This window comes from Meles meles, chromosome 17 (assembly GCF_922984935.1).
Source record: "Meles meles chromosome 17, mMelMel3.1 paternal haplotype, whole genome shotgun sequence".
Taxonomy (NCBI): Eukaryota; Metazoa; Chordata; class Mammalia; order Carnivora; family Mustelidae; genus Meles; species Meles meles.
In genome coordinates, this window is record NC_060082.1 from 56,117,612 (window position 1) to 56,189,700 (window position 72,089).

A 72,089-nucleotide genomic window follows, 5' to 3' on the forward strand; every position below is an offset into this window, starting at 1 on the left:
AGCTGCAAACCTGTGTCATTGCAGTAGAGGACACAGCTTCCTTCTTTTCCAAGCCCACCCTTCCCCACTCCCGCCACCACCACCACCACCCATGAGAAAGAAGACAAAATAAAACAATCAAACCCTAAATTATTTTGGGATCTAAGCAGTGTGGTGTGCCTTTAGATTGGAGATGGTAGAACTTTGTCCTGTTCTCCAGGCCGTAACTATAATCCACACGCTGGGTTAGTTAGGTCCTTGTCACCGGGAAGTATTATTATTTTTTTGTTTTAAATAGGTGATGTGTCTGGGTGACTTTGTTTGTTGAGTGTCTGACTCATGATTTTGGCCCAGGTCATTATCTCAGGGTTGTGGGATTGAGCCCCATGTCAGTCTTTGCACTGGACATGGAGCCTGCTTGGGATTCTCTCTCTCCCTCTCCACCCCTCCCCACTCCCAAATTAGGAATTTCAGAAACTCTCCTTCTTCTGTGGATAGTTAAGACTGGTTGCTAAATGGAATATTTACATTAAAGTAGATTTGGATTCTGTACAATACTTCATACCTACCCTGAGAGAAGATTTAAGGATATAAAGTGAAGAGATTAAATTTATTCTCCACCTTATAAGTTACCACTGTCAGAGAGGGGGGTTTTTACCATCAAACTTTACTAGCCAAAACTCAGCAAGCTGGAATTGATACCACACTCGATTTTACAAAAGACGGATGAAAAAATAAGTTGCTGTCAGAGATCTAATTTTGAAAATACATGTATAGTATGTTACAGTGGTTACTGATATTTTCAATAATAATCTAATAGCTCTGCAAAATCCCAAATCAGAAGGTCAACATTGTAATATGCACTATGTTTAATTAAGTCAAGAGTATTTGGAAGTTTTTGTGTGTTTTTTTTTTTAAGATTTTATTTATTATTTGACAGAGACACAGGGAGAGAGGGAACGCAAGCAGGGGGAGTGGGAGAGGGTGAAGCATGCTTCCCGCTGAGCAGGAAGCCCAGTGTGGGGCTTAATCCCAGGACCCTGAGATCATGACCTAAGCAGAAGGCAGACACTTAATTACTGAGCCACCCAGGCTCCGTGTATTTGGAAGATTTTTAACAAGATTTTAATTAGGGTTTTAGAAAGTGGTTCAGCTTTGACAATTCCTACTCACTTTCATACCAGCCTCCTCACCATTTTTAGGCACTGTTTCACTTGGATTTTTTCCTCAAAATGGAGCCTTCTATAATAATAAAAATAACAACTTCCATTTATTGAGCACTATGTGCCAGGCTCTGAGCTCAATGCTGTATGAAACTATTTCAGTTAGTATTACATATGTGGGGGCATCTAGGTGGTTCAGTGGGTTAAGCCTCTGCCTTTGGCTCAGGTCATGATCTCAGGGTCCTGGGATCGAGCCCCCACATCAGGCTCTCTGCTCATCAGGGAGCCTGCTTCCCCTCTCTCTCTGCCTGCCTCTCTGCCTACTTGTAATCTCTCTCTCTCTTTGAAATAAATAAATAAAATCTTTAAAAATATATATATTACATATGTGTACGGAAAAGATTTATTGTAAAGAATTGGTTCACATGTGTATGGAGGTTGGCACGTCCTAAGATCCGCAGCGTGAGTCGGCAAGCTGGAGACCTGGGAGAGCCAACGGTATGGTTCCTTTCCAAGTCCAAAGGCAGGAAGAATTTACTCTCACTGGGGTTGGGGGGTGGGGAGAGTCTGTCTGTCTGTTTTTACATACCTTCAGCTGACTGGGTGAGGCCCACCAACATTATGGAGGGCAACTGCTTAATCTGCCAATGGAAATATTAATCTCATCCAAAAATGCCCTCACAGAAACAGCCAGAACCAAGACCGAACATCTGACCACCCTGTGGCCCAGTCAAATTAATACATTTGTTAACCATCACAGGCCTATTTGATTTCCAAAGCTCATGGGATGAGAACCAGTATCCCATAATGTTTTGCCACAGAGTCTCCCTCTCACTCTAGGATTTACAAAGTAACTTTAACCCTGGGCCTTTCCCCCCTTGTCTGGAATGTCCGTCAGAGTTCATCGCACTGACATCTGATGAACACAGCTAATTAGGGCAGGTGTTTAAATACTAGTAACAGCTCAGAATCCCCTCGCCCAGTAGCGCATGCAGCATAGCCACTTCCTTCCTTAGAATAACTCTCCAGCTTTCTAATTCTATTCCAAGCTTTCTGATTGTCTATTCACAGAACCCTTTAATTCCCTCTGAGCTAGTAAATCTTACCTGACTCCTTGTTCAGTCCCCTTTGTGTCCTCATCCAAGGGCACCAAGCCAGTGAGCCCACGACTTTCCCTTCTCTCAGCTGCCCCTTTAGGACCAACTTTTGCTATTGCTAACTCTTGACTCACTCCTGCCTTCATTGTCACTCTCATTTTAGAGGTCTGACCTTTCAACCCTCTCCCCCCCAACACAAGCAACTGTCACTATAAGGACTTCACTTGGCTGAGTTTCAGACTGGTGAACCTACCTCCCAGAGATAGCAGATATAAAAATACTTCCATGATCTATGTACTTTTAATAAATACTGATTACTCAGTTTATTTACTTGATTACAATTTTGGAAAGAATAAAATTCTTAGAGTAATTTTTTTTTTTGCCTAGTTGGCAGTGTTCTGTTACCTCCTAGGGCACCTTATGTAGGCATCATGGATGTCCTGATACCACTCCAACATTTTTCCACAAACAGCCTCTGAGCATTTGTTCTTAGCAAGTTAGTTGTCCTTTAATATCTAGAATGTAGTCATTCCCAGTGAAGTAAGGTTTTGAATACTTTCTCAGATTTTTATGCGGTTTTTCATTGTTATGTATTATTAAAGTTAAAAACATTAGAGAACACATAAGCACATGAACAAAATCAGACTTTATTGGTATAAAGATATAGTTCAGCCTGTCTAGCTTTTAAAACAAAATGTTGGGGTGCCTGCGTGGCTCAGTCGATTAAGCATCCCGCTCTTGATTTCTGCTCAGGTCGTGATCTCAGGGTCATGAGATCGAGCCCTGCGCTGCGCTCCATCCTGGGTGTGGAGCCTGCTTAAGATTCTCTCTCTCTCTTGCCCCTCCTCAAACCCCCTCTCCCTTCCTAAAAACACAAAACAAAACAAAATAAAAAAACAGAATGTTAAGACAGATACTGGGAGATGGCAGTTGTTCTAGATGTTATAGATAGTAGTACTTAAGGTATTTTTCATTCTTCTAAAAGTTAATTTACCAAACCCAGTGAACTTAAAGGGCATTTTTATTACAGTCATAAATAAAAATACACTTTGCTTCTATATTAGAAGAAAAATCAGGTGTGTATTTTTTGATTGATCAATGACATCTGCCATAATTATATTCATTTGGTCAAAATGAAAAAGTTCTTTCTCTTACATGAGTACCTTTGTTCCAGGGTCTCCAGGGCTTGGAATTACATTAGCCCTCTTCATTCAAACTGACGTGGTTGGCTTCGGTATATCTGTAGAATAAAAACAGAGGGTATTCAAGTCGAGATCCTACAAATCTAAGTTGAGAAGTTTGATGTGTAATTTGGGACTGTTTTACCAGACAGAGTCCAGTGACTTTGGTCTCTAAAACAGTTATGAGGCTGGGACCTTTTAAAATGGTTTCTTGGATGCTTTTTCATCTAATGAAACCTTAATAAAGGGGAAACATTTAATTACCCTTCCTGTGTTCTTAATAGTGTTGTTGTTATCTTTTTAAATCCAGGTTTGTTGAAAACAATCATTTTTTTTTTTCTTTGCCTTTTTTAGAAGCAGAGCTACAATTGTGTTTTAGGACACAGTGGAATCTGTCAGTTAACAAAGCTAGCAGGTAATTCTTTGTCTTTAACTATTAAATGTAGAATTTCCAGCATATTATGTAAGCAGCTTTTATGGTGATTTTCTGGCAGTTTAAATCATTGAAATTTTTGACAGGCTTAGATTATTTTGTTTGAGATTTTTAAAAAATAGAGAGCATTGCCCTGGCAACATTACGGTTATAAGGAAGATTTTGCAATCCAAATCCTTACTTTGTAAAAAAAAATTCAAAACATTTTTCTTATACCCTATTTTAAAATGTTGATATTATTATAATGAATTATATAAAATCCAGTTGGATTATTAGTGTTACAAATAAATACAAAAAATGACTAGATCTGCTTCACTCATATAAATAAGATTTGTTTTACACCTGGATTATAAACTGTATTTTAAGTTTTATTTTATTTTTAGCTGAGTGGTTAAGAGTTCAGGCTTTTTTTTTTTTTTTTTTTTTTAAGTTTACTGAGGTGATTTACATGCAGTAAAATGTATTCTTTTGGGTGTGAAGTTCTATGAATTCTGACAAACACAGCCATATGAGCATTACCCCAATCAAGAGAGAACATTTCTACCTTCCCAGAAAGTTCGCTTGTGCCCTTTTAGTTAATTTCTTATCCTGAAAATAAATCTTAAATAAAATTAGCGAAAGGCCTTAGGCCATTGTTGTTGTAAACCAGATCATGACTTTAAGGGGAAGGCAAATGTGACTGAGGCAAACCTGAGTTTTGAGTATATTATCTCAAATGATTGGATAGAAGTGTTAAAAACAAAACAAAGGGAAGGATCGATTTCATTGTTTTAGTCCATCTCCAGGATGTATGTTTACCTTTTTTCACCCAAATCCATCTCAAATATCTTTTTTTTTTTTTTTTTTTAAGATTTTGTTTATTTGTCAGAGAGAGAGAGCGTGGAGAGTGCGCACAGCAGGGGTAGGCAGAGAGAAGCAGGCTCCCTGCTTAGCGAGGACCCCAGTGTGGGACTCAATCCCAGGACCCTGGGAACATGACCTGAGCTGAAGGCAGACAGTTAACCAACTGAGCCACCCAGGTGCCCCTCCATCTCAAATATCTTGGTGTAACTAAATCCTTAAGGCATTTTGTTTTGCTAGTTTGTATTTTAGTCTTTTCATTGAATATTAAAAGTGAATATTGTCTCTGCCATCTTTATTGTTTATTCCCATCTCTTCCGTACAAGAAGAGCCTAATATTTATTAAATGATGAAATTTTTTTGTTGTTGTTTCAAGCTGAGCAGAAAGGGGTTTGAGAATGACTAAAATTTTCTCAAGTAAGCGTTGAGAGTATTGGTAGTATTCGGCTAAAACTTAAAACTCAAGGGCGCCTGGGTGGCTCAGTGGGTTAAAGCCTCTGCCTTCAGCTCAGGTCATGATCCCAGGGTCCTGAGATGGAGCCCTGCATCAGGCTCTCTGCTCAGCAGGGATCCTGCTTCCTCCTCTCTGCCTGCCTCTCTGCCTACTTGTGATCTCTCTCTGTCAAATAAATAAATAAAATCTTTTAAAAAAGTCATAAGGAAGAGAAAATACTGTACGTTTACAGTATACTTTTACAGTACTATAAAAAAATCCATGTATAAATGGACGTGTGCAGTTCAAACAAATGTTGTTCAGGGGTCAACTGCAGATTTCTTTTAAAGCTTTTTTTAAACTGCTGAAATAGTACAGGGATAACTCGTCCTTTTTCAGTAGTCTATACACAGCAAAAATGTCACTCTCTAACTGAAACATAAAAAACGAACCATGAGGAGATTTGGCATGTCAGAATACTTTATACGCTACCAAGAGAATATTTTTTTCATTAAATGTAAATTTAATGTATGGGCAGTTCATCTATGAAGGCAGTCTCTACCAAAACAGTCTTCAACCTACATGCCTTTGAAAACTTTGTGATCTAGAGATCACAAAGTTTGAATTTTTCATTACTATTGTAGCCATGGTGAAAATTAACCTTATAATTTTAAAACTCCAGCTATAATGCAATTTAATGTAAACATCAATGATTAAAAGATGATCTTTCAACTTTAAAGTTGCTTTCTTCCTCAAATCAAGTTCAGATATCCTGAGTGCCCAAAGGGCAATATTACAGTTATACTATCAGCCACATTCCTGAAAAAAACCTGTCCTCCCTGCAAGCAAAACTTTTTCCGATTACAAATAAACTTTAGGGGCGCCTGGGTGGCTCAGTGGGTTAAGCATCTGCCTTCAGCTCAGGTCATGATCTCAGGGTCCTGGGATCGAGCCCACATCAGGCTCTCTGCTCAGCAGGGTGTCTGCTTCTCCCTTTCTCTCTGCCTGCCTCTCTGCCTACTTGTGATCTCTGTCTGTCAAATAAATAAAATCTTTAAAAACAAAACAAAACTTAAAACTCAGTTAAAAACCTAGGTTTTAGAGTTGGATCTAAATTTCTTTCATCCTTTTTTAAATTGAAGCATATTTGATATATGATGTTATATTAGTTTTAACTCTACAACTCACTAGTGATTTGACGCTTCTGTACACTGTCCTGTGCTTACCACCAAGTATAATGCCATCTGTCACCATACAATGCTATTACAGTGTTAGTAACTATATTCCCTAGGCTGTACTTTTTATCCCCTCAACTTATTTTATAACTGGAACTTTGTATCTCTTAATTCCCTTCACCAATTTTACCATCTCCCCAACCTCCTCTGCTCCAGCAGAGTGCATTCTCTACATTTATGAGTCTGTGGCTGGTTTTGTTGTTGTTGTCGTTTGCTTGTTCTTTTGTTTTTTTAGATTCCACGTGTAAGTATAATCATCCGGTATTTGTCTATCACTTAGCATAATGTGTCTGTGTGTGTTTGTGTGTGTGTGTACATATATGCATCACATCTTTATCCAGTCATCTATTGGCGGACTTTTAGGTTGCTTCCGTAACTTGGCTATTAGAAATAATGCTGCAATAAACATAGCAGTGCATATATCCTTTCAAATTCATAGTTTTGTTTTCTTTGGGTAAATAATCCAGTGGATCATATGGTATTTCTGTTTTTAATTTTTCGAGGACTGTCCATACTGTTCTCCATAGTGGTTGTGCCCATTTACCTTCCCACCAGCTGTGCATGGGGGTTCCCTTTTCTCCGCATCTTCACCAACACTCGTTATTTCTTGTCCTTTTGATGCTAGCCATTCTGACAGGCCTAAAGTGATATCTCACTGTGGTTTTGATTTGCATTTCCCTGATAATTAGTGATGCTGAGCATCTTTTCATGTGGATCCACATTTGAATACTGATTTATCATTTATTTAGCTGTAGAACTTTAGGCAAATTCACTTCTATGAGCATCATCTTTCTTACCTATAAAATCACAGTAAACAAACCCACAAAATTCTATTAGAACTGCTGTGAGGAGGAATTTGAGATTAAAGCACCTGGCACAGTGTCTTGCTCATAGCCCAGTTCTTTCAACTTGAAATCTTAAGGTATTTTAAATCAGGTACCACCGCTGGCTGTCTGTGGTGGTGGAGAGAATTAGCTTTTAGAATGCAGAGGGAGGTGACTGAATCCGACCTGTGGGCTCAAGCAGTGTAATCACTCTCCCAATTTGTGTTTTGGTTAGTTACAGATTTTCATTTATGGGATTTTCCCGGAGGAAAGAAAGAAGAGTGGCAATGGTGAAGAGAAAGGAAACCGGATGGGGAAATTGAGAAGGGGAGAGATATTGACAGAGTGAATGATGAATGAACGAGCAAACAGAGCGAGGCCCCCAAAAGGGTCAGTAATCTTATCCCATAGAAGTCAGCTTGGCATATGGCATCTACCATAAAAAAGAGAAAGGAGTAAGGTTATACAAACAACATGGGAAAAAATAGGTTCTAAATATTTTGAAAAATAGACAGTGAGAACCCAAGAGTTTCCCTTACGTGGTGTTAACTTTGTATGTAATATATAGTATTAAGGTTTGGAAAACAGTGGCTCAGTTATTTGCCTGCTCTGATTTCCTATGGTTGTTAAATAATAAGTCCTAATGGTATGGTTGTTAAATAATAAGTCCTAATGGTATTAGGACAGCTGCATTATAAACACAATGAAACAACGCTACTTTTTAAATGCCCAGTAAGCACAGGAAAAAAAGACTTTTCTATGGCCAGCCAAAATCAAGGGTGAAGGTAGAAGAAAGACAATTTCAAATAAGTGAGATATCAAAAAAAAATTCTTTCTCATTTGCCCTTGTCTCAGGCAGCTGCTACAGGGGGTGCTCTGTCAAAATGAGTGAATTAACCAAGAGGAAGGCGTCAGAGCCTGGAATCAGGGGCTCCAACTAGTTGCGAATAAAGGTAACTTTCAAAAATATTACTAACATAGAAGAGTGAAAAAAAAATTGAAGGAGTACAGGTGAAAGAAAAAATTAGTTAAGAAAATAGAAGCTAAGAAACAAGAGGTAGAGAAACACATACTCTGAACCTGTTTCAAGAATGAGATGGCAAATCTGCCCCTTAAGTATCCTATCATCCAAAGCAAAAGGGAAGGTAAGCTCACTTGCAAATTCCATAATGTCCTTAAGATAAAAACAAAGTGGTTGTTTCCAAAAAAACTTACTGTAGATCTTATAAAAGGGATCCTTCACTCTTAACTTTATCCCCATGATAGAATATTATGTTTCATGTGACTTTCTTAGAGTGTACATTATGGTCCCAAAGCATTACGAAGTAAAGACAATTCTGTAAGGACTCAGGAGTACTCCCCAGGATGACCCAAGAGCATGTGAATGGCTGGTCAGGATATGATTAACTGACATTCCATTAAACTTCACAGGAGGTTGGAAGGAGGTTGGTAGGTTAGTCTGTTATCCTGAATAATTTAGCTCTTTTCCAGAACTAGCCCCCTTAAAGCAAAACATGTTCTCATAACTGTACTTGTGCTCGGTAAAAGGCAGTTTAGCAACTTTCTGGATGTTGGAGCATGTTCACTGGGGGTCTCATGCCCCACCCCAAATGTCTTATCACAATATGCTGTCCTATCTCAGTTTCTTTTTTTTAATTATATATATATAATTATATATATATAATTATATATATAATTATATATATATTATATATATTATATAATATATATATTAAGGTTTTATTTCTTTGGGACAAAGAGAGAAAGCATGAGAAGTGGAGGGTCAGAGGGAGAAGCAGACTTCCTGCTGAGCAGGGAGCCTGAAGCGGGACTCGATCCGGGGACTCTAGGATCATGACCTGAGCTGAAGGCAGTCGCTTAACCACCTGAGCCACCCAGTCACCTCCACCTACCTCAGTTTCTGAGACAAATTTTGATAAACGCAATTTTCTCTAATGCATTATATTTCCACTAATGTTTTAGTACATTTAGACTAGGTTTTCTGGCTCTCGTATTAATCTAACTCTGAATTCAATTTGGATAGAAAACTTTTTGATTGCCTTGTTCCTTCCAACCGGTAGCATTTAGGATATCATGTCCATCAAGCAATCTTTCATAAACATGTATTTTCTATAACCAGATTCATATTAATAATTAAGATCGCATTTAGTTAGAAGCTGTAGTTTGGACAACTGACTAGAATTTTCAGTTAACCATCCCCCTAACCGCGGATGCGAATTTACTGCACCACCTGTACGGTTGTCAGTTTTGAAAAATCCAACCCCTTATGCTTTCATCTGATATATTTTCCACTAATAATAATTCTTCATGGGGGCACCTGGGTGGCTCCGTGGGTCAAAGCCTCTGCCTTCGGCTCAGGTCATGATCCCAGGGTCCTGGGATCGAGCCCTGCTTCGGGCTCTCTGCTTAGCAGGGAGCCTGCTTCCCTTCCTCTCTTTGCCTGCCTCTCTGCCTACTTGTGATCTCTGTCTGTCAAATAAATAAGTAATATCATAAAAAATAATAATTCTTAATGGAAAATCAAGCATAATTTTATAACTCATTGAATGTTTGCCATTATTTAAGCTATAGTTCACTGGTTATTGAATAAACCTTAGAAAGAAGTGGTTTTCTTTTTGTTAAGATTTTATGTATTTATTTGACAAAGAGAGACATAGTGAGAGAGGGAACACAAGCAGGGGGAGTAGAAGAGGAAAAAGCAGGCTTTCCGCTGAGCAGGGAGCCCGGTATGGGGCCTGATTCCAGGACCCAGGGATCATGACCTGAGCCCAAAGCAGACTCTTAATGACAGAGCCACCGAGGTACCCCAAGGAATGTATTTTTTATTATTTATTTATTTATTTTATTTTAAAGATTATTTATTTATTTGACAGACAAGAGATCACAGTAGGCAGAGAAGCAGGCAGAGAGAGAGGAGGAAGCAGGCTCCCTGCTGAGCAAAGAGCCCGATGCGGGGTTCGATCCCAGGACCCTGGGATCATGACCTGAGCCGAAGGCAGAGGCTTTAACCCACTGAGCCATCCTGGCACCCCAGGAGTGTATTTTTTAAATAGCATTTGAACTAACCATTAGAAAGATAAAAGTTTTTGCTATTAATCTCTTTTGTGTCTAGCAGAATATATTTATTTATACATAACTAAATCTCTCTGACACCCTAAAATTTGAAACCTTAAAAGTAGACTTCTGTTTGTATAGTATTACTACCTGCTCTTTTCCAGGAAGCTTATTAATAGGATTATACTTCAAAATAATAAACTGCCTCCCTGCCACTTATAGGTTAGTTATTACTATGGTAGCATTTCTGTTGTCTTTAATAGAACCTAGACATGCTTGAAATTGAAGACTAGAATATGCTGTGGTATCCCAATAAAGTCCATGGTGACATTTCTATTCTGACCTGAAGTAAATTTCCATATATTAAATAAAGATTTGGTGAAACAATATTTCTTCTCTGTTAAATCAACATTTGTTATTGCTGCAAAAATATATCTAACCAGTTCTTTTATTTTTTTATGACTGTTGGTAATTTTTGGCTCTTCATAAGAATAGAAAAATGTTTTGAACTTGATATGATTTATAAACAATCATCTCTGAAATACTGAATGATGTATTTTTATAAATAAAACTGTCATAAATTTAGAAATCAGTTAAGTGAGAAAATATCACAGATGTTGAAGAGCAGCTTTTTTTTTTTAAATAAAAAAGATTTCCAAATTTAGGCCAAGTATTTTGACTTTAGAAAAATCTATACAGCAAGAATTTCCAGAAGCGATATTGGCAAATTGACATTCACCATGTCAAATTTGTCATGTCAGATGGCAAAGTTGGAAGCCCTGGATCCTGCTTCCCTCACAAACATACGAAGTCAGCAACAATTCACAAGCAGATTGACTTTATGTAAAATCTAGAGACTAATTGTAAGGCTGTTGCACTGATGGGGGGGAAAAAGTTCATAATGCTATAATTTAGAACAGCAAAAAGTGTCTTTTTCAGATTTAGAAGGATCTTTTTGAGGTCTGACTTTTTACATTACCGTAGGAGGAAAGATCACCCGGTGTTTACAGGTGCAGTCCTGTGGCCCGGCCATTTTTCGGGGAGAATTTCTTTTAAGTTCTGCTTAATGTCCAGGCACCTTCCAAGAAAAACATGGTGATTTCTGTTTCAGGTTGATACTGTCCTCCTCCTAGAATTGGCAGTGCTGTTCTTTGTGTCTTTTCTTCTGATGCAGTGTTTTGTTTTGTTTGTTTTTAACACTGATTGAAACATTTCATCTGCCACTCCTGCCTTGTTTCTGGGGGTTGTCAATCAGCATTCTCTAACACTGGCTCCTGAGAACTAAAGGTCTCTTGATTTCTGTTGTCTTCTTAAAAAAAAAAAAACAAACCCAGACTCACCAAAGCCAATATTCAGGACCCCTTTTCACCAGAGTCCCTGCTCCCAGCACAGTGCCATACAATCAGGAGGAGAACCCCTCACTCCCAGCTTCTCCTAGGGAAAGGAGAGTGTGATTTATGCATCCAGCACCCTGGAATTTCCCAGAGAGCTCCCAGAGGACCGATTTCTGTCTTGTAAGGCTTAGAACTCTGATGAGTCTAGCATAATCTAGCCACCTGAGGGAGAATGGAAACAGCAGCTTTGGCTGGTGAATGTCATAGATCTTCCCTCCTGCTAAGCACAAAGTGAACAGATGTCAGTCTTGGAGCTGTGATGGGTCTGGTGCTATCTAACCACCTCAGGGAGAATAAGGACTGTGGTTTGGATGATAGATACAATAGCTTCCCCACCCCTGATTTAGCACAGAGCAAGCACACAAAAACCACAGCTTCCTGCTTCTCCTGTGGAGGGAAAGAGTTGACAGACGACCCCCCCCCCCCCCGCCCCCGGCCCCAGATCCTGGGCAGGGTTAATAGGTGGGAGTCTTCTCTTATACAAGGTCAGTCGGTGAAGACTGGTACAGGTGCCTATTTTGTATAATGTACAGACACCAGCACAGACAAAGAAAATGATGGATCAGGCAAAGGTGTTCCAAACAAAGAAAGAAAATAAATTTCTAGGAACTGACCCTAATGAAAGGGAATTATAGGAATTATAGGATTTTCTGTCAGGAAAATCAAAATAACTGTCATAAAGATGCTTTCTGAGGTCAAGAGAAAAATGCATGAACAAAGTGGGAATTTCAGCAAAAGCATAGGCAAATCCTTGGAGATGAAGGACACAATAACTAAACTGAAAAATTCACTAGCGGGGTTTAATAGCAGACTAGAGCAAAGAGAAGAAAGAGTCTGAACCTGAAAACAAGTCATTGGAAATAGTTCAGTCAGAGGAGCAAAAAGAAAAAGAATGAAAGAGAGTGAAGAAAACTTAAGGGACTTATGGGACCTCATCGAACATAGTACTATATGCATTGTGAAAGCCCCAGAGGAGAAGAAAGGAAGAGAGAAAGGATCAGAAAGCTTGTGCAAAGAAAGAATGGATGCAAAGAAATCCACATTGAGACATACAAACTGTCAAGAGCCAAAGATAAAGAGAATTTTGAAAGTAACAGGTAAAAATCAACTTGACATGTTCAAGAGAACCTTCATAGGACTATCACTGGAATTTTCAGCAGAAACCTTGCATGCCAGAAAAGGGTAGAATGATGTATTCAAAGTGTTGAAAGAAAAAAAAAAAGCCAACCAAAACTACTGTACTTAGCAAAAATGTCCATCACAAAAAGGGAGGAGAAATAAACTTTCCCAGACAAACAAAAGCTCAGAGAGTTCATCACCTCTAGCCCTGCCTTAGGAGAAATGCTAAAGAGAATTCTTCAAGTTGAAAGGATGCTAGATAACAACATAATAGCATAAGAAAGTATGAAACCTCGGTAAAGGTAAATACATAGACAAAACCAGAATATTGTATTCCTGTAATAGTAGTGGATAAATTAATTTTAATTCTAGTATAAAAGTTAAAAGACAAAAGTATTAAAAGAAATATACCTTAAAAATATGTTTTAAGAGGGGCACCTGGGTGGCTCAGTGGATTAAACCTCTGCCTTCGGCTCAGGTCATGATCTCAGGGTCCTGGGGTGGGGCCCTACATTGGGCTCTCTGCTCAGCAGGAAACCTGCTTCCCCCTCTCTCTGCCTGCCTCTCTGCCTGCTTGTGATCTCTCTCTCTCTCTCTCTCTCTCTCTCTCTGTCAAATAAATAAAATCTTAAAACAAAAAATGTTAAGGGGAGCCTGAGTGGCTCAGTGGGTTAAAGCCTCTGCCTTCAGCTCGGGTCATGATCCCAGGGTCCTGGGATCAAGCCTCGCATTGGGCTCTCTGCTCAGCAGGGAGCCTGCTCCCTCCTCTCTCTCTCTCTGCCTGCCTCTCTGCCTACTTGTGATCTCTATCTGTCAAATAATTAAAATCTTTTTTTAAAAAATGTTAAAAGATACACAATATGAATGAATGTAAATTATGACAACAGTAAAAAAGTATCGGAGGAGAAGTTGAAGTGTAGAGTTTTTATATGCAATTGAACTTAAGTAGTTAAAATAGACTGTTGCAGCGGCACCTGACTGGCTTAGTTGGAAGAGCATGCGATTCTTGATCTCAAGGCTGCAAGTTCAAGCCCCATGTTAGTTGTAGAGATAACTTAAAAATAATATCTCTTTTTAAAAAAATAGACTGTTATAGCTATAAAATATTTTATGTAAGCTCCAAGGTAACCGCCCTACATGCACTCAAAATTCCTATAGTAGTTACACAGTAGAAAAAGAGAAATTAAAGCATACCGATGCAATATATAGACAGACATATGTATAGATATATATGGCATAGAGTCATAAAGACATATATATCAGTGTGTGTGAGTGTATGTGTGTATGTATATCCATACACAAAACAAGACGTAAAAACAGACAAGAGAAGTACAAGACTAATAGGAAACAACCATATAGCAATAATAAATTCTTCCCTATCAATAATTAACTGTAAGCTAATTGGATTCCCTATCAAAAGGCATAGAATGGATAAAAAAACAAAACAAAAAAATAAGACCCAACAATATATTGTCTGCAAGAAACTCCTTTTAGATTTGAGGACACACATAAGCTAAAAGTAAAGGGAAGGAAAAGATACTTCATGTAAATGGTAACCAAAAGAGTATAGAGGTGGCTATACATACATTAGAAAAAATAGACTTTAAGTCAAAACTTGTCACGATACAAAGCACATCATATAATGTTAAGAAAAATTATACTGTGAACCGTTATAAACCAACAAACTGGATAACCTAGAGGACATGGATAAATTTGTAGAATCATACGGCGTATCAGACTACATCATGAAAAAGTAGACAGTCTTAACAGGCTTACTACCAGTGTGGGTATTGAATCAGTAATCCAAACCTTCCTAACAAAAGACCAGGACAAGATGTTTTCACTAGTAAATTCTCCAACATTTAAAGAAGAATTAACACCAGTCCTTTTCAAACTCTTCCAAAAACCTGAAGAGGAGGGAATACTTGCAAACCGATTTTATGAAGCCAGCATCACCCTGGTACCAAAGCCAGATGAAGATACCACAAGAGAAGGAAACTACATCCCAAGACTTCTAATGAATATAGATGCAAAAATCATCAACAAAATACTAGCAAGCCAAACGCGGCAGCATGGAAGTGAATCCACACATATACTATGAACTGGTCCTTGACAGAGGGGCCAAGAATACACGGTGGGGAAAAGAGTCTTTAACAGATGGTGCTGAAAAAACTGGATATGCACATGCAAAAAAAGATTGAAATTAGATCCTTTCCTTACACCATACACAGAATCCACTCAAAATAGATTAAATACTTAAACATAAAACCCCAAATTGTAAAACACGTAGAAGAAAGAAGGGGAAAGTTTCATCACATTGGCCTTGGCAGTGATTTCATGAATGTGACACTAAAAGCACTGGCATCGAAAACAGAAAATGAAGAAGCGGGGCTGCACTGAACTAAAAAGTTTCTGCACAACAAAGGAAACAATCAACAGTGAAAAGGCATCCTATGGAATGGGAGAAAATATTTGCAAACCATTTGACTGATAAGAGGTTAATCTCCAGAACTTATGAGATGGCTAGTTTATGTTTCAGCTTGACTGGGCTCAAGGATGCCCAGATATCTGGTAAAACATTTCTGGGTATGTTTGTGAAGGCGTTTCTGGAAGAGCTAAGTGTTTGAATCAGCAGACTGAGTAAAGAAGATCACTTTGACCAAAGTGGGAGGGCATCATCCAATCCATAGAGGGCCTGAACAGAGCAAAGAGGTGGAGGACTGGTGAATTCTCTCTCTTTTGAGCTGGGACGTCTATTTTTCCTGCCTTTGGGCAGCAGATCTCGTGGTTCTTGGGCCTTGAGACTCTAAGCCTTATACCATAGGTTCCCCTGGTTCTCAAGCCTTTGAACACCTACCGAATTATACCACTGGTTTTACTGTTTCTTCAGATTGCCAATGGCAGGTTGTAGGACTTCTCAGCCCCTCCATGATCATGTGAGCCAATTCCTATAATGAATTTTTTCTTGTACAAATATATATATGTGTGTGTGTGTGTGTATATATATATGTATAAAATTGATGCTGTTTTTCTGGAGAATCCTGACTGATACAACATGTAAGGAGTCCTACAACTCAGTAGTAAAAAAATAAAAAAGACCAACAACAATAACCTAATAATCTGATTAGAAAATACATTAAGGACTTGAAGACATTTCTCCAAAGAAGACATAAAGATCACCACCTATATGAAAAAATGCCCAATGTCACTGATCATTAGGGAAAAACAAAAGAAAATCACAATGAGTTACCACCCCATGCCTTTCAGAGTGGCTAGTATCACAAAACAAAAGACAAGTGTTGATGAGAATGTGGAGAAATTGGAACCTTTGCATACTTTTGGTGGGAATGCGAAATGGTGCCGCTGCTTTGGAAAACAGAATGGAGGTTCCTCAAAATATTCCCAATAAAAGTAAAATATGATCCAGCAAGCCCACCTCTGAGTATCCGAAAGAATTGAAATCAGGATCTCAAAGAAATATTAGCACTGCTGTGTTCATTGCAGCACTAGTCACAATAACTAGAATATGGAAAGAGTGTAAACTTGTCCATCAACAGCTGAATGGGTAGAGTGTGGTCTATACACGCAATGGGATATTATTCAGCCTTAAAGAAGGGAATTCTGTGATGTGTGGTAACATGGATGAATCCTGAGAACGTTCTACTAAGAGAAGTCAGTTACAGAAAGATAAATACTGCACAGTCCCACTAATATGATGTCTCTAAAATAGTCAAGTTCATAGAATCAAAGAGTGGAATGGTGGTTGTCAGGGATTGGGGATTTAGTAATCCCGAGCGTAAAGTTTGTTAAGCAAAATGAATAATCTTCAGGGCTCTGCTGTACAATGTTATACCTATAATCAACAACAATGTACTTGTAAATTTTTGTTGAAGACATAGATCTTTGGAATGAATCAAGGATCTCTTCCTCTTTTTCTTGCCGTCTCTATTTCATACCTTTGAATGGGCATGGTCTGTTTTTATCTATATGCTTGGTGTGCTTGGTTTGTGTGTGTGTGTATTTGGGTGTAGTATGAATGTTTCAATAAGATGCCTGCCTCTCCACCTTCTCTTCTAGGATCAGAACGATTTGAGGGACGGTCGTTATTTTCCCACACCTTTCATAAAGGAAGTGTCTTTTTTTTTAAAAAAAGATTTTATTTATTTATTTGACAGACAGAGATCACAGGTAGGCAGAGAGGCAGGCAGAGAAAGGGAGGAAGCAGGCTCCCTGCTGAGCAGAGAGCCCGATGCGGGGCTCCATCCCAGGACCCTGAGATCATGACCTGAGCTGAAGGCAGAGGCTTTAACCCACTGAGCCACCCAGGCGCCCCATAAAGGAAGTGTCTTTACATAGCTGAGGTGTCCACTAAACACTGTCCTCAGGTAAAGATATACGATCTCCTTGTATTGGATTTATAATTTCATACGATTAGTAGAGGGAAAAGAGACACATAAAATCATTTTTAAAAGCAGGGTAGGCATAGGATGAGTGCACATCAGGCCACTGGAAATAAACAGCCTGTGAGAGGAGGGGCCAGTCATAACCAGAGCACTGACTGGGGAGCTGTGGATTCCACGACTAAGGCGCCTCTGACTGTCTGTGAGACCTAGATGAGTCCCTGGGCCCCTGTTTGTTTCATCTGGAAATGAGGGGGCCCAGTGACCTTTAAGACTCCTTCCACTTCTATGGTTCTGTGCTTTAAAGGACTTTTGAATAACAGAGTACTTGACTTGCGAAAACTTCAGCCTTTTTTTTTTTTTTTTTTTTTTTTTTTTTTTGCTTGGCTCTGTTGTGCCTTCACTCTATCCTTGTGATGTAAACACGAGTCTTTCAGAATTTTTTCCAATGGGAGTCTGAGCTGGGGGATTTGGCTCATGTGATAGATTGCCTAACCTCGTTTTAGGCAGCTTCCTTAGATCATCATATGTTTAGGAGAAAAACAAGCCAGTCTCTTCAGAACAAAAAAGAGTTTATTTGACATCACTTTATGTTGGTCTGATAAGTTATTCTCTAAAATTTTCAGCCAGATTAAATGGAGTAATTTCACTTTTTACACCTCCCCCCCCCCCAAGCCTCTCTCTTATTCTCAAACAAACCTGTGTTTTTTAGAATAACCGCAAAGTAAATTCACTGGCCCAGTTGCCAGGTGTAAGCTCTTATCATAATTCCCTTTATCCTCCACCGGGAACTCCCGAGTGTTGTTCCCTTTCCAATGTTAATAGCACTCTCCGGGATTCTTGGTGTTAACCTACCTCTTTTCTGTCCTGAACTGGGGATCTCTACGCCTTCATTAGCATTTTAAAGGCTTTGAGGAATGTATCCTCAGGCAAAACACAGGGCTGCCAAACATTGCCCAACTATCTGCGCGTATTAATTCTAGTTTTTCAAGGAGAAAAACAAATGTATATGCAAACAGATTCAGACAGCGGAAGAAGTAAGTCTTTTTCACACTGCAGACCCTGAGTCCTTCCCAGAAGTAATAATTTTGAGTTCTCTGCCACAATTAATATTTTTTCAAATAAACCATATATTATCTTTAGTTTGAGTTACCTTCTCTAAATGAAAATTACTGTCCTGTTGCTTTTAAGCTGCATACACAAGTTGATTTATTATCATTTTTTAACACCTTTGCATGCTGTACTTTAATATTTAAGATGAAAAATAGATAAAAATCAAAATTATATTAGAAGTGAAAAAGGATTAAAGGAATACCAAACTGAAAGCAAAGATTTGGTTTGGGTACAGGCTCCACCCTGTAAATCAAGTAATTTCTAAGAGCCATCTACTCTAAATTCTTAAATTCTGTGACTTTCTGTACCTACATCTATATATACGTGACCAAATCTTCCATGATCAAATCACAGATTTGTGCAGGAGGAAAAGGAAAATTTGAAAGGGAAGAAAGAAACTAACATTTTTTGAGAGCCCAATATACCCCAGATCTGGTGTTAATGACAGGTAACTATCTCATTTTGTTTTCAGAGCTTTAGGAGATAAGCTTTTTCTCTGTGATAAAAATATCTTCAGGATAAATTGTAATAGTAAAAAAAAAAAAAGGTAAGATTCAGATGAGCATGTATGGCATGATCCCATTGATTTAAAAAAAAAAAAAAAAGTCCTGTATATGCCTAGAAAAATTCTGGAAAGTTCCACAAGAAAATGTTGGCCATGGTTAACTCTGGTAAATGTTACTGGCGGTTAAGAATAAAGAGAAAGATTTTTACTTTCATTTTTATGTCTTTTTTCACTTTAAAAAAACAAAACCAAGAGCGGGTATTAACCTAGTTCTTACATCCCCTTTAGGAGAAAGGAAATAAGAGGAGACTTTGAATAGCTAAGAGAATCAGTATCTGTAGTGCACCTTATTTTATTGTTCTGTTCATGTGAAGAAAATGTTATTTTTTTTTTTTTAAAGATTTTATTTATTTATTTGACAGACAGAGGTCACAAGTAGGCAGAGAGGCAGGCAGAGAGGGGGGGGAAGCAGGCTCCCAGCTGAGCAGAGAGCCCGATGCGGGGCTCGATCCCAGGACCCTGAGATCATGACCTGAGCCGAAGGCAGAGGCTTAAACCCACTGAGCCACCCAGGCGCCCCAAGAAAATGTTATTTTAAGTAAAAGAAAAGATAGTTGCCTAAGTATAGATAAATGCATAAGGGTTTTTTTTGGTGGTGGGATTTTTGGGGAGCCAGAGGGGAGATCCTAACTTGTCTTTGTTCTGCTATCGGAATCTAACTTTCAGCTTTTTGGCAAATGTGGCTCAGAGATGGATGGATGTGGGGTGAGATAAAGACCTGCGGGTATTTAGGATGATGTGATCACAGGATTTAGTTCTGGTTGCACGGAGTCAGATTTGTTCATTTCTTTATTCTTCTGCACTTTGGTGTATAAAGTGTGTTTTGCATTTGAATAAAATGCCCTCAAGTACAGGAAAAAATTCTGAAACTCTATCATATCCTAAGACAGCTCTGCACCTCAAAGATACCCAAATACAGAGTCGGCTGAAAGGTGTGGTGTGTGATGTTTACAGGTTTGGGTTTAAATAAAACGGCATCCCACCCTCAGTCTCAGGCAAGAGAGGCTTTCTGCCCTGGGTGGTGGGCTTCAGAGGGCCCTGTAAATTCACACACAGACACACACACACACACACAGTACTAAAGAACACACGGGTACCTCTGGGGATCCGGTGCTCAGCCCTGACATGGTACAGCTTGCAGCCCTCAACATCTGCTTCAGTGACTGACACAGTTCAGGTCCAACAGAACAGACATTCTGTGAAGATCTGGGTTATAACCACATACCAAGTGATTTTACTAAAACGAAGGTAATTATATAGCATTTATGAATTATGTATGTCTTTATTTTATTACTCACCAATAGAGCTCATCAACAGACAACCCAGATGTATGAAATAATAAGGAAATTCGGTTGCCTTTCTTATTTTGCTCATGTCAAAAACCCACAACTTTCTCCGATTTTTCAGCTTGGGTGTTGTATTAGTCAGCTTGGGCTGCCCTAGCAAGATGCCACGGCCTGGGTGGCTTAAACAACAGATATTTCTTTTTCTCCCAGTTCTGGAGGCTGGATGCCCAAGACCCAGGGGCCACAAGGTTGTTTGCTGATGAGTTTCTGGTGAGTGTTTTAGGGCTTCAATGCATGAATTTGAGGGGAAATGAAACAATTCAGTCTATAACAGGTGTTAGGTGTTTTTGTCCAGGTAGATCTATGAAATAAGTTTACCCAACAGTTTGCAAGCCTGATTTATAACTTTTACACTTTTAGACGTACGGTGTTGGTCCTCCCTTTGTATTTTTGCCCCGGAGCCCACAGATATGAGGGGCAGGCCTCTAGCAAAGAGTAAGTATATGCCACAGGCTGTGGCTCAGAGTGGCTTCCAGCAACCCTAGCTCAAGGGTTATTTACAGAAGAAATTTGTCAATGAGTAAGGCTGTCTTTCAGTGGAATGATCTATAGCGCCAGGTGGTAAGCTCTTTGTTAATAGGACATGTGAAAGCAGAGGATGGTTGACCAAATGGCAGAAATGTTGAGAGGTATGCCTGCGCTGAATTAGATGATCATTAAGACCCTTCCCAATTTTAAGATCCTATGAAAGCTTCATTATCTAGAAATATAGGCAGTCAAGTCTTCCTCCTTACTTATATCTTCTAGAACAATTCTAGCTTTCTAAATGCTGGAGTCAGAGAAATTTTCCTAGGGCACTTAGTTTCTTCTGCATGTTTTGCTTAGTATGTAATCTTTTAAGCCACAAAAGCTGTTTTTGAGTTGTGTATGCTCTCAAAGACAGGAAGGCTTTTGGGATATTTCAGGTTAAGCAGTAAAACTCCTATTTAATGAGAAAACAAAAACAAAATCTCAACCCAAAAATGCATTGCTTTCTGTAAGTGTAGTTCAGATAATTTCTAAACAAGGTATTTGCTTCATATATAATCACAATCATAAAGGGATATTACAACAGATTTTACATACTCTAGAAAATAAGTGTCTGGAGAGCTTGAAAGTTTTATTCACCAAGATCTAACTATGAAGAAGCTGGAGTTACTGATGGTCTTCCTTACCCCAGCTTTCTTTCGCTGATGAGAACTGTACGTTTTTATAGGAAAGGGAACAAATGTCTTGTACTGAGAATAGTAAAGCAGGAATAGACCTTAGTGGTGGGTCACCTAATCCTTAAAACTCATTGTACTCGTAGAGGACTTTTCCTCTCCTCAGAAGAGACAGACAACTTGCCTAAAGTTACACAGCTAGTTCTCGTAAAACCAGGAGACCAACGTCTCTCCTGCTTCTAATACGGTATTTGTTTCCATACACTCCGGGGCCATGCTGGTTTATTAAACCATTTAGAAGCTGGATTCCCAATAATAAGGATCTAAAGCGCATAGGGTAGAACAGATGTTCTTGTTCACAAACAAAACAGAATTTACCTAACAACATATCTAAGGTTGTGATGACAGTTTCCGTGCCTGAGCTCTGTTATTCTAAGTATTGAAATCATACAGATAGTCCAGAATTTCCAAACTAGAGTCAGTGGAGGCCATTATACTCTCTCTCTCTTTGTCTCCATCTCAGTGAATGACGTTCAGATCCTGCCATCCTTCTTTCTGTCCCTGTTTATCCTTGGTTTATAAAAGCAAAAACAAACACAAAACCTGTAGGCATTTACAGTCTTTTTCAATAAAATGTTACATACAGGGCACCTGGGTGGCTCAGTGGGTTAAAGTCTCTGCCTTCAGCTCAGGTCATGATTCCAAGGTCCTGGGATGGAGCCCCACACTGGGCTCTCTGCTCAGCGGGGAGCCTGCTTCCTCCTCTCTCTGCCTGCCTCTCTGCCTGCCTCTCTGCCTACTTACGATCTCTGTCTGTCAAATAAATAAATAAATAAAATATTAAAAAAACAAATACAAATAAAAAAATAAAATGTTACACTGCAGAATGTAAATCAGAAAATTCTTTCTGAAGTTCAGAGGGCTCCAGAGGAAACTCCCATAAGGCACTTGTATATATGGCAAAAGAATATAGGAAAACTAGAAAAAAAAAGTGAGAAAAAGAGATGGAAACCATAAAAGGCAACTTCACTTGCTAAACGCAGACCGTGAAAGGAACTGAAACACGAAGGAAAAGGCATCAAAACTGGAACTTGGGTCACATCCACTTAGAAGAGGAGTGAGAGAGGGCAGGACTGAAGGCTCGTGGTGTTAACAGAAGAAAACCCAAAACAGGAAATGAAAGTCAAATGACAAAAGACAAAGGGAAATTAAGAATTCTTTATAGAAGGAACTAGAGGAATAAAAAGGAAAATATTACCTTATTAGGTGTTGGGGAGGGAAGTCCATACCACTGAGCCCACTCGGCCCACACACAGATTCTGAGGGAGTCCGTGCTCTCCCTGTCTCCCAAGAGGCCTCACAGCCCCGCATGTGTTACTCATGGGGAATTATCTCCAAAAGCCCCAGTTTCCTGAACTGTAAGTTGGTAGTAACAGTGCCTTCCTAAAAGGGTAAACCAGATAATGTTGATAAAGCATTTAGCGTAATGCCTGGTCCCTAATAAATGCTGATACATGGTAGCTGTTACTGATGCCATTATGAACTTATTAAACCAAATTTGTATTCTTTCCTTATGCTAATAATTATTTATTACAGATATAGGATGGTAGTTTTATGATCTTTAAATACACAGGTAGCTACCCTTTGAGTAGATGAGGCCATCATTTGTAATAATCTGTTTTTTGTGAACGTCCTCGACGATGGGTCATTAGTTACAAATTTTACTGTCTCAAAAAGAATAGAATAGAGTCAGCTTAAACAATTTTCCCCACATGATACAGTAAGTCGGTGACTTAGCTGAATATGAGAGCTGAATCTTAGAGTCCTGTACTCTAGCTAGAATGTCCCACTAGAATAAAAATAGCCAATTAGTTATTGTACATTCTTATTTATAAGCTGCCTCATGAAGCATAATCTAAGCAATGATTAAGACTGATTCAGTTCCAGAAAATCTACATTTTCCATGCTGTATTAAATATTTCTTGAAAGGAATACCTAAAGCACCATTTCTATTTGCAAAGTAGGGGTGGCAGACATTGCAGAGATGGGAGCATTTAACATTTAAATTGTGCTCATGTCACGGCAGAGCAAGTCACTCACAGGTGATGTCTGATTAGAGAACCTCCTCGTCTTACACTCTCATCACATGAAAAGTTCGTTTTATTTTTTTGGCCTTATTTTCTGTCCCTCTTCAAGACTAATATAAATACTAGCGATATTAATGTGAAGAACGAATATTTTTTCCCGAGATCTTCCCATACCTTCCCTACCTCTCAAGTCTCTAGTTTTCAGTTATAAGACGTTACATAGAAGAAGGATGTAAATTGATGAAGAGATTACCGAGTGAGCATTTCTTCATCCTAAATGTTATAGTAGGGACCAGAAAGGCCATAGAAGCTGTAAACATCTAGCTGAGGGGTCCCAGATTTAGGGTTTATACCTCAGTGAGTTTCCAAAAAATTGGGGAGATTGGCATTTTAATGTTGCCAAGTAGACATTTCAACAACAGCTACTACCATATACTAACAACATTCTTTACTGAAAGAAAGACCATGTGAACTTTATGAGAGACCTACTAAGAGGACACCCGGATGACTAAGTTGAATGAACGGCTGGCCTTGATTTTGGCTCAGGTCATGACCTCAGTGTTGTGAGTTGGAGCCTACAGTCACACTCCGTGGTGGGCATGCAACCTGCTTAAGATTCTCTCTCCCTCTCTCTCTGCCCCTCTGCACCACCCCTCCACTGCTGCGTGCACACATACTCTCTCTCTAAGAAAAAGAAAAGAAAAACCTACCATGAAGGGACAAAAATGTCATGTGAAGGCAAGTAAGAAGTGATAAGTAATGAACGGTCTCATAGGCATGTGTGTGTTTTCTAAATTTTAAAGTTTTTTCTCATTTTGCTGGAGACCAGTGGAAAAAGACTGGCCTAATTCATGGACTGATCTTTGAGAGCTGCTCCAGAGACTTCCAAAGAATCCTTTTGGGGGCCAGATAAATACAAAATACAGAAATAACCCGGTGACTCTTATTGGGGCGGTTACTCTATTCCAGGCCTGTGCTGAGCACATGGCTTGCCTGAAGGGTGAGGACCTCCTGGTGATGTTTGAGGAGAGGAAAGTGCCCCTGCTTTTTTCTGGTTGTCATCACCCTGAAAGCCACTAGGACCCCAGAGATCTCATTGGTGAGCCACTATTTCCAAAAACATGATCATCATATGAACAGTTGAAGCTATAACATAACAATAGCTTGACTAGCCCTTTGGAGGCAGCAGAATCCAGCCACAACTGGGATACAATGTTCTCCTTTCACAAAGGGACAGAAAGTTGCCAGGTTTTTTGCCACAAGCTTCTGTGCTGGGACAAAGCCCTGCTTTGACCAGTGTACTGGGCTGGTCTGAGACCAAACAGCCAGCCAGTGATGACAAATCAAAAATAGCCCCAGAGTCTAAATCAAGACACATGGCCAGTGACCACCCTGAGTCACGCAGACCCATTTGTTACATACTTTATTTTTGGAGAATTTTAGTAGGGACCGAAAGTGTTTGGTTTGCTGGTTCTTCTCTCCAAATAAGATTACAAAGAAAGGAACTAAGTCATGTGGTTTTGTTTAACTTACCATGAAGGTTGCAGCTTGTAGAGATGATGTGATTCCTCAGCTTTGTAAAACCCATGGCTAATTGGTTGGGATGATCTATCTCTCTGAATCACTGAAACCAGCAACAAGATAGTGGCTCACAGTCTATTGCATAAGAAAATTTTGCTTCTGGGAACCCATGCTATTGTCCTAAGATCTTTGTTGCCACTCAAGGTGACAAAACACAAGTAAATGAGAATGTCGATGTGGGATGGAATGTAGAGAATGTAGGAGAAAGTTTGTTTGCCTTATCTAGGCCTATTTCCTATTTAAGATTTGAGCTAATTCTATAAATGTTTATAATTTGCATTGTAAATATACTTCATCTTAACAAACGTATTATTATCGTCATCCTTAAAAGTGATTTCTATGAGTACATGTAACCTAGATTTTTCATCATCACCTGGTCCTCCTACCACTCCAAACCCTTATCCTGCTGTTCTCCTTCTAAGTGCTGCTCCTCAGCCTTCTCTTTGTTCTTGAAAATGCCAAGATCAGCCCTAGAGCCTTTTCATTAGCTATTTCTTTTACCTGCAGTGATCTCCCTATCATTGTCACATAGCTGGCTATTTCTTATCACTTAGGTCTCTCTTCAAATACCATTTCTTGGAGAAGCCTTCTCTGACCACCTCGGCTGGAGTAACCCATCCTATCAGGCCCTTTCTAATATTTTATTTTATTATCTTTATAGCACTTATAAATATTAAAATGTCTTGCTCACTTATTTGCTAATTTATCGTTTGCCTTCTCTGGCATGAAAGCCCTAGGAAAGCAAGGACTTAGTCATGTTCGTTCCTACAGCCCGGCCCTAGAATAATGTCTGGCACCCAGCAGTACTCAGTAAATGTTTGTTGAATGGAAGAGTTCATTTTCATATTTTTTCACCTTTATCCCAGAAAGTTCACGTCTAAATGGTACAAGGGCTAACCCATATTCATTAATTCTCTTGAATTTTGTCAGTGAAGGCAGGCCAAACGACTCATGATACAAGTTATCTGGCTTCAGTTTCTATCATTGATCATATCACTGAACAGTTCCCAATCTCCTCTTCACTTAAGTTATACAGCCCAGTCTAAAAGGGCAATTAGGTAAGAGGACAAATAAAACTTTAATATTAAAAGGAAAGGTTAAATACAGTGGTTTAGGATACCCAAATACTTCTCAAATATCTAATTTAAACCAACAGCAAACCTGATCATTTTTTGTAGAAAAAAAACAGTAAAAGCGAAAGGCCTTTTCTTCCCATTTAAAAAATATTGACCTAGAAATTTTAACTAATGCAATAAGAAAAAGAAGAAAATGATGTAACTATTTTAGAGACAAAATTATCTTTACAAATAATGATTATCTACCAAGAAAACTTAAGATAATTTTTTTTAAAGGACTAATAGTGAAGTTCGGTAAAGTAGAGTTATAAAATAAGCACATAAATAGTGATAGATTTTGTTACAGAGAAGCAGTAGCTCTTTAGGAAACACAAAAAAAGAGGGGCACCTGGCTGGCGTAGTCAGTTAAATGTCCAGCTCTTGATTTCAGCTCAGATCATGCTCTCAGGGTCATGAGATCGAACCCTGCATCCGGCTCCGTGCTCAGCAGGGAGTCTGCTTGAGAGTCTTTCCCTCCCTCTCCCTCTGATCCTCACCCCTCTTGTATGTGCGCATGCTGTCGTTCGCGCTCCCTCTTGCAAACAAACAAACAAATAAATACAATCTTAGAAAAAGCCAAAGAATGTTATGGATGTTAATATACCAGATACAGTTTTGTTTTTCTTTTTCTTTTCTTTTTTAAGATTTTATTTATTTATTTGACAGAGAGAGATCACAAGTAGGCAGATGGGCAGGCAGAGAGAGAGGAGGAAGGAGGCTCCCCGCTGAGCAGAGAGCCTGATGCAGGTCTTTTTTTTTTTTTTTTTAAGATTTTATTTATTTATTTGACAGAGATCACAAGTAGGCAGAGAGGCAGGGAGAGAGAGAGGAAGGGAAGCAGGCTCCCCGCTGAGCAGAGAGCCCGATGCGAGCCTCGATCCCAGGACCCTGGGATCATGACCTGAGCTGAAGGCAGAGGCTTTAACCCACTGAGCCACCCAGGCATCCCCTGATGTAGGTCTTGATCCCAGGACCCTGAGATCATGACCTGAGCCTAAGTCAGAGGCTTAACCCACTGAGCCACCCAGGTGCCCCCCGTTTTGTTTTTCTTTTCCTAGTGTCCAAACATGGGGTTAATCTTAGGCTGTAGAATAGGACTACAGATTTTAACATAATACTGTGTTTTTCTGTGAAAACACATAACTTATCACTTGTTCATTCTGCTAACATTTATACTTGTTCTCTATGTGTAGTTCTATATGAGAACCATGTAGAAAACAAAGGGAAAGGAGGAAACATGGTCCCTGCTCTTGAAGGCTGTATAATCATGATAGAAAGAAATAATGTACAAACATGAAACCATTAGAAAATTGTTTCTGGTAATATTTATTTAGTAAATACTTATTCAGCAATCATAATGAGAAAGCCCCTTTGCAAGTTGTATGTGGGGTAATGGGTAGACTTGTCATAAATGTGATTAGAATCAGTCCTCCACGTATTAGCAAGCTGTTAGGGAGAATAAGGCACACATCTTTATAATGATAAAGCAAGTGAGCTGTAACTTAGAAGAATCTGAGAGGTGCCTGGGTGGCTCAGTCAGGTTAAGCCTCTGACTCTTGGTTTCGGCTCAGGTCCTGATCTCAGGGTCCTGAGATTGAGTCCTGCATTGGGCTCCGTGTTTAGCATAAGAGTCTGCTTAAGACTCTCTCTTCCTTGGCCACTCCCCCTCCAATGCTCACTGACACACACTATCTCTCTCTCTCAAATAAATCAATCTTGGGGCCCTTGGGTGTCTTGGTTAGTTAAGCTTCTGACTCTTGGTTTTGGCTCAGGTCATGATCTGAGGGTCATGAGACCACACCTTGAGTTGGGCTCCCCACTTGTCATGGAGTATGCTTGAGATTCTCTCTCTCCCTCTGCCCTTCCCCCAACTCATGCTCGCTCTCTCCTCTCTCTCTAAAATAAAATCTTAAAAAAAAAAAAAACTTTAAAAAAAATAAGAAGTGAAGAACTTAAGACAGTAGTGGTGGACCAGATGATGTTCCACTCGGAGGGCACAACTTTGGGTGAGACAAGAAAGTGTGGGATATGTTTATGAACACTGAGTAATCCTGTCTGAATAGAAGGCAGGTATACATGAAAGGGAAGTGAGTGGTAAGACCAGAAGGAAAGATTAGAGCAAGGTTCCGTCACAGAATGGGAGTCTTGAATTCCTGACTGCAGAATCGAGATTGTATTTGCTGAGCCTTCAAACATTTCAAAGCAAGGAAGCAATTCGAGTTCTGTTGTAGGAGTAGTTGTCTAACGGTGGCATCTGGGCCGAGTTGAAGCACAAAAGAGACAGAGGATAGAGTCAAAGTTAGTAAACTTTGGAAGGTAAAGAAACAAAATTTTAATATAAAAAGGAAAAAGGAAAGACGTGATTTAGGATAAACAAATAATTCTTAAAAGTATCTCTTTTAAGCCAGTATCTAACGTGATAATTACTAGTAGAAAAAATAAAATACTAAGGCAACAAGCCCATTCTTCCCATTTAAAAAAACTGATCTGGAAGTTCTAACCAGACCTAAACTCAGGAGAAAAAGACACTGCAGAGGTGGGATTGAAGGACTTCGTACCCAGAACAGTGCCTGGCTTTTAGTAGTTATTCAAGAAACATTTATTAAATGAAGGAATAATTTTCCGTCCTTCCCTTGTAATAAGTTCTCTGGGAGAAGACCTCCCTCTCCCTGTCCCCGCACCCCTCTTGTTTTTCCCACACCACATCCCCAGGGTCTGGTGTTGGTAGGCAGTCAGTTCATGCCAGCTCACTGCGTGTGTCAGTGAATGCATGTCGCCTCCTTGGATACGGATTGAGAGAAACGAAGGAGCGGACGATTATTCAGTTCTGGATGTATTTGAATGTCCGCGGCACATTTTCTTTCATAAGCGTTCATAGGGAAGTTAGGAGGGGCCAGTTTGAAGAGAAGATGGTTTGTTCACTTTTAATGGCTGCATTTGAGAGACTAAAAGGATTATCTAGACAGTGTGGTCCAGCAGACAGTTGAAATATGGATGAACGCTGTAGATCCATTGAGCGGTGAAGATCGGGGAGCATCTGCACAGAGGTGTTAATTGAAAGCGTAGGAGTAGTTGAGATCACCAGGAAGGAGGTATAGACCAGGAAGAGACATTCAGTTGAGGACACCTCTTAGGACACACCATGTTTTACGTGAGGCTCAAGAGGAGCCAACAAAGGAGACAGATACAAAGTTAGTGCGAGATGGGAGGCAAACTGTATTCCAGTCAGTCTGAAGACGAGGGAAGGAGATTTTTCAAGAAGATAGTTAACAGCCACATCAAATTCACTGGGAAGATTCGTGAGGATAGAGTTTAAGAAAAGCTGTTACATCTGGATGTTAGTGGGAGCATTTCAGAGAGTGTGCACCTGTGTGGAGCATGGGAAATAAAATCAGATTAAATGGACAAGGTATGAGACAAAGGGAATAGACACAGATTCGTCTTTTAAGAAATTTGCTGGAGGGCACCTGGGTGGCTCAGTAGGTTAAGCCTCTGCCTTCGGCTCAGGTCATGATCTCGAGGGCCTGGGATCGAGCCCCGCATCAGGCTCTCGTGCTCAGTGGGGAGCCCGTTTCCCCCTCTCTCTGCCTGCCCCTCTGCCTACTTGTGATCTCTGTCTGTGAAATAAATAAGTAAAATCTTAAAAAAGATTTTAAAATCTTTTTAATTGCTGGGAACAGGCTGGAGGACAGGGAAAAGATACAGGTGTTTGACTGGTTTCTTTGTAGTTGCTCCACCATTAAGTGATTAATTTGCCCCAAATTTTCAAACTACACACCAGTCCACTTTCATGTCTTTCTGCTACATAGCATCCCACCATATATTCCATTGCCAATGACCAGTCAACAGACAGTTGCTGACGACCTCCTAGGGCAGCAGTAAGGACTGGATTCTGTACAAGAAGATAAAGATGTGGAAATACAAGGGAAAGCAAGAGACAGCTTGTCAGAAGAAACTACATGTGAGCCAGCAAGGAGCCGCACAATAAGCAGAGCCAGAGTAATTAACTTGGGTCACTGACGCCATGGATCCCTGGTCTGTGCTAGGCACTGGGATCTGGTTAAAGGGTGATCTGGGGGTTGACTATGGTCTCTGCTTAATGGTGGGATGAGTATACTCATGGCTTCAAAGCTAGAATAATGAGGGGCTGAAATAGCAGAAAGGGCCTTCTTCCTAAGTTGAATTTGAAGGTTGGCTTTAATTAGAGTGGAGAAGAGAAGGCAACTTCCAGCCTGTGGGACAGACCTGTAGACAACACAAGTATGAGGGCTGCCTTCCTGTGGGCCAGTGAAATGCCCTCCTGACCACGGTGGATGTGGAGGTCTTAGGGGTGAATGAGGTTACAAAGGTGATCCTGAAATCTATTCGCTAACTTGGAGGTAGCAAGCTCTCCTTAAAGCCTGAACGAAAAGATTTTCTTTTGTTTGGTGTTTTTTTTTTTTCTCTCCCACTGTTTCTCTGAGCTAGAAGCAGAAACATTCTTCTGCGTCACGATCACCACACTGGTTAGGAAAAACATTTTCCACCAAAATAGAAAATAAACCAGGCTCGCCATCTATGATACTCATGTGAAGACCCACATCGAGACCAGGATATGCTTTACCACTCACTTTTTTGGACTAGGAAGAAGGAAGAGCTCACCGTAGTCATCAGAATCAACCCACTTTTTCGGCCATAAACTGCCAGGCGGATGCAGACATCCTCCCCAGATGCCCTGTCACCTTGTGTCATCTTTGTCATGAGACCAGGACTGTGGCCCTTGAAGACTCACGTGACTCCAAGATGCTCTCTTGCCATTTAGCCTCTATTGTCCCAGTTAGTTTCTCTTTCGTTCTTAAGATTTTACTTATTTATTTGACAGAGAAGGAGAGAGAGTGAGTGCACAAATGGGGCGGGGGGGAGGGAGAAGCAGGCTTCCCGCCAAGCAGGGAGCCCAACGCTATGTGGGGCTCCATCTCAGGACCTGGGATCATGACCTAAGCCGAAGGCAGACGCTTAACTGACTGAGCCACCCAGGTGCAGTTAAGCTGCAACGAATTTGGTTGAACTTTATCCTTTTTTTTTTAAAAAAGATTTTATTTATTTATTTGACAGAGAGAAATCACAAGTAGATAGAGAGGCAGGCAGAGAGAGAGAGAGGGAAGCAGGCTCCCTGCTGAGCAGAGAGCCCGATGCGGGACTCGATCCCAGGACCCTGAGATCATGACCTGAGCCGAAGGCAGCAGCTTAACCCCCTGAGCCACCCAGGCGCCCGAACTTTATCCTTCTTAATACTACTTGGTTTAGCTAGTGAACTGTCTTGAGTTGGTGGGACTATTATTAGCTGTTTACTCTACTAAGAAAAGTGTAGAATTCAAGGAAGTGAGAACTTCCAAAGATTTAGAAGAGCATGGTTATAAGAAAGTGAGGTCATGGTGTTCTACCAAGGGCTCTTTCCTCAGGATAAAACATCAAGAAACAGAGGAGATGTCCACTGAGGACTGCGGCTCTAGATAGTAATTAAGAGGACAGGTAGGAGTTCCTTTCAGGTGTGATATTCCAAATTGGCTATCCTTGAGTTAAATGCAATACTTTGTCCGTCTCCTTCGATTAAAAATTTACCAAGAGATACACATTTCAGCGAAGTCCTGAGGGCATGGGAACTGGGGAGTTGGTATGAGATACTCAGTGAAGAGTAGCAATCCTGTCCTACAGATCTTTAATATCCACGAAGTCGATGTGCTAACAGAAAACCTTGATCATCCCAACAAAGGTTCCCGTTCGGTGAATTATGAAGAATCCACAACCTGACTTTTCTATTCAGTCTGGCTCAGGTAACCAGCTTTTGGAATTCCTTGGGAGTCTTTTGGGATTTTGAGTATTTAAAATCAAGGGGGTAGGTCTAGGAAAAGGCCTCATGTCTAGGAGCAAAAACAGCATAGTCTTAGGCATCGCAATGTAATCCTTTCAGCTGTCCTCTAGAGAAGGGACCTGTTACGTATGTGTGAATGCCTGTTCTTCATTCTTACCTAACGACTCATATCAAAGAATCAAGAACACGTGGCACAGAGATGGATACAAAGATTTCCTTTGGCCTCCTGGTTTTGGGCCTTGTGGTTTTGGCACTTAGAGGCTCATAGCTCAGCTATGCAGGTTGCTGGGAGTGAAATGAACAATACACTTTGTTAAAATCAGCCACTACTGGGCGCCTGGGTGGCTCAGTGGGTTAAGCCTCTGCCTTTGGCTCAGGTCATGATCTCAGGGTCCTGGGATCGAGCCCTGCATCAGGCTCTCTGCTCAGCGGGGAGCCTGCTTCCCCCTGCCTCTCTGCCTACTTGTGATCTCTCACTTTCAGTCAAATAAATTAATAAAATTTTTTTTTAAAAAACCAGCCACTATTCCTGAGTACAGTCTAGATTCCCTTAGCAGAGACTGGAACCAGGAGGAATTCTGACTTTCACTTACAGCACAGCACTGCCTGATTCCTTTACTCTTTTCCTTCCTTCTTTATGTGTACAACAAAATACTTGGCCGTAGTCAACCGTAGAATAGTGACTCAGCGGTAGATAGTGACTCAGCCGTAGAACAGGGACTCAGCGTTCACTCATCATGTGTTAAAGGCTTCTCAAAGGGCCTCCGTGTTTACAAAGGAAGCAGGACCAGAGAGAGGGCCCCACGTGAGAGAGAAGGCTCATCCACACTCATGGTTAATCCTTCTTCCCTCCACCCTTCTCCAACCACTGCTGACCCTACTGACCTTGTGTTATTTTTGCCCCTAAATTGGTGCTTGAAGTTTACTTTAACTCAGTTTCACTTGGCTACAGATGCTAATAGGAACAAACCCTATTTCTAGACGTGGAAACTTGAATTTTTCATGCAGTCCAGATCTAGAGTATAAGAGCTTGCGGGGGTGTATCAGGACACAGGTTTGCTCTGAGTGAAGCTTTCCCTGTTCTATCAAAAGAAGGTGACTCTTGGATTAGCTCTGGCCACCTGATCAAGTCTGGAGGTTTCATCCTCTTACCTCCTTCAGTGTGAGCTCGATAAATCCACAATATGAACTTGGAGAGACTCCCGAATTTCTCAGTGCCTTACACTTTCTACCAGCATAAAAGGGAGAATTATGTTCCTCCCCTCTCCGGATTGTTAGGAGAACCGTGAGTGAGCTAGGGTATTTTTCGAAAGTGCCTGACACTGTTTCTCAAGAGTTTGCGTCCTTGTCAGCTTTTACTTGAGCCGCTGGAAGCACTCTTTCTCCCAAAGAACGCTCAGGAATACAACTGCAGAGTGACACATTGTCTTAGTATCACGGGGAATACGGTTAATGGGAAATGACTTCAGTTCGCTGCATCTGCTGGTAACCCTGTGATGCCATCTGAAACAGAAAGCACATGACTACTCGCAAGCCTGCTGCACCTGCGGAAGAAATTGGATTCGACTCAGAAAATCAGACTGTCAAGCTAATCGCTCTGATCCAATAACGAGGTCCTGCAGAGTGGCATCATCAGCCCTGAGACACAGAGAGGAGGAGGGAGGGCGAGGAGGGAGAGTGAGCACTCGGGGAGGCAGCTGCCCGGCTCTCCAGACACTCAAGCCAATGAAAAATTCATAAGGAGATGCTTTATAGCCAATGTCTAATACCACTGCTGGGTCACAAGCCGATCTGAGCCAATCCATAGAATTCATCATCCTGAAAGTAACTAGTGATGGCATGTTTACAAGAACCGGGAGGGTTTCCTAGCCGAGGCCAGCTTCTGGTTACCTGGCCTGTGTCACCCTTAAAAATATAGAACTTTTGAAAATTGAAAATTGTTTTGAAAATGGAAAATTTGAAAGTTTGAAAATGGAGCCCAAGACTTTTAAAAATATGACACAGTGGAGGAGGAAAGGTCCTTTTCAAATCTAGGTAGGGGGAGGGCGGGGGAGATTTTGGAATTCTTTCTGCAAGTCAACTTAAGGACTAGTTTTTAAGTCGAAGCTCCTTTTTTTGGTTTCAGTTTTTAGTGGTCATTCTTTTTTTTTTTTTTTTTAAAGATTTTATTTATTTATTTGACAGATAGAGATCACAAGTAGGGAGAGAGGCAGGCAGAGAGAGAGAGAGGAGGAAGCAGGCTCCCTGCCAAGCAGAGAGCCCGATGCGGGGCTCGATCCCAGGACCCTGGGACCACGACCCAAGCGAAAGGCAGAGGCTTTAACCCACTGAGCCACCCAGGCGCCCCAGTGGTCATTCTTTGTACCTGGTTTTTTTAAATGTATGTAGCTCCAGAATTTTTTAAAAATAATACTTTAGCCTCTGTGTCAAAATCCTCCAAATACAAATGAAAATGTATGAGAGCAGAATCATAAAAAATTTAAAAATGGAGTCGACTTTCTAATTAGTAATCACTAAGTTCCAGGTTGACTTGATTTTTTTAAAGCTCTTAAAGACTATAGAAACTTCAACTTGAGTCTGAGGGTTTGCTTTCTAAAGAGGCAATCACGTAAGGGCAGAAAGAGGTGTACAGAGAGCAAAAATGAGCCTCAGGGGTTATGTGCTCAGAAGTCTGCCAGGAGTGGGGGGGGGGGGGGCGCTGACATCAGCCTGGTCCCCTGGGGCGGGTGGGTGGGGGCAGGACACGGAGGAGACCAGGGCTCCCGTGTGTGTTCCAGCATGGCTAAACTGTAGACCCCCTCAAACCACTGAAGGCCATCTCTCCTACCCCCACAAAATTATTTCTGAACAGATAAAGTAAACATCCTCAGAACCCCTGACTTTGATGACAGCAGTGGCCAGCTGCATTGCCATTACTGGGACAGCCTCAGAGGTAACCAAGCTAGGCCCGGACTGCAAACTGGTGTGGCAACAAAGGGCAAGAAGCAGAGCCAGGGTGGGCATGGATGCACGGGGTTGATGAACAGGTGTCCAGCTGTGCCCCTGGGGCTGGCTGCAGCTGGCCACAGGTTGCTCTGAAGATGCCCCAAGGACAGAGCAAAGCTCTGGCATCTGATGGTCCCGGGAGGTCGGCGGCCCCAGCTGTGGGCAAATTCAGGCAGCCGGAAAATCACACAGCAGCCCAGCACAGTGCCTGGCAAACAAGGGGTACTCAATAAATATTTGTTGGGTGGAGTAATAAAGGCTCCGGCGATCAAGCCCCTCCCCGAGAGGATGCCATCAGGGCCAGGGGTGTGGGTGAAGACAAGCTTGCAGCCAAGGGGACCAGGGAGAGAAGGGGGCTCGGCTGTGTACAGAGAAATGGTGCACAGCAGTGGGAGAAGCAGACGCCTTTGAATCCAACCCAGGTTTAAGTCCTACCTCTTCCACTAAGTAGCTGGGTCATCTGGGGGCAGTGTACCCGACTTCGCCGGACCTCATTTCCTCCTGAGCCTCTGGGGATACCTGTCCCCACCTTGCGGGGTTTTCTGCTGCTTCCATGAGATAATAAGGCTTGTGAAGGATGGTTACAGACTGCTGCAGCCTGAGAGCAGATGAGGGAGGGAGCTGTCCTGTGGTCTGGGCCAGCACCCTGCCCAGGTGACGTGGGACGTGCTGCTGCTCGCCTAGAAACCTGGGCAGTCGCTGGCGTCAGGCACGGTGCTGGTCGGCCACTGGGGCCACTGACTCTGCCCTGGTTGGCTCGGGGGCTGGCCTGGAGGTGGACCCAACAGCAGAGCTGGGGGAGCAGAGAGGCTGGAAGAGAGGAGGGGGCTGGCTTCAGGGGCTGAAAGGCTAGGAAACGGGTAGGGTGAGGGCTTGGGGACCCAGCAGGATCCTCAGAAGATATGGGTTTGCCTTCCTGTTTCTCGAGGGTGGGTTTGGAATCTCATTTACTCTGGTGACTTGTCTCCATGAGTTCTTACAGCCCTTCGGTGGGTGGGCTTCAAGGTCACTCAGACCCGTGCTCACCCTCTTTTCGAAATCGCTCCCTAAAGCCATAGCAACAACCAAAGCCCCCAAAGCCGGGTCATTTTCAGAGATGAGAGGTACTTACCCTATACACCCATATCTTCTTCTCACGTCCACTGCCTCTTCTTCCTGGAGCTTTCTTGTTGTCAAGTGCTGCCCTCTCATCTTTGGGTTTATCCTTACTTGGAAGAGGCATCATGTTCATCGCTGCCTGGCTAACCCACCAGCCCTGTCATTCCCACCCGCATCTTGGGCAAGATTTGCCGGCACACACGTCCTACTCTCTCCTGGCCGCCTTCAGACGTACTCCCCCGTGCCTTATGTCAGACTGGGCCAGACCGTGAGCTTACTTGGTATGAGGGTAGTATGGTGTTCATCTTTCTGCCCTTTGCGAATCCTAGCACACTGCCTGCCTCATCGCAGGTGCTCGGCATTGGCCGGGGGTCATAAAGAGGGAGGCGGAATAGCGGACACTGCAGACTGACCACCCAGAGCCGCTCATCACTTTCTCTCCTGCCTCCTCTGTGGCGGGCTTGGAAACAAAATACAGTTGATCCTTCAACAACATGGCTTTGAACTACATGGGTCTAATTCAGCGTGGAATTTTTACAGCACACTTCTCTACATGTATTTTCTCTTTTTCTTAATAACACTTTCTTTTCTCTAGCTCACTTTATTATAAGGATATAGTACGTAATACCTAAAACATGCAAAATATGTCTTGATTGTTTAGGTTCAAGGTAAGCCTCTGGTTTTTAGGGTGTCAGAAGTAAAAATGGATTTTCCACTGCACAGGGAGTTGGTGCCCCTGATCCCCATGTTGGTCAAAGGTCAACTGTCCTCAATTTTCCCAGCTGCTCTTACAGCCAGAGGTGGCCATGTGAAACGGTTCTGGTCAGTGAAGTGTAAGTGCAGATCTTCAAGGAAAGCTTTCTTTCCAGAGTAAGAGGCAGCCCTTTCTAAGAGAAAGACTTTGATCCTTTTGCCATTCCTTGTCCTTCCTACCTGGAATGCAGACGTGATGGCTGGAAGTGCATTAGCCATCTTGCAACCATGACACAATAAGCAACAGTCAGAAGGACCAAGTTTTTTTTAAAAAAAAAAAAAAGTAACTTGGTTCTTGATGGCATCATTGGGGACCATTATTGCTAAGTTGGCTAACCTCTTGGTTTGCTTGGGACTGAGGGATTTTCTGAGATGGAGGATTTTTGATACTAAAACGGGAACAGTCATGGGCAAACCTGAGCCCTAGCCTACAGTTGGTCACCCCATCCTAGCCCGGGGTGCTTATTTCCAGAGATGACTTATTGTATGATAAAAAAAATAATTGCAGAAAGTTGGTATTCTAAGATTTAATGAATAGACATGGATAGAGTTGCAGGTCATTGGTGCTAGCTGCCTTCACAGAAGTTCTCCCAGTTAAGTCTCATAATGATTCTTCTTGGTAGGTTTTGCTATACCCATTTTACAGGTTAAAAAACTGAGTCACCAAGAAGATTAACCCAACTGGAATTTAAGTCCTAGACGTTAATGCCATGTCCTTCTCCCCTAAAGCCATTCTGGCTCATTTCCTCTTAATTCAACAGGTGACCATTTAGTGTTATTCTAGGAATGGACATCATGCTTTTCAAATGAGTAAAGTCACTGTGAGATGCCGTCATTCCCTTTCTTTCTGGACAAGTCAAAAAACCCCCTGTGATCTGACTTCTTTCTCCATCACTACTGTCAATGAACAAGAGAGAATTGGTTTGCACAGATTTAATTTTTTTTTTTTAATTACAGCTGAATTATTCAAAAGATACAAAGGGGAGTATAGCAAAGAGTCTCCTTTCTACCCCTGTTGCCTTATAGATGAATATTGGGAAAACTTCCATCAGTTTTGAATTAATGGTTTTGAATGTGGGTAATGATAGTATTTGTTTTCAGCTTTTGAGGTTACCAGTTACTCTCAAGGACAGAGTCTCATTTTCTCCTCCCAGCTTGTTGGGGACGTTTTCTTCAGACCCTCCTTCATAGTCACAAAGGCTCCCCAGCCTACCCTCCTCCATCGCCTGAGGCCAGGACTGCTCTCTGGGTCCCTCATACCTTTGGCAGCCTATGCGCCTGTGACCGAGACCTTACCGCAGCTGGTGTGCACCGCCCAGGGCCCCCTGAGTATATCTGTAGGCTGTACACGGGTTCCTTGTGTCACTCACCAGGCTGAGAACAGGCCCTCCCGGAGGACCTGTGGACGGGCCAGCTGGCCTCTTGTCCTCTGCAGCATGGGAAACCCTGTTCCGTCAGCACGCCCGGCTCTGACAAGTTACGTATTTATTCCCAGTTCACCCCTTATTAAAAATAATGTTTATGAAGCATCTGTAATTTATGTGGGAAAGTATTATGTTAATTGAGAAAGCAAAATATATAAGTATCTACGTATAGCTCCGTCTCTGAAAATCATATAATTTGGACTCAGAACAAAGCCTACTTGTAGAAAAATAACTCTTTCTTGCCTCTCAGCCTGACTGAACCTCTTCCTCCAGTTGCCCTCAACAAAACTAGGATCCACCCAGCTTCCTGAGCCAGATCAGTCTCAGCTCCTTTTCCTGTACACGCATCGCCAGCACCCCGGCCCCCTGCCAGGCCAGGCTGTCACCAGTCCTGACCATGCTAGCTCCTGGCCGCTCACAACCCCCTCTGCTGTTCTCTGTCCCCGTAGCCGACCCACTAGCACAGCCTCCGCCAGCTCACACCCAAGCTTCTGGAACATCTTTTCTTTCTTTCTTTCTTTCTTTTTTAAATTAACATATGGTGCATTACTTGTTTCAGGGGTACAGATCTGTGACTCATCAGTCTCACACAACACCCAGTGCTCCCCTCAACACCTACCCTCCCCAGTGTCCATCACCCAGCCACCCCCTCCCCTCTGCCCCCTCCTCTCCAGCAACCCTCAGTTAGTTTCCCAAGATTAAGAGTCTCTTATGGTTTGTCTCCCTCTCTTGTTTCCACTTTTTCCTCTCTTCCCCTATGATCTTCTGTTTTGTTTCTTAAGTTCCGCATATCAGTGAGACCATATGGTACTTGTCTTTCTCTGACTGACTTATTTTTCTTACCATAATACCCTCTAGTTCCATCCATGTCGTTGCAAATGGCAAGATTTCATTTTTTGATGGCTGAGTAATATTCCATTGCATATGTAGACCACGTCTTCTTTATCCATTCATCTGCTGATAGACATCTGGGCTCTTTCCATGGTTTGGCTATTGTGGACATTGCTGCTGTAAACATTCGGATGCACGTGCCCCTTTGGATCACTATGTTTGTATCTTTGGGGTAAATACCCAGTAATGCCATTTTTGGGTCATAGAGTAGCTGTATTTTCAACTTTTTGAGGAACCTCCATACTGTTTCTGGAGTGGCTGTACCAGCTTGCATTCCAAGCTTCTGTAATGTCCCCAAAACCAGTCTTCTGGGTCTTAAGTCTTGCTCTGCTCGGGTACATTCTCTCCATTTCAGTCAAGGGCTTCTGTCTTTAAAAAAAGAAAAAAATAACAATCTGTAACACACCCTGCTTCCAGGTCTACTTGTGCCCTGTGGTCCTTAGGAAAGCGTTGGATTCCCTGGTTCCTGCTCCCATCTCCAGCGCCTCTCTTGCCTTTCCAGACTGCCCATCGCCTGCCGGCTGATGCTAAGCCCTCAGCTCCAGCCCCAGTCCCAACCCCCTGGACTTTGCTCAGCTGCCCTGCACGTTTTGACTCTCCCTTGGTTTAAGCCTCGCCAAGTTTTAGCTGAATAGTGAGGATGGATTTTCATCGTGATGTGTGTATAACTCAGTCAGTCCATCAACCACTCATTCATCAAAGAAACGGTAATTCAGATTTATTAGGCATCGTACATGCAGTGGCCCAGGACCAGGTGTCAGCCCACACAATCCTGTAGCAGGATTCTTCTTGCAGTGTTATTCTTGCCGTCTGCATTGCTCTCTTTCATCTGTATTTATTCAACAAATGGCCGTACAAAAATCAACAGCAGGGAATCCCTGTTCTCAAGGCTCACAGACTTACGAACACGCCTTCATGCCACACGGTCAGTGCCGTGCAAAGGAAGGCAAAGCACCGCAGGAGGGCACAGGTGGTCTCCTAACCGAAGGGAGGTTGACCCGACCCCTGTTGACAGGCAGATGGGGCGTGAGACAGAGGGAGACCAGGAAGCAAGAGAGAGGTTCTTTCCAGAAGAGGGAACAAAGGCTCAGAGATTAAAACCTGACTCTGCCAGGACTCGGGGAATGTGTACACTATGGCCAGACAGCTCAGAGCCACGCGTCCCCCACACTCCACCAGCTGTTGGCACTTCATTCATCCTCCACCAGAATGGAAACCGCCCCCTCCAAGTCCTACCCATTCTCGAGACGCACTCGAGACCTCCTTCCTTCAGGAAGCCTTTCCGGGCTATGTGTCAAGCAGATGGGCGCTTCGCTCCATTCCGTTCTGTACATTGCCATCCAAAATTTATAAGAAATCTCACCTTCCCGCCAAAGTGTAAACTCCTCGAAGACAGGGACTATGACACACACGTACTCCCAGATGTGTGGCATCCTTCGAGAAAGCTCGTGCTGCTTCCTGAGTGCTTGTTGAAGCCACGCTAGCCCAGCCTGGGATCTCCAAAGGCAGAGAGTCCCAGGCAGCGCCTGGTCATCTAACCCCAGGCGGTGACCGGTGAGTCCCTTCATACATGACTTTGTCCTCACACAAGATCTGCTGAGATGTCGTGTCATGGCTCTGTGATAAGCGTAGACTAGATGCCATTAGCCTGATTTCAGGATTCCTAGAGAAGAGAAAAGGAATCATGTTACAGGGAATTTAAAGCGATCCCCGTTAGAAGTGCCTGGCTCTAGTCAACCTTGGAATTTACTGTTAGTAAACTTCTCACCCATGGAAAGTAGAAAATGTTGCCATCTGTGAAAAGCCCTGAACTTGTACACAGAAGAAGCAGGTCTTTGGTCTGTCTCCACCATGTATGAGCCGTGTGACTCTGGACAAGTCATCCATGCCCTTTTAAACCTCAGTGTCCCCAGTCTTTAAAATGGGAATTATAATGCCTTACAGGGTTATAACCACTCTCACAGGGCTATGGGAAGAATTAGATGTGGTAATGATGTGAACGGGATGGGTCATACGTGAACTGTCGTTTGAAAATCAGAGAGCACATTCATTTTCAGCATAAGCGAAAATTCTCTTCCCTCTGTTTTATTCCCAGCATTCAGAATCCAGACACAAGTTCTCCACGGGGAAGTACATGCACTGTGCTTACTTTAAGGGGAGAGAGTGTCCATCATCTCATACCCAGGAGATCTACCGTGACCACCTTGTCCGTGACTTAGATGTTGGAAGAGTCACATCTGCAGTCCTCCAGGGTAGCCCGGTGCCCGTGAGGTAAGGTGCCCTGCTTTGCTCGATATCCTAGTGGAAAGGCTCCTGCTCAGAAAACTGCCAGGCTCCTCTTCTCCCAGGGAGAATTCTGTGGTCCAGGGGATCCCCTTCTGAAAGAGGGTCTGCTTAGATTTGTCAGGGAAAGTCGTTGAGCAATGCAAACAACAAAAATGAGCCCCAAACCAAAGACCCTAAAAAAGGAGAAGAAGACACTGGAAAGAGAGGCAATTCTGCCTACCCAGCAGGCACCAATCTCACCTGCAGTCAGAAGCCCAGAGTCAAAGTTTGTCTCTGATACCAACTGGCTGTGTGACTTTGGGAAGCTCACCCAACCTCTCTGATCCTCCAAAATTGTGCTTTGTAAAATAAGCATAATGATGCCAATCTTCTGGTATTAAGGATGACATTTGTGTGAGTTTCACAAAATGGAAAATGCCTTGTGATTATGGAGCTGATTATAAACATATCTGCCTAAAGTAAGCATTGAGAACAACCCACATGGACTGTGTGTGTGGGTGTCCCTAAGCTTGCCCACCAGGGGGCCTTAAGTGGGATTCTAAGAACCACCGGAAGATCTGAAAAGGTGTCTCCTACAGATGAAAGGTGTGTCCTAAAAGCCAGTTGCTTTCCGTGGGTGACTACAGGCCACCCTCCAGTGGGTGGCTGTTGTTTCCTGTGCACCCCCCCGACCCCCTGGCCCAGGGACAGGTTGGGGGACCTGGCCGCACGGCTCCCATGCCTTCCTGCACTCCAGGCTCTGTGGTTCCCAAGGTGCTTCCTTTTGCCCCATCTTTTAAATTTTCCCAGTAAACCTGTTAGGCGAGCCGAGCAGATATAAACCCTGTCTTCACCCACATACGCCTCGGGATGACTGGCCTGAGGCCACAGAGCTCAAAATGACAGTGCCCGGAAACCCAGCTTGGAGGGTTAGCTGGGATTTGAGCCCAGGTTTTTAAAAACCTTTGCCTGTAGACCGGGCCATGAGCCCATGAGCCATGAGCCCAAGCTTAACCAAAGCCCTATGGGTCCCAGTCCATGAGGTGAACGGCCCCCCACAGACACAGCATTCCCTGGCAGGCCTGGCAGGACCCCCAACATCTCTTTCTACCCATGGCTTTTTATTTCTTTGCAGATGTCTCCAAGGGGACCAGCAGGGACGTGCCCTCCCCATCGTGGTCCTCGCTCCCTGTGTGTAATTGGGGCACACCGTGCTGGCCCTACACGGTGATGAATGAGCTCCTTCAGGCAAGCCGGCAGTGACTGAAGCCCTGCCAGCCCCACGGGCTGCTCCTGGGCAGCGCCGTGCCCTCAGATGCGATTAGCCCCGTGTGTCACCATGCTTGGCAGCAGTTCCCGGAGGCAGGGAGGCCTTTGTTCGCGCCATTGTCCTGTCAACTGGCCCTAACTTCGTTTGGCTGCCAGCTGGCTTGGCCTTTTGCATCATCCTAGCCTGCTCTCTCCTCCCTTGGGTCATGGTCAGTCTGTCATCCCAGATTTTTCAGGGAATATCCAGGGTGTGTGTGCGAAGCTCCCGTGTCTTCCCCCAGAGCAGCTTTGAAATTCACGTTGTGGACCATGAACACGTCCTGCGTGGTCCGGGAGGCAGGCTTTCTGGGACCCCCCCCAGCCTCACCCCGGTGGGTGCAGAGGAGGAGGAATTGCATGTGGTAGACAGGCTCTCCTGACTGCGGAGCGGAGCCGCATTCAGACATTCAGTGCTTCCACACAGTTTAACTGAGCACCTACTGCGTGCCAGGCACTGTTCCAGGCAATATTGCAATAAAGTAGTGAGCGATAAAGACGAAAAGCCCCTGCTCTATGGAGCCACATTCTGAGGTGGGGAAGGGAGCAAGAAGAAATGAAAACTAGGTTAAAATATGCAATGGAGAAAAACAGAACAGTGAAGAAAAAGCCTGCGGCAGGGGATGCTGATCAGAGTGGCCTCCACATGCCCAGCACAGAGCAGACCCTGGACTCCGATCTGGCCAGGTCCTTAGACATGGATCTGATTCCCAGGTCCCAGCTGTGGGTGGCTAGAGCTGCTAGGATGGAAGGACCCCCCCGACCCCGGTTACCCGCCAACCCTGCCAGCAGGGGTATAGCCGCCAGCTGGACTCCACCCTGTGCAACCCCCTCCACCCAAGCCTGCCCAAACCTCCTCTCCTCTATTTTTTCCTCCTCCCACCCACGCATACTGACGTGGCTGCCGTCCAGACCTGGTTCAGCCCAGGCTGGGGGAGCCAGGCTAGCCAGCAGACCATAGCAGTGCCGAGATCAGTGACCTGGCAGGGCCTGTGCGTGAGCTGTGGAAACCCCGAGGGGGGCAGGGTCTTTGCAGGGGGCTGTCCTGTGCACTGGAGGATGGTGAGCGGCCTTCCGGGCCTCTACCCACCAGTTGCCCCTAGCACCCCCCCCCCCGAATGATGACAAAACCATCTGCTCACACTGCTGGGTGTCCCCTTTTGCAAAGTGCCCTTCCGTTGAGAACCACTGTTTGAACTCAACATCATTCAACTTTTTTGACCAAGAAGCACTTTTAGCTGGGGGTGGGGGGGGGGTCTCTCAATACGGCATGTACCCTGTGCCGTCCTAGACAGTCGGGGTAGCGCTGCTTCTGGGTGAAGCCAATTCCCTGCTACAGGGTCCAGGGCCTTGGGCTCTAGGCCTGGTGTTCGAGCTGTGGCTCCTACCACATCTGTTTCTACCTTTTGCCTCACAAAGACTGACAGTTTGTCATTGCCTGTACACACTCTGCATTACGTGTCCTGGACCTTCGCTTGGCTGCTCCTGTCCCGCTGCCCGCAGTGCCCTTCCCACCCTGCCTCCCCTGGTCCACAGGTTCATTCTTCAGGATTCCACTTGGGCTTCATCTCCTGAGGGAAACCGCCCCTGAAGCCCGGACAGGGCTGAGAGGCCCACTTTGCTCCTCAGCTCCCAGAGCACCTGGCCGTGGTCCTTCCCACCTCCGAGGCCTTAGACAGCCCTAGAGTGCCTCCATCCTGCTGTGTGGGTGGCTGGGCCCCCTCGTATAGGGAGTGAGGCAGTCCCCTCTCCCACTGGACCTGCAAAGCAGAGACTCTCGTCTTTTCCTCTCTAGAAGCTGACAAATTGTTCGGCACAGAGTACATTCTCAGTAAAGGTCACAGTGAATCGACAAGTAAAGAGAAAACAAAGATGGGTGTGATAAAGGGAGTGAGGACAAGAGAACACAGGCTTGAGGAGGGAAAGACCCAGGAGGAATATTCTTTTTACAGCTCAGGAAGGGATGGCGAAGCTGCCTGTCTCGTTTCTTTCTCCTTTGGGCTAAATACGTCAATTGCTTTAACCTTTAATCTCACATCTGTCTCCTTTTCCCAGCCCTCTGATTGAACGTCTCTGTCATTCGCATCCTTCCATGCCTTCTCCACCTTTTCCAGAGCCTGCTTTTGTGCTTCGTGTGTGTTTGGAGCAGCAGGAGCGCACGGCCTGTCTCCCTCGAGCCAGAGCATCCCTTCCACTTAATTAGCCTGAGATTCCACAATTCCCTGAGCCTCCCCCTCCCCCTGGCCTGGTGGCAGCGGAGAGGAGCAAATTATTTTCACAGAGAGTGGAGAGAATTGAATTGGTGATTATACTAATTATTTCCTTTCCTGTGTCGGGACTCTCCCCAGGGAGCCCACGTCTGGGGCCAGGAGGGTGGGCAGGGAAGGGGCGAGGAATGTGGCGGACGAAGCCCTGGGCTCTGAGCTGGGGTGTGGAGAGTCTGCACTGGGGAGACACCTGCGGGATGTGGCTTCTCCACAGAGTTAGGCTCTTCGGGTATGAAGGGGGCCTGCGCACATTCTGGGCTCTTTCATCCACAGCATGACCTGTGAGGGAGACACAGTCCCGAGGTCACCTGCCTGAGGGGAAAACACAGCAGAGAGGGGGGGTCGTCGTTCCAACCTAGACCGTGTCACTGCCAGTCCGGATGGTTTCCCTTTTCTCACAGCCCCTCCTCATGGTGGACACTTGGGAGCCGTGATGGCCGAGGAGGCAGTGTTGGGGCCAGAGGCCCTTTAGCAGCCCTGGTGCTGTACGGCCTGGGCCCAGGACGCAGCTGGCCAGCCTGTTGCTCTCTAGTTGGCAGCTGCCCTCAAACCACTTGAACTAGAACTTCTGTCACACGTTCCTTCTGTCCGGCCTGCCTGTGCCGCCCGCCTCCGCTCTCCACACAGCAGCTGTCTCGGGCGCCATCCGGACCCCTCACCCTTCAACAACCCAGCAAAGTCCTGCCACGCTGGTTCTGTTTGTCACTGGGGCTGGCTGGTGTTTGCCAGTCAGCAAATGTCTGTTGAGGGCCGGGCACAGTTCTGGGTGACGGAGGTGCAGAGCAGGACGAGGCCGAGCTCCTGCTCTCAGGGACACCGCCCCCACCTCGGGGAGCAGGGGTGGGACAAGTGTAGTCGGGGGAGAGACAGAGGACCCTGTGCGCCCCAGGACCTGCCTTGCTGTTTAATGAAGTCTGGCTCCGCTGCAGACTCAGAGGCAGCTCTGAGGTGGAGAATCCTGTGGCGGCCGCCGCTGGGGCTGATGCCACCTCTGTCCCCAACCCATGCGCAGAAGCAGCAGGCGATGCCCCTCACGGATGCCCTTCCTCCCCCAGCACACGGAGACTCCGGGATGCTTAGCGAGAGACCCAGGAGGCTCCTGAAGGGACGCAGGGTCTGTCAGTTCTGCCCACGGTGGTGGTGACGGTCCTTGAGCCTGGATGTGGTTCTTCCCGAAGCAGAGTGCTGTGGCCCAACTTCAGGCCACCCTGGTGGGAGGCAGTAGGTGGAGAGATGAACAACACAGGTGGACACCTAGGTGCCAGCTAGGGCCGGTGACCCGACCACTCTGTGCCTCATTTTCCCTGTATGGTAGGAGCCGCATTAGGCCTGCTTCACGGGAGTGAGGGTGGATTAAGGGAGACACACAGCGGACAGCATGGAGGGCACATGGCAAGGGCTCAGTAACCGACAGCTCGGTTGCCTCATAGCACCTTACAGCGGAGGGCCTCCTTCTGCCTTCTCATTCACACCTCCTCGGCCACCGGCCAGAGTCCAGAGAGTGAACCGTCCGGGAAGGATGCAGTGAAAAAAACACTCGACCACATCCGGAACGTCCCTGCTGTGGCTGGTCCTTGACCGTGGGCTTCCCCAGGGAGCTGCTCTGTGGGAGAATGAACCCAAATCCTGGCTCTGCCATGCCCCTAGCGGAGGCCTTGGGGAAGTCACCCAAACTCGCCCAGCCTCAGTTTCCCCCTGTCAACTGTGGGTGGTACCACCTCCCTCGAATACGAGTTGAGATCATTAAGTAATATGAGGGAGGAGCGGCTACCTTCCTTCACTTATGGTAAGGCGTGGGGGGACAGAGAGCCAAAGGAGGCCAACAGGAAGCCGAGGGAGGTGGTCCTGAGCCAGAGGGAGACAGGTGGCCCTAGACGGGAGTCCGGGATACCAGCAGCTACACTTAGAGCACTCGCTGTGAGCTGGCACCATGTGGAAGGTTCTCTACCTGACGCACCTCGCTGAATCTAACAAAATCCTCACGAACTAGGCATTATCCCCATTTCACAGATGAGGAAAGCAGAGGCTGGAGCAATCAGAGAACCTGCCAAAGGTGGTCTGGTTTAGAAGTGGCAGAGCCAGGATCCAAACCAGAGCCGTCTACCGTCACAGCCCCTCCACAGTGCTGCCTGCTGGGGGTGAGGTGTGGGGTCTGTCCTGCTGGACCTGAGGAGCGAGTCTCTACGTCCCTCACTGTAATGTGGGCGTCGTCATTCCAGCTCCGCAGGACACGTGTGACCTAGACTGGGTGGTCCTTGCCCCTCTCCAGCCTTCGGCAGGAAACACTTTATAAGCAGAAGATCACTTATCCGCCTTGCTGCCTGGAGCCAGATCTCTTGCCATGCCAAATTGTTGGAATGATTCAGTGACAAGTGTGTTATTAAGAAGAAATTTATGATGCCTTATTCAGAGTGAGTCACCGAATCCCGGTGGTGAGAGGCGTGGGGAAGGGGTCCTCCGCTGAGACAAGCTAACTTGGGGACCTGGGCCCCAGCTGCCCTGGGCCTGGCTACCTCCCCAGACCCCCACTAGAGGGTCAGCACAGACGGTGACGCGTGTGGGTGGGGCGTGGGGTGGGGAGACAGCCTTCCACCTTAGGGAAAGATGGTGCCCTGTGCCCTGTGGTGGGTTTGCACGGACCTCACAGTGGGCATGAGGGGCTCCAAGACTGTGCTCGTCGGGACGAGAAGCCACAGCCTCCAGGAACAGGGGCTCCCATGAAGGAAAGTCGGAGGGAAGTCTCAGGGGCCAAGAGCGAGGAGCCAGCCTGGGGAGGGGAGGTTTCCGGGGCCATGGAGATGGGGGTCGGGGCGGTGGGAGGACTCGACCTGGGTGAGTGGTGGGAAAATGATCACCGAGCCTCTGGCAGATCCACTAAAGGAATCGGGGGAAATTGATAGAAGAAACTAAGAAATGGGAAAGAGGTGTGGGGGTGATTTGTTCTCAAAAATATGATCTAAGCAATAGAACTTAGGTGACTATTTTGAAATCTGGAGTTAAGAGCAGGAAAAACAAGCTGCCGCTGAGTTGTAAGCAGTTGTCTCTGGGGAGCAGAGAAGGTCGGGCTGGCTCCTGCTGTGCCTTTCAGCCCTGTTGGATTTTCCACAATGGATGTTGTTGGTCACGTGAGTAAGACCAACATGAGTTTTTATACGCAAATCAAGAGCGTGGGCTCGAGAGTTTGATCACCGTGTTTAAATCTCTCTGGACCCTTGCTGGTGGCAGGACCTGGGTCAAGCCTCAGCCTCAGTTTCCCTATCTCCCTTGCAGAACTGAGGTGAGGACCCGACATTATTTCTGTACTAGGCCCAGCACAGAGTACGTGCTCAGTAAATGACAGTCATTGTGGATTTTAAGACTCCTGAGAAATTCCATGGTAGAGAATGAAAGCAAAATCCACTCCCCGAGGTTTGGGAGGAGTCGAGAAAGCCTGGAGAAAGGTCACCCTCGTGTCTGCCAGGAAGCTGTCCAGCTGCTGCTAAGCCTGCAGACCTCCAGCCGCCCCCCCCCAACACCATCAGCTCAGTATCTCGGTTACTAGCGGTGGTGCAGTCGGCTTCCAGAGCCGGTTAGAAGGACCTTCGGGGGTGCCGGGAGCAGCTTTTTCACATAAAGGCCTGATTCATTCCCAGGGGACTTCTGGTGGGCGGGTTTCCTTCTGACACAATTGTCCCACACAGAAAGTTGCCACCGCAGAAGATGGGGCATTCCGCGGGGAGCTGGGAGAAGGCGGGGAGCATACTGGCCTCAAGCAGAGGGGTCCTGTCCCCCAATCTGACTGGGTCCTGGGCTAGAGCTGCCCACAGGGCCCTGGTGTCCCACCCACCCACGGGGGCCTCGGAGGAGGGCCTGAGGCTGAGGACGCTGACCCCCTGACCTCCCTATAGACACGTATTAATTTTTTTTTATTTTTTAAGATTTGATTTATTTATTTGACAGACAGAGACCATAAGTAGGCAGAGAGGCAGGCAGAGAGAGAGCTGAGCAAAGAGCCTGATGCGGTGCTCAATCCCAGGACCCTGGGATCACGACCTGAGTCGAAGGCAGAGGCTTTAACCCACTGAGCCACCAGGCACCCCGACACGTATTAATTTAAACAAATATATTGAATGAGGAAAAGGCTGGAGAGAAAGAGAGACCCTAAAACGTTAACCATACTTCTGAGTGGTGGGATTTGAAGTGCTTTTCACTTCTTCTTGCTGATCTGTATATTTTAATTTTTGTACAGTAATCATACATTCTCTTTGTTCTCAATTAGTAACAATCAGAAAGAGCAAGGTGACGAGTCCCTAAAAAGGGAGTGGGTGCGGTAGGTGACCTCAGCTTGAGAGGTTCAGTAACAGCTGAGAACATGTGAGTCCTCTGGCTTCCAGGATTTCTAGAATTCTGAAAGCCGGCTTGGGGTGGGGCGCAGGACGGTCGTCGAGGCAGGATGAGAATAACGGGCTCGTGCTTCTCCACCACCTAGCACCTGCTAGGTGCTGCTCTCTCACCCACTCAGTCCTTACCATGACCTCGTGACGTAGGCTCAGTCGTCATCCGCACCGGACAGGTGGGGATGGGAGCCGGAGAGGTAAGCACTTGCCCAAGGGGCCAGCTGGCTCTTACGCCCCAGCATCCAGCTGTGGACGCTGGGCCGGCAACCTCCACAGTGCAGCAGCCGAAGGAACACGAGCCAGAGAGCGCGAGGGAAATGCTTACGTGCCAGGGAGTCCCATTCTCTTCCTGAAGAAAAGCTCCTCTTTATTTCCCCGAGGTCTTCCCAGTGGGAGAGCAATTTCGCAGCCATGAACTTAGAAATCCACCACTTTCAGGGGTGCCTGGGTCGCTCAGTCAGTTAAGCATCTGAATCTTGATATCAGGTCATGATCTCAGGATGGAGAGGTTAAGCCCCCTGTCTGGTTCCGTAATCAGTGTGGAGCCTGCTTAAGAGTCTCTCTCCCTCTCTCTGGGCTCCTTCCCTGCTGGTGTGTCTCCCTCTCACACTTAAAAAAGAAGAAAAGATGGAAAGAAGGAAGGAAGGAAGGAGAAAGAAAAAGGGAAGAAGGAAGGAAGGAGGGAAGGGGAAAGTGGGAGGAAGGAAGGGAGGGAGGGAAGAAGGAAGGAAGGAGGGAGGGAGAGAGGAAGGAAGAAAGGAGAAGAAAAAAGAAAAAGGAAAAGAAATCCACCATTTTCCGCTTGCAGCTGAGGCTCCACTGGTATCTACTGAGCATTTCCTCCGTCAGACAGACAACGTTTCAAATGCACTCATCTGTTGATTTCCGTTCTCACTGTGTGTGTCGGTGTCTCCCTCCACGTTACACTGAGTTCCCGGAGACCAGGGACCTCATACACTTGGCTAGTGGACTCGGTACCATCAGCGTCTCGCCCTGTGTCCCCAGATCACTGACTGTTGTGTACTGATGATGTGGCCCTATTTGGTCAGTGAGGACACGGAGACTCAGAGAAGTTAAGGAAAGCACTCGAGATTCCACAGCGGATAAATATTGGAGCTAGGTTTTGAAATTGGATTCTGACCCCAGGAACTGTGGCTCACACTCACCCCCTTGGAGAGTCCTGTCTCAAGGCAGAGTGTGTCACAAGAGACACACCTGTGGCCATCTGGGAACCGCAGCGGCCAACCATCCCAGTGGGCTGCGGTCTAGGGACAGGGGAGGATGCAGCTGGGCCGCAGGAGGAATGAGGACGCGGCAAAGCCAAGAAACAGAGTCACTGACAGGAGAGAGCGCGGAGTGGTGGTCATGGGACCCCAGGCAGGTTAATGACCCTGAGCCTCAAATGGAGGCGGTATCTCAAGGAGTCGTGACAAAGATTAAATGAATACGTACATAATACTTAGTACAGCAGCTAGCCCGTGACAGCGGTGTGTGAGTGTGGGGTGTGGGTGTGCGTGTGGTGGGGGTGGGAGAAACGGCACCAAACTGGATAAATATCCTTGAGTGAGGACCCAGCCCCTTCCGCGTTCTGTGTCCCATGGAGACTATGTGCAAATCCCCAGCAAGGGGTCCCGTAGCCATCCTGGTTGCAGAAAAACCTACCCCCAAATGTAATGACTTGCAACAACCACTATCTTTTTGCTTGCGGTGCTGTGAGTTAGTGATTGAGGCTGCAATCGGTGGGGCCGTCCTGCTGGTCTCACTAATGGGACTGCAGCCCGCGAGGCTGGCAGCGGAGGTGGGTTGGTTGAGGGCAGGCGCTGTCGATGTTTGGGACTGGATAGGACTTCGTTTTGGGTACGCCACGTGCGCCGTGAGCAGTTTGCAGCACCCCGAGCCTCTACCCGCTCAATTCCAGCAGCCCCCCCCACGCCGCCAACACCATATACAATTAGGACAACTAAGAAGATCTCCAGACATGAGCCATTGTTTTCTGGGGGACGGAAGGGCCCTCTGGCTGAGGACCACTGGTCCAGAGGAACCAGCACGAAGACTTGTCTTTACTGCCTGTGGTCTCCTCTTGCAGCAGCCCAGACTTCCTGACAGTAGGCATGGCGGGGGGTGGAGGGCGGCCCCAGCAGCAAGAGAACGCAGGTCCCCATGCTCCTGTGCCTTCTCTGGCATCACACTGGCTGGTGTTCCATTGGCCAGAGCAGACCATATGGTCAAGCCCAGAGCCAGGCTGAGCAGGGGCTGCACCCGGGCGTGGGCGCGGAGGCATACTGGTCTGGAGCGATCACGGTAACGGTGACCGCAGGCACTTGTCCACTGCTACAATGATGAGTGTTGCCTGTGTGCACACGGCACCAGGGGAGGGGTGTGTGACCTCGGCAGGTCTCTTTCTCTCTGTGACCTCATCTGCACATTGAGGAAGGGGCTTTTTCCTGGGTGGTCCCTTGCCTCAGCTTCTCAGATGTGCTGAGAGAGTTGATTTCAGAGAGGCAGTGCCGTAGCAGCAGTGGGGGCTAGGGCCCTGCTATGAAGGGAAATCTCCTTGGTCCTAGAACACCCCAAACTGGCCCTTCCACATAGCTTTCCCCAGGCTAGAAAGCCTTGGATTTTAAAATACAAACAGGACAAAGTAGTTTACAATCCTGCAACATCTTGTGGTTCTCAAAAAAACATCTCCACGCTCCTCTAGGTGAGATAATGTTCAGAGTTTCAGTGTCCTGCCATAATAAAGTCTTAGTTAACTGTGCAGGGCCAGTGATCCTTCCTGGAGGGAAGGGAACTCTGTCATGCAGGAGCCCAGGCCGAGGAGGTGCTCCCCCCTTGACACCGAGCTTCCGTGTTACTCTAGGCGGCGACATCCTACTGGCAGAGGAAAGGAAATGCAAAGAATCATATGGGAAGTAATCACGAGCCAGACCAGGAGTGGCCACTTCCCTCTGCCCACTGGCCACGGACTAGAACTCAGTGGCTATGCAGAGGGACAAGAGCTGGGAGTGAAGGTAGCTGTGAGCCCAGGAAGAAAAGCAAACAGACTTCGTGAACTCAGAGTAGTTTCTGCCACAAAAACACACTTCCTTATGTCTCCATAAGGTCCCTGGTAGGAAGGGATGTTCCTGTGTGCTCCCCGCTGGGGCTCTGTGTGCAGGGACGTAAGGACATGGGCTCACCTTTGAGCGCAGCCTGGTGCTGATTATTAATTAGCATGATGAGTTTGAGCAAGTGGCTTGAAGCCTGTTTCCCCATCCATAAAACGAGGATGATAGTAGTATCCAAGACACATAGCAAAAATTTTGTGAGCCAAAAATTCAGGTAAAATGCCCTTTGGAATCTGCAAAGCACCATACAGTGCCCCTGCTCCCACTGCTCCCCATCTGGGGAGGGCACCCCGGCCCACATCCCCAGGCCTCCTGCAGCCTGCAGGGAGTGTCTGCCCGGACAGTCCCTATCTTCTACAGTCCGGGTTCAACTCAGGTTCCACATTTTCCCTTGACGGTCCAGCGAGACACAAGACTCGCTGTCTCCCATGCATGGTTCTTGTGTCCCCTTGTTCAGAATTCGTCCCTTTGAGTTCGCGTGTCTTTGAGTTCGTTCTTCCTAAATGCCTCTCGGGTTTCCTTGTGCATCATCTCTCCCTGTGTTGTACAGCGGAGTGGGACCCCAACTCTTCCATCCAGGATCCTCCGCCCCTTCTGAATTCTTGTCTTTCCCTCTTGGAAGCACTGTCCTGCTCCTACGCCGTGCTGCAAGTTGAGTTACAGCACATGGGCCTGGGTGCTCGGGGTGGCACGCAGAGCTAGACCCAGCCAGATATGGTCCTGGCCCTTGGGGGGCTTTCTGACTGCCTAGGGGGACAGCCACCAATACAGTCAAGTACCCAGCCACAGAGAAATGCCTGGAAACTGAGTGCTAAGGAGAGGAAACAGGTCTGGATTCTGCGGAGGCTTCCCAGCAGAGGTCAAGTGAACCAGACGTGGCCTTGAAAGTTGCCAGGGATACCAGTAGTGGGAGAGGGAGAGGGAAGCCCCCCTCCCCCCCCATGCAGCATTCTATTCAGGAATGTGGCTCATAGCCCTTAAGGGCAATGAGTGATGGCAGCCTCTGAAAGGCCACTGGGCCTGGTCTCAACTGTCGGAGCCCGTGTTGGATTTTAAAATACACATGGATTTTAAAAAAGCCCGTGTTGGATTGTAAAACCTGACGCAAGGCACTTCTCTCGTCCAGGCCTCAGTGTCCCCTCCTGTCAAGTGGGTTGATCGCAAAGGCCCAAGGGACCCCTATGGCGAGAAGGCGAAGCCCATGAGCTACAGCGTCAGGACCCCCGGGTCCAGATCTCCAACTGCCCGAGGGGCTTCCGGTGAGTAAATTAATCTCTCTAAGCCTCCGGGTTCTCCTGCTCAGAAGGGAACAATACTGCAGAGCCTAATCGGAACAGCAGAGGTGGCATCCCAGGAGCTCCGGCACAAAACTTGGGAGTGTCATTATGGCGAGGCATATGGTGGCGTATGGAGTGTCATTATGGCGAGGCCAACGAGAAGCCGCGGAGACTGGAGCTTCTCGTGTCGCGTGTGAATCCAGCTATGACAGGTGTTACCGCAGGGGTCCTATGATTCACCATGTTTACGCACACACGTACACACACACACACGTATATTCTCTCTCTGTGTAGATAAGTGAACATGTGTAAAATGCTAGCACGGCGCGTGTGCAATGGGAGTGACTAACTGGTGGCAGGAAACCACGAGCTTCCTGGCCGAGCTGAAGCGTGGGCTCACCGAGAACTGCTCCGTGGGCTGGCGGGACATGTCAGCGAGGGACTCGGGCAGGGCTGAGCCCACGCTGTCCTGGGCCTGCAATATTGCCAGCCCAACTCCACTCTGCTTCCGGGCCACTTTGCTCAGCCCATGGTTGGATCTAGAAATCCCAAGAGGGGAAAAAAAAACCTGACCTGGGCATCACCTGTGATGCCAAGAAAGAACTATTTTTCATGTTCCCAAGAGGACAGCAGGAAGACATGTCAGAGACCACCCTCCTCATTTTCTATAAAAATTCTCAGAATCATGTGCATGACTATTTCTCTGTTGGTCTCTATCATGGGAGAAAAGTTAAGCTTCTTTTTGCCCACAGGGGAAAGCAGTGTCTGAATAAAACCAGCTCCTGGGGTGCCTGGGTGGCTCAGTGGGTTAAGCGTCTGCCTCCAGCTCAGGCCACGATCTCAGGGTCCTGGGATCCAGTCCCCACATTGGGCTCCACACTCAGCGGGGAGCCTGCTTCTCTCTCTCCCTCTCTCTCTGCCCCTTCCCCCATTTGTGCAACCCACCCCTCTCTCTCTCTTAAATAAATAAGTAAAATCTTAAAAAAAAAAAAAAAAAAAAAAAAGCCGGCTCCTACCACTCCAGCCCAGGTGAGAGCCCATTGGCACCAGCCCACCCTGCTGCACAGGGGGGGCCTGCAGGAGGCTTGCTGGGGCAGGGCTGCCTCACCCCTCCCGGTGAGCAGCAGCATGAGGCCATCCACAGATGCTCCTGCACCAGGGAGCTCAGTCAGGAACCGGGGTCCCACATGCGTCCCACACAAGACCTAGCAAGGGCTTTCTGCTACCATCTGGGCTCACCTGCATTCCACATCTTAAAAGCAGAGGTATCAGAGTGGGAGGGGAAGCCAGAGAGCCCCCCCACTCCCTGCACCGCCCTTTACAGATAAAGAACTGAAGCCGGGGAGGGGTTAGCCCTGCTTCCCTGGCTGATTCTTCTCTGTCCTCTCTGTCCTTCCTTCTCACTTCCCAGTCTCTAAGTGTCGGCATGCCCCAGAGCTCAGCGCGTGGACCTCCCACGCTGTCACCCAGGCCTGTGGCTTTGTGTGCCATACATGTGGGGACCACTCTCAACTCTGTGGCTCTGCAGCCCGGACTCTCCCTGCAGAACTTCAGACTCATACATCCAGCTGCCCACTCGGCGCCCCCTCTGGGATGTCTCATGGGCATCACTCTTAGCGTGGGTCCAGACTGAGTTCCTGGTCTTTCCTCCTCCCACACTCGGCTCCATGTGAGTTCATGGCAATTCCATCATTGCTAAAGCCAGTAACCTTGGAGTCACTCTTGGCTTCTGTTTCTAACAGGCTCATTCCCAGACCATCAGCAGAAGCACATACCTACGACTTTTGGCCACCTCTTCCCACCACCACCCCGACCAGCCTGTCGTGAGCCACCAAGGGTCCTTGTTTGGTTTGCTGTAGTCTCCTTCTTCTACTTCCACCCCTGTGCCCTGCAGTGTTTTGTGAACTAACTCGGCAGCGAGGCTATCCTGGAAAGATAAAAGTCAGCTGAGTTCCCTCCTCAGCTCAGACCCCATCCGTTAGTGGTCCTTGTTACCTCTCCATTGAGGTCCTAGCCCCCCACCCCCTGCTCGCTCCACTCCAGCTGCAGTGACCCCCAGTACACCAGGTACACTCCCACCTGGAGGCCTTGGCATTTGCAACTTTGCTGGGACACTTGCCCCCACCCCAGGTGTCTGCATGCCTGCTTCCCGCCCCCCCCCCCCTCCTGGAACTAGCCTCACTCCCCATTCGTACGCAAACACCAGCTTTTCAGTGATGTCTTCCCTAACCTCTTTCATTCAAATTGCACCCCCCCATTTTCTGTCACCCCTTTTTACTTTATTTTTCTCTGTGACACTGCCCACCAAACATACTGTATACATTATTTATTTTGCTTATTATTTTTCTCCCCTAAATGGAATGTAAGTTCCCTAAGGGTAGAGGTTTTTTATCAGACACACAGTAAGTGCTCAATAAATATTTAAATAAATATTTTTTAAGTGCATGAAAGAACAGCAGTCAGTGGTTCTGGTGTGTCTATGTCCACTGTTCCCAAGGACCATTGCACTTTGCCGATGACAGGAAGAGTAAGAAAACACCTTAGATCAAGTCCAATTCCCCCTTCCGCTGAGAGAAGTTGAGGCCTAGGGAGGGAGAGGATATCCCCAAGAATCTGACTTTAGAGCTGGCGCTGGGACCGGGTCCCCCCATCTCCCAAGCCAAGCTCATGCTCTGGTCTCCCTGCCACCCACGGCTGGAGGTCACCCCATCCTGACAGCAATTTCCAACGTCCTGAGCTGAAAATAAGAATAAGGAACTACAGAAAACTGAGAAATGGCGCATGGGAGAGGTTATTTTTAGTTTTGTGGGTTTCTGAGTACATACATATATAGAAAGTTCCGTAACTATGGCTATATATAGGTATTAAACCAAGAAGCAAGTTGAGGGGTGGGTCACCTTTTCCGGGGGTAGCTGTGAGCCTGTTGCGACACGAACAGTTTTGAACCAGAGTGGCCGATTCCAAGGAAACTGGCCTGCTGAGTCAGCTGGAAGCTGCACGCCTCACGTGAGGGGTTCAGAAAGAGTCTGAGGACTTACAGCCTCCCTGTCCTCCTCAGTCAGCCAGAAGCACCCGTGAAATGCCAAGGCCCACCCAACCTAGTAACTGGCTAAGGCTTTTAGAGTCAAAATCTCCCCATTGTAGAGTTAAAAGCCTCATGGGGATTCTGAAGAGGGTCACTGAGCAGAAACCTAGAGCCCCGTCCCTAGCTGACCAGAGACACTTCCCTGGGCCCTAGTCCCTTTGGTCACCATGGAGCACTTCTTGTTAGCCAGACACTGTTCACCACTTGTGATCTCATTTCATACAGCTTACCAGGGAAGTACTTTTATAATTGTCTGCATTTTACAGTTGGAGAAACTGAGGCACAGTGGGTAAGTAATGTGCCCGGGTCTCAGCTTAAGGGGCCGATCCAAGCAGTCTAGCCCCATCATTCCTGTCCTCAACCACCAGGTTATGCCGACCTGGCTGGAGGGCAGAGAGCCTGGGTCAAGGCCCAAACTGTGTGGCCTTCATTCATTCGTCAAGTGTTTACTGAGTGTTGACTATGTGTAGAGAATTCCTGGGCTCTGAGATGCGTGGCTGGGCCGAGGGCCAGATGGCACAGATCTTTGGCTGGACGTTGAGCTAAGTGATGGGTGTGGAGCGAGCACATTGGCTATCCGGGGAAGGTGCGTGATGGCAGGCCTTTCCTCCCACCTGGGGCAGCCTGAGGGAGGCATCCTGATTCATGCTGTAGAAACGGGAGTGAGAGTCTGTCTGCAGGGCAGGAAAAGGCCCAAGCGCTGGCGTCAGAGCAGATCCTCCCTTCGTGTAGATTATGTTATAGGTGGGGAGACACAGTGACCACAAATAAATGAGATAATTAAGATGGTTATAAGGGATCTAAACAAAACAGGGTGATAGGTTGTTATAGGTTGAACTGTGTTCCCCCAAAAAGGTACACGCTGAGGTCCTGCTGAATGTGGCCTTATTTGGAGAAAGGATCTTTCCTGTGGTAATCGAGCTAAAATGAGACCAGGGTGGGCTCCAATCCAGTATGACTGATGTCCATAGAAAAAGGGGAAACTTGGAGACACATACACAGAGAGAATGCCCTAGAAGATGAAGCCAGAGATCACAGTGATCCACCTACAAGCCGAGGAACAGCCAAGATTGCCACAAACCACCAGAAGCTGGGAGAGAGGCCTGGGACAGATTCTCCTCCCTGCGCTCAGAAGGGACCAGCCTCTCTGACATCTTTATCGTGGGCTTCTAGCCTCTGGGACTGTGAGAAAATAAATCTCTGTGGCTTAAGCCACCCAGTCGGTGGTGCTTGGTTACGTAAAACCGAACTGACAGAGGGACGGAGCGTGTGTGGAGAACAGGGATACTTCAGCTAACACAGGGGACGAGGCCCATCTGAGGAGGGGACACACGGGCTGAGTCCTGCACACGGAGAAGAAGACTGTCCTGGGAGATCTGCGGAAGATCCACGCCCCAGAGATGGAAACGGGCTTCGGCATTTCTAAGGCCGGGGTGGGGAGCGGGGGATGGCAGGTCCAGGTAGCTGGAGCAGGGGGAGTGAGGGCGGAGAGGGTCAAGGTGAGGTGAGATGAAAGGCAGAGGTCAAAGGAGGGAGGGCCCTGGGACATGGGAGATGCTGGGCACGTGGGTTTCACAGGAACTGCAGTGGGAAGCCAGTGGAGGGAGTGAGGTGTGACCCAACTTTCCCCTTCAAAAGATTCCCTGGCTGCTTCGTGGAAAAAGCACTTTTCCTGGGTAGGTGGAGATCAGTTAGCAAGTGAGGCTCATGTTCCACGGAGAAATGCGAGGGAGGGATGGTCTGGGTGGTGGTAACTCTGGAGAACCCCAACAGGACTTAGCGTCTGGGATGAGAGGAAATCGAGGCATCGAGGAGGACCCCCAGGACTTTGGTCCAAGCAACTGAAAGAGCAGCAGCGCTTAATTTTCACAGTGGGAGAAGGAAGGGGGGCAGAGGAGGGGGCTCCTTGAGGGGGAAGACCGACAGCCAGCTTCCATCCAAATAAGATTTGTAAGATGAGGACCAAAGGGAAATCAGAGACATCGTCGCCGTGCTAGGACTCCTAGCTGGAGGGAGACAGACATGTAAGCAAATACTAGAGATACCACATACCAAGTAGCTGGCTGCCCACAGCTGAGGAAATTACTCTGAGGAAGTTGGAGAAAAGAGGAAAGGTTTGTGTTTTGTTTTTTTTCCAAAATAACTTGACTTACATAAATGTTGTAAAAATAATACAAAGAATTCCCGAAGATCTTTCATCTAGCTTCCCCAAATGTTGACATCCCACAGATTGACAGCGCTGAGCTCAAAACGGGAATCAACATGAGCTCCAAACCTCATTCAGATTTTATCAGTTGCCTCACTAATGTCCTCTGTGGGTCCAGGAGCCAATCCAGGCCCATTCACAGCCCGTGGCTGTCGTCTGTCCTTAGGCTGCTCCAGCCTGGGACAGCGGGACTAGACGGTGATGCTGTCGGACATCCCTCAGTTTGGGTTTGACTGCTGTTTGCTCAGGTCGTGTTTTCGACAACGAAGCTACAGAAGTGGGCGCCCGGGTGGCTCAGTCGGTTAAGCGTCAGCCGTCGGCTCAGGTCATGATCTCGGGGTCCTGGAATTGAGCCCCACATCGGGCTCCCTGCTCAGCGGGGAGCCTGCTTCTCCCTCTCTCTTTGCCTCTCCCCCTGCTCATGCACATGTGCTCTTTCTCCGTCTTTCAAGTAAATAAATAAAATCTTAAAAAAAAAAAAAAAGCACCATAGAAGCAATGCGGTGCCCTTCCCAGCACGTTGCCTTGGGTTGTGCCTGAGGCCAGTCTGTCGCATGACTCCTTATTCTGGCTCTGATCCCCTGGGTAGGGCAGTGCCTTCTAGGTTTTCCACTGTCAAGATACCCTTTTCGTCTTTGCAATTAACAAGCATCTTGTGAGGAAATACTCTGAGATACGTAAACATCCTGCGTCTCATCACATTTTCACCCACCAATGTTTGTTTCCACTGATGATTCCTGCTTAAAACAATCATTACTGTGGGTGTTTGCCAAATGGTAGCTTTCTATTTCCACGGTTCCTTCTAACATCTGTTCATTGGAAATTTGCTGTAAAAAAGAGCTTCCCTTCTCCCTTTTATTTATTCAAATACTTGTCTAGGGACCTGTCTCATGGCTCAGTGGGTTAAGCATCTGCCTTTAGCTCAGGTCATGGTCTTAGGGTCCCTGCTCAGTGGGGAGTCTGCTTCTCCTTCTCCCTCTGCTTCTCCTGACCCCCACCGCTCACTGCTCATGCTCTCTCACGAGAGAACACAATCTCTCTCTCTCAAATAAATAAATACATAAAATCTTTTTTAGAAATACTTGTCTATATCGGGATGGACCCATTATTTCTTATTTTGCCTTTAATTTATGTTATAGTCCATTTTGATTATTTTGCTACTTGAAATTGCCTCAAATTTGGCCACCTTGAGCCCCATCAGATTGACTCCTGTGTTCAAAAGGAAAGTTTTGAGTTGGTTCTTAAACGAGGCGTAGGGGCTGGTCCAGAGGAGGGAGAACAGAAGCTTCCAGCCTTGAGATGACCCTGAGGGCAACCATGGACCATCTACACCCCGTGCTCTCTGAGGATGCTGCCCGGCCTCTGGGCTCACTATTCCTGACCACGAGGGCCGGGATGATGCCGCCGTGTGCCTTGCTCAGAGCGAGACACCTCCACTGACCATCTTCTCCCCCACCAACCCCCCAGGAATTTCCTAGGGACCAGCCCTCTGGGGATGCAATTTTACTACAGCTCTTTCCAGCACTGGGCCTTTAGTGCATCTGCCTGGATTTGCTCAAGAGTGGCCCTCTGCCCAGCCCACTGACCCCTCCAGCCCCTTCCTGCCCACCACGGCCCTGCAAGACTGGCCGTCCCTCAGGGTTGTGGTGTCCCCACAGCTTGGCCAGTGACTGAAGGCTGTTCTCCTGACTTCCCTGCCTGAAGGGCTGGTCTCAGGGGAAGGCGGTGCGGCTTTCGGAGTTACGGAGTGACAGAACCACATGTCCTAGAGGCCATCTAGGTGAGACTGGCTATTGTTTTGACTGGTTTGTAGTCATTTCTTCATCTAGGGCCTCTGTGATGTCTTAAGGGAATACCCAGTAGTTTACCTAGTGGGCAAATGGGGCAGGAAAGTGGCAGCTGGATGACAATGAGTCTGGTCCAGAGGTCTGCCCGCAGGGATGGAGCTGGGTCCCAAAGGCAGAATGCCTTATCTGATGGCACAGGGACAGCCGATGGCTAGGGAAGAGTAGGACCCACTGTTATGACTCCTTGTGTCCTCACCACTTCACCGTCCCCGTCTTTTCTCCTCCTTGTTTCTCAGCTACTGATGAGGCCACAGTCTGGGCACACTTGTCCATTTCCCTCGTGGCCCAGCAGGAAGAGAGACAGAGGCCATTCTTCTGGCCCCTTTCTGGGGCAGAGCCTCTAGGCACAGGAGCAACATGGATCCCTCGCCCACAGGGAAGGAGAGCTGTCCTGGGTCGTTCAGCAGGGGCAAGGCTGAGGTCAGGTCCAGGCTCACCTTGCGACCTCTCCTGGCTGGAGGAGTGACCTCCCCCAGACCCAGCACTGAAGGGCTAGAGTCTGGCCACCTTTTCTGCCTTCGTTTATTCGTCCTTCAGGACAGGATTAGAAACAGGGTCCACTCTTTTTCTCTTTCAAATTTCAAGATAGCTTCAAGATAGGTTAAATATCCACATGATTAAAATTCAAGAAGTACAAAATTTCCACCGTAGGAAGTCTCCTTTCCAACTCCGTCCTTCGGACACCCCACCCAGGGCAGTTGCTGTGGTTTCGTTTCTTGTGCCGCTTTCCAGAAGGAGTCTGTGTCAGACCAGCAAACTTTTGCTGTGCAGGACCAGATAGTGAATGTTTTTGGCTTTGCAGGTCCAGAGTCCTCTTTCACATCACTCAACTGCTGCTGTGGTGGGAAAGCAGGTGATGCGTACAAGAATACAGGTGTCTGTGTCCCAGTGAAAGTTGATTTATGGACACCGACATTTGGATTTCATGTGATTTTCACGTATCACAAGATATTATTCTTGTGCCGTCAGTTAAGCATCTAGTTCTTGAGTTTGGCTCAGGTCCTGATCTCAGGGCTGTGAGATCAATCCCCGCCTTGGGCTCTGCTCTGAGCGTGGAGCCTGCTTCAGATTCTCTCTCGCCTTCTGCCATCTGCCCCTCCCACCCCCACTGGTGCCTGCGTTCTCTTTCTCTACAGCAAAGCAAAGCAAAACTCTGAACAGCCTTCCTTCCCCCAGGCTCCTCCGCCTCCCTTGACATCCCTTTAAAGCCTTCATCTTGTTCCCTCAGCAGTAGTTCATGTGTCACGCACGGAGAGCTTCACAAGCCCTGGCCCTGGCTTGTCTCTGCAGAGAGGCTCTGACCCCACCTCTCTGTCCCCTTGGCCCTGCCCCAGGCCAGCTTTTTCCAAGTATGTCTCGGACTCCAGCCTCCTAATGGGTCCTCGACCTTCACTCTCCCTCCACTGGTCCTTCCTCCCCCAGAAGGATGCATCAGAGTCACAAACGTAATTCTGAAGGCCCCGTGTATAGTTCACAGATCTGTGCAGGGAAGACCACACTCCCTAGGGTGGTGTTTAAGACCCCCGCCCCACCACAGTCTGACCCCTTCCCACTATAGCTTAATCACTATGAGTAGACGCTGGTGCCGAACTGGGCTGAATTTGGGCTCTCCTCAGAGGTTTGACATTGGGCGAACAAACCTTTCCTTGGTGAGAGCTTAGTTTCCTGGCCTGTAAAATGGGCAGAACAGCAGCCCTCACCTTCTCGGGTTATTGTGAGTTAATTCACATTAAGTACTTAGAAGGTGGCTGGTGCCTCATACCCACGCAGAGCAGGCTGGCCACGGTTATTTTTATTTTCAAACTCAATCATCGCTTTACCTCCCACGGTTCACTGTCTAGGGCTCCCACCGCCATAGCCTCGCTAGGCTGTGACCATTTTGGAATCACTCCATGCTGGTGACCTTGCTGTGACCTGTTCCCTCTGTTCCTTCAGGCTGGACGAGCCCTCCCCATCTTGCCCACCATTGAAACACCACTGGTTTTCCGAAGCCCAGCTCAGAGGCAGCTCCCCGTCGAGGCCCCAGACCTCACCTCCTTGGTATTTCGCCCTCCCTCTCTACTTCCGTGATTGCCTTTCCACATCTACTCTCAGGAGAATTGTATATGCTTATGCCATCCCCCAGCGAGATTGTTGACTCCCTCCCTGAGGGCAAGCCTGGGGGTCTTTCTCATCCCTGAGCTCCCCCCAGCACTTAGCCCAGACACCTGCATGGGGCACGTGTACGGTGAATGCCTTGAGATGTCCCTGCGAGCTTGAGCTCTGGCGATACCGGATGTGGACGTGTGAAGAAATAAGTCCATTGCCCGCCGAGGGACTCAGTACCTCTACAGGGTCTAGAACCCATGCGCTTATACACAAAATGGACTAAGTTTTCCCAAACCTCGGAGGTGGGCTGGAGGTCCACCAGCCTCTGCTGGTCCATTCCCCCATCACACGCCTGTGAGGTCACAAATCCCGCAGGACTGCCGAGAGTGTGGCTTTGCCGTCTACACTCATCAGCCTTGCAGCCCTCCCTTAAGAACCAGGCGATGGAGGGCTCGAGAGCACCACCTCATCAGCTGTGGGGTGCAGAGACCCTTTGGGAATCTAAAACTTTCTGTTCCTCACACACGGGGTCCCTAAAAGCCGAGATTGTTAGGCTGCTTTGCTTATGACCCAAATCTCCCCGAATGCTACGCGCGACTGGAGCTCAGGGAAGAGGGCAAGCCCTCCGAGCCCACATATCCATAGGGACTACCCTGGCAACTTATAACAGGAATCTCAGAGAACTGGGTTTTTCTTCCATTATGTGACGTAAGCCCTGAAGTCTGGTGGACCGTGCCTTCAGTGTCCCCGGCTCCTTCTACTTGCTTTCCTGCCATACTTGGGCTGTGACTTCCCTCTTCAGGGCTGCCCTGTGGTCATGTGACAAAGCCCCTGTGACTTCAAATATCACATTTGCATTCCAGACAAGGGGAGACAAGAGCACCATTGAGTCCACCTATTTTAAAGGGCTTTCTCAGAATCCCCTCCCAGTGACAGTCATTTACACCCCATTGAGCTTACCTGTGACCTGTGCATGTCCTAACTGCAAAGGAGTCTGGGAAATGTAGTTTCTTAGCAGGGTACATTGCTGCCCATAAATAAACTGGGATATTGTTCGTGAAGAAAAGCGGGGAGTAGGGTCGGAGCGGGTAGTTCGCTGTCTACCCCAGCTGGGATAATCAAGGAAGACTTCACGGAAGAAACAAACCACAGTAGAATCAGATAACTTACCATGCACCCGGTACTTTACTAAGTACAGGGGGGTAAGTACAAATGTTACCCTCACACTTGAAAGAGCAGTTCCAGTGCCCATCTTAGCGATAAGGCTAACAAAACCTAATGCTCAGTAACTCATGCAGGGTCACACAGCTAGTAAATGGCATCTAGGTTCAAACTCCGGAATCCACCCGACGCCCTTCTCCCCTCTGGGCTCACTTTCCGGGGCTCAGGGTGCCTCTGCAGAGAAGGAAAGGAAGGTCCAGACAGTGTGTATCCAGACCAGGAGCCTGACTGCGTTCAGAAGGAGTAGGGAATAGAGATTCCCAGCTTGCTCCAAGTGGCAATTTTTGAACATAAAGATATTTTATTTACTTATACTTATATTATTTACTTATTATATATTATATATAATATATATATATTATTTACTTATATTACTTATTTACTTATGGCTAAAACAGGTCACCTGTTTTACACTTTAAAAAAGCATTAGCATAAAATAAAAGTAAAAAAATCACATGGAAAACTGGGATGAGAGCACCTTTTGTGGGGGGCCCCAGAGACAAGGCAAAGGACAAGGTGGGAGGTCGACTCCAGGCTCCAGACAGGAGCAGGTGGGTCCCTGTGCACACGACCAAGTCCTTCCTGTCCTGGACAGCAGCCAGCAGAGTCTGCCACCTCTCAGGAGCTGGGCAGCGGCAGGACATGTGAGCAACAAAACCAGGCAGCTCAGATCCTGGGAACATTCCTGCCTGGGACAAAGTGACCAGTAGTGAAGTTTAGGGTACCCTCTCTTGGGACCACGTTCCGGTCCTCCACGTCTTCTGTGTGGCTCAAGTGGAAAGGAACTTGACTACCCACTCCTAAAGGGGCATCCAGAAACCAGGGAAATCCTAGGGCCTCGGGTTTCACCTGCCCTTTGGAGGTTAGAGCGCACCTGGGGCGGCAGCGCAGAGGCTATGACTGAGCGCCCCCTTTAGGCAGGATCTGGGATTGCAGTTACCTGCTAATTACGAGACCAGAGTTCTTCCTGCTGTTGTCTGGTAGGTGATGGTGCCCTTAACCAAAATCTGGAATATAAGAGGAGAGACAGGTTGGTGGGAGTGTCAGGAGAGATGGGAGATGGTTATTGTCTTTTCAAAGAGAAGATGGAGCTTGTCCCTGATCTCAGTCAGTTAATGCATAAAATGGCTAAAAAGTGGCAAACAGAGCAAACCACATTCCAACACTACATGGGTTTATCAGTAAACAGGAGCCTTGTAAGACCCCATAACGTGCTCCGCATGATTCTGAGATCTGTGACAAATATATGAAAAGTAGAGTGCAAACGCAGCTAATCCAGCCGCTGGGAAATTGTGACTTTTCTGGACACCTGAAAATGCACCAGCCCCATACTTTTTTTTTTTTAATGTTAAATATTTTGGATGAAAATATTTTTAGAACACATTATGCTCATCCGTGGCTTCTTCTTTAAAAAAGATTTATTTATTTATTTATCTGATACAGAGAGAGAGAGAGAGCGCGCGCGCACGCAGGCATTGGGAGCAGGAGAGGGAGAAGCAGACCCCCTCTGATCCCAGGACCCTGGGATCATGACCTGAGCCAAAGAGAGACACCCAACCGACTGAGCCACCCAGGCGCCCCTCATCCCTGGCTTCTTAGAAGCTACTGAACATGGCTTCATTGTGAACATCTTCTACTCTGCTGTCTGTCCTAGGATAGGATGGCCCTGGAGGCTGTGGGGTGGAGGCAGCTGTTGGCTCCCACACTATATGGTCCCCAGGTACTATTTTATTTATTCATCTGCTCTTATACTCTTTCTAGGGTATTTCCCCACTATTAGGCCTTCAAGTGTTCATTTTCCCCTGTTCTTTTTAAGCCTCCTTTCACTTTATTGCCTCTAATCTGTTCCAAGTTTAGAGTTCAGACATAAACGATTCATCTTTTATAGGCCATTTGGTCCAAAATGGAATTAAGGGGACTTTAAAATGTATCGGGTACCTACTGTGTATAGCACATTTTATTTTTTTAATTTATTTTGTGAAATTAAAGTTTCTTTTTTTTTTATTATGTTGTGTTAGTCACCATACAGTACTTCATTGGTTTTTGATGTAGTGTTCCACGATTCATTGTCTGCGTATAACACCTAGTAGTCCACACAGTCCATGCCCTCCTTAATACCCATCACCAGGCTCATCCATCCCCCCAGATCCGCCCCGAAGCCCTCAACTTGATTCTCGGGGTCCATAGTCTCTCCTGATTCATCTCCTCCTCTGATTTCCCCCTCTTCGTTTTTCCCTTCCTTCTCCTAATGTATTCCATGTTATTCCTCATGCTCCACAAGTAGGTGAAACCATATGATAATTGACTTACTCTGCTTGACTTACTTCACTCCGCATAATCTCACCAGTCCTATCCATGTTGATGCAAAAGTTGGGGATTCATCCTTTCTGATGGCTGAGTGATATTCCATTGTGTATACGGACCACACCTTCGTCCCTTCATCTGTTAAGGGCTTCTTCAACAGTTTGGCTATTGTTCAACATTACTAGCCATCAGGGAGATTCAAATCAAGACCACATGGAGAGACCACCTTACACCAGTTGGACTGGCAAAGATTAACATGGCAGGAAACAGCCAGTGCTGGAGAGGGTGTGGGGAAAGGGGAGTCTTGCACTGTTGCTGGGAATGCAGCGCGTTTTACCAGCTGCTTTGTAACCATTATTTTGTTTTTCACAATAGCCCTTTGAGTTGGGAATTTTAATCTCCACTTTATAGATGTGTAGACTGCAGCTCAGAGAGTTTAAGCCACTTACCTAAGGTCACACAGCTGCTAGGGAGTGGCAGCGCTGAAATCCAGACACAGTGTGTCTAGCGCAGGGACCATCCAGGCTTTTCCGTGCTTTGTGTTTGTGGTAAACGGCCTGCTGTTCCCTCTTGCGGCTTCCTGTGCTGGCCTGTGATAGCTTCATCTTCCTAAATAGAATGTAAGCCCCTTGAGGGCAGTGACCTGGCTGCCCACTTAGGTGTTGCCCACAGCATGGCCCAGTGGCAGGAGTCCAGGTGATCAACCATTGCTTTGCACAGGATGAGAGCCTAGAAGAGCTGGGGCAAGAGAATGGAGTGGGCCATGGCCCCCTCCTTCCTGATACCTCAGACCTCCCTGCTACCTAAAGCCTTCAACTCCCTACCAGGCATTTGCTCGACATTGGCTGAGCAGAACGCTTTATCTGCAGAAAACCCAAAAACTCCCCTTAGCGTTTAAACCAGAAATATCTGAAGCTCCCTCACATGGGCCACTGGGGGTTGGAAGGAAGGAGCGGTGGCCCGGCAGCCTGCCTCTCCCTGGGGACCCACATGGAGGCCAAGCCCAGCTGAGACACCACGGAGACACAGTAGCCCAGGAGGGGAAGGTTAGCGTTGGGTCTGGGGGCTTTTGCTAAAGAAATCTAGAGCAGATGCCTTTGAGGAAACTTTCTTACACAGCTTCTTTCCTGAAAGGACACTAAGTGGAATTCCGACTTTCCAGCCAGAGCAAAAGTGGGCCAGCACCCCAGGTTGCTGAGCAATGCCGGCTCTGAATCTTTGCTCTGTAACTAAAGCTCTGGGGACAGAAACTCACATGACTTACGGATTTCAGTGTGACGGGACAGTTTCTGTTTGTGTTTTGGTTCTCCTTCAGAAACGCAGAGCTCAGTGGGGAACCCCCTGCCCCCATGTGACTAGAGGGCACAGGAGGCATCACGTGACCACTGTCCCCACCCGTGAGCCAAGCCTTTCTCACCCTTGCTGATTGCCCAGGTGTTTCAAGGCCTCCCGGGGCTGACTGGGTATTTGCATCATTTCTGATACTTGGCTCTCGATTTGTTTGTCTTTGGTTAATAGTTAATCTGGATTGGGGTTGAGGGAAGTTGTTGAGACGAGCAGACAGCAGACCTGTTTGTCCCACAGAGAGCTTGCTGGGCTGTGAACCCGGGGCTCCCCGCCCATCCCGGCCCCAGGAGCCCTCTCGTGTCTTCTTGCTGAGACCTGAGGCTGGAGATTACGGGTCCAGCCCCTCCTGCCTCAATCCCAGGATTTACCTCAGATCAGGACCAGACTTCAAGGGCCAGGCTGGGCGCTGCTGGCTTTCATGGGCCTGCATGGCTTTCATGGGCCCCTTTCCTTGTTTCTCGGGATTCCTTGTTTCTCAGGATTCCTCATTTCTCGGGATTCCCTACCTTCCTTCTGCCCCACCTCTTTGCCTGGAGTCAGAGCTCAGCCTTCCCATCCTTGGGTCCATGGCACATCGCTTTACAGACCCGCGGAGGGCCAGGGCTGAGGGACTCGGCCAAGATTCCCCCCACCGTTCCCTTATGGGAAAGGAGACGGAGCTGACAGGGTGACATCTGAACCCACTCCAGTCACCCATCACTTTCCAGTACACCTTCACCCATCACTTTCCAGTACACCTTCACCCATCACTTTCCAGTACACCTTCACCCATCACTTTCCAGTACACCTTGACCTCTCGGCCTCAGCTTGCCCATATGCCAGGGAGTGGGAAATGAACCCCATTCCCCCAGCTGCAGGATAAAAACTAGGACAAGCTGGGTTTGCAAAAGGGCACATCACCCCCTGGCCCCAGCAGTCCCACACTTGAGCAAGCGTCCAAGCCCCTGGACACATCGAAGACACAGGGCGCCCCTCCCCCGCCCCATCTCCGAGACTGTCCCATTCACTCAGACTGGGGTGGGAGCAAAGAGTTTGCCTTTCTCACAAGTTTTCAGGTGATGCTGATGAGCTAGTCCAGGGACCGCACTTTGAGAACCACTGCTCTAAATCACACAGCGCCTGGACACTACCCCAGCTGTCCCCCGGACGGGGCAAGAGTCACCGTGTGCAGAAGTCAGCTCAGACTGTCTCTGGGAAGCTGGTGGCTTGCAATCAGCCGTGGTGGGAGTATTTACACCTTGGAAAGCAGCAAATGCTACAAAGCAGAGCCTTTTCCCCAGATTGCTGTTGTTTTGTTTTGTTATTTATTTGAGGCTGGGGGTGGGTACCGAGGGGGAGGATCTCAAGCAGACTCCCAGCTGCCGGGCCTTGACCTCACGACCCTGAGATCAGGATGTGATTCAAAGTCAAGTCGGACACTTTACCAACTGAGCCACCCAGGCACCCCAGACTGCTGGCTGGGAACCTTTATTAGGGCCCCACTGGTTAAGAGGGCAGCCTTCCTCTTCCTTTGTGCCCTAGGACAGGTGTTATGCCTCAAGCTGGAAAGCTCAACCAGAATTCTCTGCCCCTCCATTTTCTTGTCTATGAATTAGAAACAGTAATAGCATCGACCTCCCTGGGCCACAAGAATGACGTAAGAGAATACATGTGAATCACTTAGCACTTTGCGAAGTAGCCAGCATAGAGTAAGTGCTCAGAGAGATTAGCTATGATCATTAAAATCCTTTGGATTATAGGAATCTGTGTATTTCTAGAACTGTTTAGCCAGGAGGGGCGGAGAGCATGGCGTACTGACTCAGAGCTTTGGAGTGTCTGCTCCTACAGAGTCTGCTGGGGGTTACCCAGCACCCGTCATGAGCCCCAGCCCCTGGGTTTGTACCTGGCACACCCCTGGCCCTAGCACTCACACTAGATGCTCTGGGGCTCTCAGAGTCTCTCCCTGAGAACTTGGACCTGGAACCCAGAGCCAGCCTGTAACTCACCGCCTGCAGGGCCGGGGGCCAAGCACACTCTGCCGGCACCAAGGGGACCACGGAAGGGCTGCAAAGAGAAGAGACGATGTAGGTGGGCAGAGGCCGGTACAGGAGGGAAGAGCTTGTGAATGCCCCACTTCCGAATCAGGACTCCTCTTAAGGGCCTCTTGCTGTCCTGTCCTGGACCCACATCCTCACAACCAATGTCCCCTTCTGCTTAAGTCACATCGGGTGGGTTACTTCCATGAGTCACAACCTAAGAGCCTCAGCTTATCTGCTTCCTGCCCTCTGTGGACACCCCGCCACCCTGTTTCCCCCAGTGGGTCCCGGTGCCAGCTTGGCCCCGCTCGCTGTGGGCCCGGGAGCATCTCTAGGCCTCTCTTCTTCAGTGCATCCCCTGAACGTGAATTTGGGCAAGAGTGAGCCACCCTATGAATTTTCCCCACTGTGTGAATAGAAATGAGTATCTCAACATTATCATCACTCCCTGTGGGAGGCCCTTCCGCAACTTCCCACGGCTCTTGGACGGAGCCCAGTCTCCTCTCCTGGACTGGGGTTGCTGCCCGAGTCTCCCCCTGCCTCTTTCCCCTTCTCGTTCATTCATTTCTGAGCCATGTCCACCTCCTGGCAGTTCCCCCAAGAAACCCCATTCTGTCTGGCTTCTCTGTGTGTAGAATAGAATTTCCCCCAAGCCTATAGCTCACCAGAAACCTTTCTCCAGGCCTCCCTCCCCTTGGACATTGTCTGTCCAGGCTCGCCTTCCCTGGCACGGGCCCGGGTGCTCGCTGGGCCCGGCAGCCAGCACACCTCCTGCTACCGCAGCCCATCGCCGTGGCCTGCTGCTTACCACGTCCTCTGCTGCATCCCCAGACCCCGAGGCCCACACACCACGTGTCTGCCCCCCTTGTTTCCCCAGAACCCAAGCCGTACATGCTCCGTGGATGGTTCCGTACAGGCTGTGGCCCAAGGAAAGTGGGCTCCAGAGGACCCCGCCACTCACTGACTCCAGGGGCCATAGCCATGGCCTGTTTCCTAGAGGGAGGAAAGGGAGAGGAAGGGGGAAGCAGCTCCCAGATGGTCAGGGAGAGGTTATTGGTGAGTCTGTGCCTGGGGGATTGGACGGGGAGCTGCAGCAGAGGAGAAGGTGGGGCGTGAAGGAATGGGGGGTTTGGCAGGAAAAAAGGTCATCTGAGGGGCACAGATGAAGGTGCGGAATCCGGAGGGGATGTAAGGGAGTGAAAGAGAAAAATGAGCCCTGGACATTGACCCTGAACCCTTCCTGCCCCCCCCCCACCCCGGGTTCCTGCCATGCCTGTTCCCAGGAGGCACAGGGCTCCAGGTGCTCATGGACATGCCTGACCTAAAGGAAGCTGTTTGGCAAGATTAACTCAAATAAAATTCTCCAGGGTTTCTCTTACTGCAATCAGCTTGCTAAAGCTGCTCTCCAAAGCCTGCCATGCTTGGAGGCCCTGGGGAGGGAGCAGTCACGGTGCCCAGTGCCAAGCAGGACATGACAAGGCCCTCGGATTGTCTGGCTTCTCTCCCCTTTTGCCCCAGCTTCAGGGAGGTTGCCCTGCGAGGCCAAGCAGAGGAACCGTTGTTGACCTCCCCTGGGCACAGGCGCCTGGGTCATGAAAGCGTCACAGGAGAGCTCCAGCTCGTGGATGTCGTGCCTCAGTTACCGCTTAGTAGGGCTACAGTTCTTCCCACAGTGTGGCCATCCTAGTTTCTCTAAGCTTCAGAGAACCCTCTCAGCGAGCCAGAAGAAACAAAGACACTGGGCTTCTCTTCCGTCCATTTTCAGTCCAGGAAGCCTGTGGCCTGAGGCCTGTGGTAACCTGTGCCAGATTTTCAGAGTCACCCAGGAAAGATGACCCCATGGACACTCTGTGCCAAACAAGAAGCTGAAAGTTCAAAGAGAGCCTAGATTCTAGGGCCTTCCCGAACCATATAAAAAAAAAAGTTTTACCCCTAAGAAGCTTATTGCCGAGGTGGGGAAAGAAAATTAATGTGCGTTTTTTCAAGTGCAGAGAATAATTAAATATTAAATGGTATGATGCTTGCCGGTTGCAACAGGACTGTAAGGGAGTCAGTTCTGCGTCAGAGAATTCCCGAGAAGGGGGAGGCCAGAGCCACAGACTTGGATCAGTGGAGAAAAGCAGGGAGGGGTTCCGGGGAAGGAGAATTGCACGAGTGATTGCCTGGAGGGTATGTGGGGTATGTGGGTGGGGCGGTGGGGCTGGACCAACCAGGCTGTGGTAAAGGCTGGATGATTGGATGATGTGGATTGGAGA

General features: G+C 46.7%; 1 long non-coding RNA gene across 1 annotated transcript; it reads left to right on the plus strand.

Moving 5' to 3' along the window:
• The first annotated feature begins 3,772 nt into the window (after positions 1-3,772).
• On the plus strand, positions 3,773-55,736 carry LOC123927499. The gene is made up of 5 exons (XR_006815476.1): positions 3,773-3,835; positions 8,041-8,138; positions 41,220-41,395; positions 53,571-53,703; positions 55,464-55,736. It is a non-coding gene; the product is annotated as an uncharacterized LOC123927499 (long non-coding RNA).
• Positions 55,737-72,089: the final 16,353 nt, after the last annotated feature.